Source organism: Salvia hispanica, chromosome 2 (genome assembly GCF_023119035.1).
Source record: "Salvia hispanica cultivar TCC Black 2014 chromosome 2, UniMelb_Shisp_WGS_1.0, whole genome shotgun sequence".
Classification (NCBI taxonomy): domain Eukaryota; kingdom Viridiplantae; phylum Streptophyta; class Magnoliopsida; order Lamiales; family Lamiaceae; genus Salvia; species Salvia hispanica.
The window spans coordinates 21,068,534-21,139,426 of NC_062966.1; the positions used below are offsets into that span (position 1 = coordinate 21,068,534).

Below are 70,893 nucleotides of genomic sequence, written 5' to 3' on the forward strand. Positions count from 1 at the left end.
AATTCGCCTATGATAATCTTTTTCAAATCAAATCTATGATGAATAAATACTGATAATTGTAATTTCAACTTTAAACAAAATAAAAGGTTTCAATAATAAAATCAAAACAATTACTTGGCGCCACCTACCAAACATAAATATGGCCTGTGATTAGATTTTCAAATCAAATGATTCAAATCTATGATGAATAAATATTGCATATATACATTATCATGACTATAAAATAGTGATCTTTTAAAACAAATGATAGTATTTTTTTAAATAGACAATTAATCTTTTAAGTTGACTTCACTTTTGAACTTGTAAAATCATGGCATTCAACTGTGTAATCTTTTTTAAAAGAAATTTAATCAATAATAATTCATCATTTTATCCATAAGGACGTGAATTTCTTAACGTCTTACCAATTTAGCTGAGCTGGTTCTGACTTATAAAGTATATAGTTCATTAGCCAGTATTAAAATGTATAGTAAAAAGATTCAAAAGTCAACTCTGTTTAATAGGTGCAAACTTCCAATGCATATGACTAATAATTATGCATTTACTGTACATCAGAAAAAGGGGAATGTAAAAATTAAGCTTCAAAACCCAACATAGTGATTCGGACTGTTAAAGAAAACTATTTAATTCATAATGCAACAAATTCAGAAATGCAGATTTAATTTTTTGTCTCGATAATTTACTGAGTACTATAATTAATGCGTATGGGCCACATTACAATATATTTATTACAGAATGGATTAAAGCACTTAATAAAGTTTATAACCATAAGTCAAATTACTCTGAGTACACATGGTGACTTTTTTTTCGTTAGTACAGAATGGATTAAAGCACTTAATAAAGTTTATAACCATAAGTCAAATTACTCTGAATACATACAATAACTATTATAGGATTTAGTTATGATTAATTGTTAGATATATTACGGAGATGAACCAAGATACATCGTCATAAGCCGGATTTTAAGAAAAATGTGATCGGATAAGGGAAATAGTCATGACTTTTAATCAAAAGTAATTATAGCCCATAATTGCGGATGAAGAGAGTATCAAATTATATTGACCTCCCTCTGTCCCATTTAAAATGAAACGTTTTCCTTTTTTGGTTGTCCCATTAAAAATGATACGTTTCCTAAAATGGAAACAACTTTCTCTCTACGTTTCCATCTCTCTTACTTTACTCTCTCTTCATTAACTCACAAAACAACACTACATAAAATCCTGTGCTGATTTCCAAATGTTTCATTTTAAGTGGGACGGAGGGAGTATAATTTTCCACGTATACTCATAAATTAAATAAAGAGTTTTTAGCCATAATATAACTAAATTAAACCAATATGAAGTTATATTATAGGAGTATATGTATAATCTTCTACGTATACTCATAAATTTAGATAAAGAGTATTTTATTGTTAGTTATAATATAACTAAATTAAACCAATAGCTCTCCAATTTTTACACACTATTGAAAATATAGCCACTTTTGGCCCTCCAAGATATCGTAGATTGTGTAATGATGTGTATGTACAAATTGTCATAAATAAGATAAATAATAATTTATGGTTAGGAATATGACAAAATAAGACTAGTAATGGTCTTTATTAGTGATTCCTGCTTTTACACACAATTTAAAAAATAGCCATTTTTGGCTCTCAATTGAAAAATACAGCACATAATCAAAATTATAGCCAATTTTGGCCCTCAAATACAGTGAGTCATCCAATAAAAACACCTAAGACTAGCAAATTTCATTAAAATCAAATTTCAACAATGATATAGTGATATTAATTAGTAGGCACTACTAATAATTAGGTGGCGCGCAATTAATATTCCCCAAAATATATAAGTATGATTTTCACATCTCAGTTGAATTTATCCTGCATGCATGTGTAATACAATACTATTATTATAAAGTAAAAACTTATATCACTCTATAATGACCTCACATAAGTGGCTATAAAGTGTATTATATTTAACCATTATAATTTATAAGAGTTTGAAAATTTGGCCATAGTACTAAATAAGATCCCAAATATGTTACTGATTCTCTTGTGTGATGGTATTAAATAAGTTCCTAAATCAGATCAGCTTTTTTAAATCGTGGTATGCATCAGACAAAATACATACACACACAATATTAATAATAGTAATATACTACTATATGAGAATGAGACAAATAGGAAGGTTGAAAGATGAATCATGTTCAATTCATTTCATTTCATGTCATAAATACAAAATCGAAGGTTCAAATCCGAAACACTATTTTCAGTTATTTGCATAAATACAGAATCTCATGCTCACACTTTGTAATCAGGCAAAATAAAACATCATGAATTTTGGCTAAATCATAGTCTATCATGCAATACTAATAAAAATAAGAAATTTACCTAATATTTTTTTTTAATTTGATGACGTAATTGAATTATTTACTTAGTACTATGTTCATAAAAATGATAAAATAAAAAATTGAGAAAATGTGCACATATTTTAATTAAAAAAAGAAGTCATCGAAATACACCTTTAATGATGAGGAAAAACAAGAGTCCACGTAAAATCTACTATAAAAAGCAAAGGTTGGCTTCTTAAAACTGCCTCATAACTGCAGAAGAAATCCAAAAATCCCTCTCTCAATCCCTGAAATTCATCTCCCTCCCATTTCGATTGTATACACAGAGGTTTTATACATGTAAAACACGTAAAAACTGGGGGGGAAAAAATACTAAAAAAAGTAGAAAAAATGGCAATAAATTCAACAAGCGTGGCTGCAAATCCGTCAAATACGACGCCAATGTCGGAGCAAGGAGTGCTCGAAGTGCGCCTTCCGCCGCCGATGACCACCGCGAAGAAGCTCCGGCACCGCCTCTTGGAGATTTTCTTCCCCGACGATCCACTCCATAAGTTCAAGGATCAGTCGCCGTCTAGAAAGTTCATTTTAGGCCTTCAGTTTTTCCTCCCCATTTTACAGTGGGCGCCACATTATACTCTCAAGCTCCTCAAATCCGACGTCGTTTCCGGCCTCACGATTGCTAGCCTCGCAATTCCGCAGGTAGTGATTTAATTTTAGTTTGATTTTGATTTTGATTTTGATTTTTGGGGGCTGTGTTTTGAGCTTGAGTTGCTCAATTTAGAAAAAAATTTCAATGTACTAGAATTTGACTTAGCACACTGAAAAGTGATGAGAATTTACACTTTTAGTAGAGTAGATTGTGAGTTTGTGATGTGATTCTTAATTGAAACTGAGAAATTGTTTGTTGCACATGTATGCGATGACGCAGGGGATTAGCTATGCAAAGTTGGCGAATCTTCCACCCATAATCGGACTCTGTGAGTGTAAAAAAATCATTTTTTTACTGTTTTCGTCTTTGAAAGCATCTGATCCATGATATGTTGATGCATGCAGATTCAAGTTTTGTACCTCCATTGATATACTCTGTTCTCGGGAGTTCTAGGCATCTCGCGGTGGGCCCTGTCTCGATTGCGTCCCTTGTAATGGGGACAATGCTCCACGAAGCTGCCTCCGCGGAAGAGCAACCGGCTCTCTACCTTCAACTAGCTTTCACAGCAACGTTCTTCGCGGGGCTGTTCCAGGCTTCTTTAGGCTTTCTAAGGTTGAAAATCTTCTTCACCTGCAATAATTCGAGCATTAGTTTCAATGATTTGAGAGGTTTTCTTGCAAAAATGATGATGTTGTGCATTGGTCAAGAGTTGAGAGTTTTTTGTCCCAAATTTTTTCTAAAATTTGAAAAAATTTCAGTAGTTTGTTATGATTTATTGCAAGAATGATGATACTGTAGCATTGGTTAAGGCTCAACAGTGTGTTTCTGTCTCAATTTTTTTTGAAAACTCTGTGTTTGACAGATTGATTAACTGTGTGGTATGCAGATTAGGATTTGTCATCGACTTTTTGTCAAAGGCAACTCTAGTCGGATTTATGGCTGGTGCTGCAGTCATTGTTGCGTTGCAACAGCTAAAAGGCCTCCTTGGGATAAGTCATTTCACGAGCAAGATGCAAATGAACGCAGTTTTATCTTCTGTCTTTACTCATAAAGATGAGGTAGAATCTCTAATTTCTTTAGAACAATACTATCATTTCAAAACTATGGTTTCATGTTCTAATGTTTACAATGCCGGCTTCCTTCATCTTCAAAGTTGGCTACTAATTTTCCTCTGAAATATTATACCAAAAGATATAGCCAAGGTTATTGATCCAAAACTACATAAACCCTGTTGAATTACTATATGTTTTCTGTTTATCTCTAGTTTTATACTTAATTTAGAGAATGCTAAACTATTGAGTTACTTCACCTCTGCAGTGGTCATGGCAGACAGTAGTCATGGGAGTCTGTTTTCTGATTGTATTACTTATCACCAGGCATATTGTAAGTATTTTAATATCTTCTTCGTGTGTTATTTCTCTGAGTTGTGTCACTTGTTTCGTTGATGATGTTAACTACGAATGCAGAGCATGAGAAATCCGAAACTGTTTTGGATTTCAGCAGCTGCACCATTAACATCAGTTATTCTGTCTACTGCTCTAGTAGCATGCCTCAAATCAAAGCTTCCTGACATCCAAACTGTAAGAAAATAAGTCAGTTTCTCCCATAAATGATGAGACTGTTAATATTTATACATCTTATGTGGGAAAAAAAATCCAAATCTACAGATAGGGAAATTGCCCAGGGGTGTAAATCCGCCATCAGCCAACATGTTGTTCTTCAGCGGGCGTTATATAGGCCTAGCGATCAAAACTGGTCTCATCACTGGCATACTTTCTCTAACAGTAAGTTCTCTCTACTTTTCCAGTCAATGTCGCGTCTTAAACCATGTAACATAGTGAAATTAGTGATTTTTTTCTTCTTGTGTAGGAAGGGATTGCAGTCGGAAGGACATTTGCAACGCTAAAAAACTACCAAGTCGACGGGAACAAAGAGATGATGGCCATTGGCCTAATGAACATGTCTGGTTCTTGCGCTTCATGTTATGTCACCACAGGTAGCATTATTTATTCGCATTCTTTTAACACGACCACAACACAAACTAGATAATGTTTGAGATTTTGTCTTTCAGGATCATTTTCGCGGTCAGCAGTGAACTACAATGCTGGAGCACAGACTGTGGTGTCGAACATTGTGATGGCTGCAACTGTGCTGATAACTCTGCTGTTTCTGATGCCACTGTTTCGTTACACCCCGAACCTGATCCTTGCAGCAATCATCATAACTGCTGTGATTGGCCTAATTGACTACAAAGGCGCCTATGAGCTTTGGAAAGTAGACAAACTTGATTTCTTGGCTGCAATGTGCTCATTTGTCGGAGTTCTGTTCATCTCAGTGCCTCTTGGCCTTGCTATAGCAGTATGTTCTTGTTTCTGATCTTCTCGATGAAACCACACGTTATTGTTGAAAGAAGCTACTTATCTCATTCACGTTTGACATGAATTATAGGTTGGGATATCAGTGTTCAAGATTCTGCTACATGTCACTAGGCCTAACACCGTGCCTTTAGGCAACATTCCAGGGACTCGAGTGTATCAGAGCCTCAACAGATACAAAGAGGCCGTGAGGATCCCGTCATTTTTCATCCTCGCAGTGGAAGCGCCTATTTACTTTGCGAATTCTACCTACTTGCAAGAACGGTCAGTATATAGCCCATTGTCTAGTAGCTAGGTTGCCTTATATTCGAAGGGTGGGGGCGTAATACCATAAGGTCTTCTGTTCCTAAACTACTGCAGGATTTTGAGATGGATTCGTGAAGAGGAAGAATGGCTGGCATCACACAGCAGCAACAACTTGAAATGTGTGATTCTTGATATGACCGGTAAGAGTCACAACACAATAACATGTCCATAACTTTATGTTTTGATATCTCGCTGCATTTTATGATTATTTGCTAGTAAACACACGAACTTTTGCTCAATGGCTCCTCGTATTCGTCTTTTGATCAGCCGTGACAGGAATAGACACGAGTGGTATTGATCTGATCACAGAGCTCCGGAGGGTACTCAATCAACGATCACTCAAAGTAAGCATTCTATTCATATGTCACACTTGTATTTTTACATCTCATGTTTCACTATCACCATAAAACTCCAATTTTATCCAAAACATGATTGTGCAGCTCGTGCTGGTGAACCCGGTCGGAAGTGTGATGGAGAAACTGCACCTTTCCAATATCTTGGACTCGCTCGGGTTGGAAGGGCTCTATTTAACGGTCGGGGAAGCAGTTGCTGACATTTCTTCTTCATGGAAGGCTCAACCTTGAAAAATGATCACTGTTAAAATCTGTGTTTGTTTCAGTAACATATATCGCTTGTAATTATATTGCAGAATGCAATATATTGAATGAAATGCGAGTTCAGTATGAAGCTGTGAAATATCTAGAACCTATTTACCTACCTATTTAAAAGAGCATGGTTTTATTACATCCATCAATAGGCTTTGTGTTCGATTTCAGTTATATGGTTAAGCTTAAATCAGGATGCATACACCCATTTGTTTCACATAGAAAATAAGTTAAATCAAAATCGTTAATTAAATTTTTTATCACATTAAAGGTATTAGTTCTCTAATTAAAAGGAAAATATATAAACAAATGCAAAAAATTCTCTGGCATAGTAAACCAAATTGATTAAGAATATTTGTTATTTAGCTTTAACATCTGTAAAATATTTGAGTATTTTATTGACAATATTTTATGAAATTTCATTTTTGATCGAAGATTTACAATATTTTTTTATTGAAATATTGTCCTATAAAGGTTTCTACTTGGGATATTATTATTTTACTGGAGGTATAGTGTTAAAAATAGAGTTAGACAGCATTATTTTTCCATATATTGATATTTAATTAAGAAAATAAGTAAAGCTAACTTTAATAATATAGCAGTATATAATTAAATTAAATATTAATGTGTAATTTAGTGGATTTAAAGAAATGCACGCAACTTTCAATTTTGATATGTTTGTCCCTTCTTATAAGTCAATTTGTATTTCAAGATTGAAAAAAAATATATACCACATCGGACATCGGTGATGGATGAAAGAGGACTTGACCACAATCTTTATAAATATTGTAGTTGCTCGTTTCATTCAGCACATATTCAATGGGTTTGGGTACCTGCAACTGTGGGTTCGGGATACTCGTTGAATAATATAGGTAAAGATTGACTAGTTTAATATTGTGTTTTTTGTGTTCGTGTACTTACAAAATTGGGTGTGGGTACCCGAATACCTGTTTTGACACCCCTGATTAAATTAAATATATGATGCAAAAATACAGATTTATGTATTTTTGTTTTTGCTAATTGATAATAATAAGATAATTTTGAGAGCTGAGATGATGTTCGGGAAATAATTACTTCTACTATTTAAAATAGCATAAAATAAAACATACCAAAATGGGTGTGCAATGTACTCATTTATTGATGAAGATAGGAAATAGTAGTAGTTGTATTTCTTACTCCATATTTAATAATGAAATGGAAATCACAAAGTTTTATTTAAAGCTATTTTAAAATTCACTATACTAGTATTATTATTTTAATTTATTTATTATTAGTATTTTTTATATTACTACTAGTATAAAAGTAGGGACAATAGTATTTTAACGTTATAATCGAGAGTCGAGCCAAGATGGCGTCCTTGATGAATTGTCGTTTATGAAACGGTCACGGCTGAATTCGGAGATAGGACGTTGGAACTGAAAAATGTGGGCCCGCCTCATTTTTACCAGCTACTCACTCCTATTTGCCTATTTCCATTTATCTTAGAGCCTAAAAACTAAAGCTGCCATTCATAATTTCTCACTTATTTCCCCCTAATTCCATTCCCTACCCCTCTCTCACTTCAAAGGTGGGATTTCCGGCGCCACCTAATCTCCTCCGCGGCGGAATTATTCACCGGAGACCTCACCCGATCCGCCGGAGCACCTCCTCCTCTCTCACAAGGTAAGATTGTTTCGCATTTCTGATTCTAGCGGTGTTTGATTCAATAGGAAGGGAAAATGAGTGCGGGAGTTTGGTTGCAGTTGAAGTTTTTTTTAATCAGTGTGATATTTGTGCATAATTTGTTTATTTTTTTTCGTGAGCTGAGTCGGTGCAGTGACCGGTGGAAATATGACATTTGCGAAAATTTGTTCAAAATATACAGTAAATGTGTGTAGAGCAATGTTGCTGTGGTATGTTACTATTATCCTAGGTGTTGGATTTTGGAACCGCTTTAGTATCTGGTTTGCGTAAATCTTCTCTGTTGCTGTTGGTTGTATCGGTTGCCGGTTCTAATCTCATGCTAGAGGTCTCAAAATTTCAAGAGTCCTTTTTTGTTCTCAAGTTTTCTATCATAGTACTTGATTTTGTACGAGCTACTAATAATTGATATTGCTACTTTTTTCCAGCTTCGTATCCTCCTAAACGCTTTACACTTGAGAAGACATGATCTAGTTGTTTAGAAAATTGTGTATCATAGAATGCAGGATCAGGATCAGTTTATTTGAGTGCTGACTTTGTGAATCGTGTTTTGTTCTCACTTGGTTGTGTACACTCGTCTCAGCAAATGTCTACATACCCTTGACATGATTGTTTGTGCTTAATTATGGAACAAACGCTCCTAGGTTCAGCCTCTAAAGTCCATTCCAATTCCTATTGATATTGCAATTTTGTTTTACTTACTTCACCGACTACATTTGTCTAATTCCATTTTGTTTTATTAAACGACCAGCTCATCAACAAATTTTCATTGCCCTGTACATTATAACACTGCAGCATGCAAGCTTGACAACTTACATTTTCCCCCAAATAGTACATTGATAATTAATGATGCTATTGCCCGCTTCTTTATATATGGTGATCTTTTATGGTCTGGTTTACTTCTTCATCATTCTTTCAATATTTTTCGTGTTGTCTTCTTAGTGTTTATTGAATGTTAAATGATTGTCATTCAGATGGGAAGCAGCAGCTCAGATGAAGAGTCAGATTTCAGTGACTCAGAAATAAATGAATATAAGGAGAAGCCTTATGAGCTACTTAAGGCGGGTACTTACAAAGTAAAGGGCCCAAAAGGTTCTCTTAGATGTCCTTTCTGTGCTGGTAAGAAGAAACAAGATTATCAGTATAATCATCTTCTTCAGCATGCTATTGGAGTGGCTAAAGGTGCTGCCAGCCGAAGTGCAAAGCAGAAGGCTAACCATCTAGCTCTGGCAACTTTCCTGGAAAAAGACATGGCTGATGAGGCCGAGCCAATGCCTCAACCTACCATTTCTATACCCGCTCCTAAACCTGAGAAGAGCGAGCTGTATTGTTGGCCATGGGTGGGGATAGTTTCCAATATACAAGATGAGCCAAAGAATGGTGGTTCTGTAGATCGTGGTGCTTACTGGTTAAAGAAATTCTCCAAATACAAGCCTATCCAAATTGAGATGTTCTGGGATGACCATCAGCACAATGCACAAGCCGTTCTAATATTTGATCATGATTGGTTTGGATTCAAGAATGCAATGGAATTTGAGAAGTCCTTTGAAGCTGATGGTCGAAGCAAGAAAGGATGGGATGAACGAAGAACTTCTCCAGGGCCTAATCTGTATGGCTGGTTTGCCCGTGAAGAAGATTATAATTCAGGAGGGAGTGTGGGAGACTATCTTCGGAGGAAAGCGGAGCTGAAGACGATCGCTGACCTTGTGCAAGAAGCGACCAAGGATAGGAACAAGATCGTTGGCAATTTGGTCAATGAAATTGATTTGAAGAATGAAAATTTGGATCAGTTGCAGATTAAATACAATGAGAAGACGTTGTCATTGAGTAGGATGCTTGAAGAGAAAGATGAACTTCACCGATCCTTCTATGAAGGTATGTCTTTTTGGATTGTCTCATTTTCCCACATGTTCGTGTCAGATTCTGATTGATAAATGAGTGTTTGTATGCATGTCTCCAATAAACAAATCTTATGTTCAAACCTATCATTGCTCCGAACATTTGCTTTCCTGAGTCCTGCCAAACCTTGCTCATACTCTTTGCTAGATATCCAACTCCATAACATGATCTACCTTCACAACTTTAGTTGGCTGTTGCTGAGCTTATTCACAATATATTTTTGCAGTTTATAATCAAAGTTATAATTTCTAATGGTTCATTTAGCAAAATCTTTTGTTGTGACATAAGCATGGTTTTTCTGAGTCTGGTTTGTTTTCAGAAACTAAAAAACTTCAACGCATTGCTCGTGAACACATAAAGAGGATTTTGGATGAACAAGAAATGCTGAACATAGAATTGGAGAGTAAAAAGAAGAGGCTTGATTCCTGGAGCAAAGAGCTGAAAAGCCGCGAGGCATTAACTGAGCGTGAGAGACAAAAACTTGAAGAAGAGAAGAAAAAGGCAAGTCTTTTCCATAGCATGTATCAGTAGTCTATATGAATGTATATCCAAAAATGAAGTTGCACTTCTGCCTTGATTTCTTATATCTAAGCATGAGCTTCACTAGTGTGCCAAAGCTATTCTCTTCTGATACTAATTAGAAGAATTATTTATCATTCTAAATGTTGACTCAGATTTACTGGTTTGGCATAATATTCTAATAAGTAGTAGATATAATTTCTATCAGGTTGGTATATGAATGTTATGATTTAGGCAAAAGTTCTTATGCCTTTCATGTTACAATAGAATTTTCAGCTTCTAATTATCTGGAGTGTGTGTACTCAAATTTATTATCTTCCTCCCAATCTTCTTATAGTAGTATTCGTCTTTGGTTATTATAATGGAGCAAAACTAAATTGCTGGTAATGTGTACTGCTTTCATATTTTCTGTCAGAATGATATGAGAAACTATTTGGTGTAATGTATACTTCTCATCTTTGATTACATGTTACAATGAAACTAAATTGGTGGTGTACTACTTTAATATTTTACGGCAGAATGACATGAGAAACAGTGCACTTCAATTGGCTTCTGAGGAGCAAAGGAAAGCTGACGAGAATGTGCTGAGGCTGGTTGAAGAACAAAAAGTATGACCTGCAATTTAACTGCTCCTCCTCCTTTTATAGCATGCACATTATAACTCTGCTCTCTACATATATATAGTATCCAGTTAATTTTTTCTATTGCTTTTCATATCATAACATCTATTGCAATGCGCAGAGAGAGAAGGAAGAGGCGCTGAAGAAAGTTCTCGAGTTAGAAAGAAATTTGGACGAGAAGCAAAAGCTTGAAATGGAAATAGAAGAACTCAAAGGAAAGTTGGAGGTAATGAAGCACATGGGAGGTGATGACGACGCAGCTGTTCAGAAGAAGATAAATCAGATGAACGAGCAGCTGCAGGAGAAGAAAGAGAATTTGGATGGTCTAGAAGATCTCAACCAGCAATTGCTTGCTAAAGAGCGCCAAAGCAATGATGAGCTGCAAGAGGCTCGCAAGGAACTTATGGCGGTATAAAATTTATGATGTCTGCTTTCAGTTTCCACATATAGTAACTAATAATATGCTAAAAGCAGTAAAGAAAGATTGTCGTAGATACAGTTTCGTGTATTCATTTCACTTTTTGCCTCTGTTTGAAGGAGCTCGCCTTTTATTCTTGTATTTAACGCATTTTTGCTCTAATTTGTTTTCAGGGTTTAACTGATATGTTGAGCAGCAGCCGAGTTAATATAGGGATAAAGAGAATGGGCGAGCTCGATGAGAAAAGCTTCAAAAATGCATGCAAGCAAAGATACCCACCCGAAGAAGCTGATATCAAGGCTCTTGAGCTCTGCTCCCTGTGGCAAGAAAAGCTAAAGAATCCTGAATGGCACCCATTCCGAGTCGTTGAAGATAGCAAGGGGAATGCTCAGGTAACTTCAAATGACTTTAATCAGTTTTTGCCTATCATGGTTGACATTTTATTTCATACTATATCAGTTACAGTACTTGCCATCTTTAGAACTTTCACTTCAATCTTGTGCAGCACGTGTTGAAAGAGGACGACGAATTGCTAGTCGACCTCAAAGAAGAATGGGGAGAAGAAATCTATGACGCCGTTGCTACAGCCTTGAAGGAAATCCAAGAATACAACCCGAGCGGGTGCTATGTGGTTCCGGAGCTGTGGAACTTCAAAGAAAACAGGAAGGCCACTCTGAAGGAAGTCATTGCATACATTTTCAATCAACTGAAGACGCTCAAGCGCAAGAGAACCTAACAAGATCTCAATCACTGATGATTTCAAACAGCCCATTTCAATCTGTGAAACCAACCCAAGATCTTCATTTTTCACTTATGAGGCTGTTTATTATCTGAGTTGTAGTTATTATGATCCTAAATCTAATTTGCATTGTTTCCTAATGCTGAAAGACCAAGAAACTGTTTCATCAGCTGTAGGGCATTGTCTGGAATTGCTTAACAATGCGTTCGTGAAATAATTATGTTATTGCATTTGCCCAATTTTGATTGTTAGCATCTTTACTAATGAAACTTTTTTGATTGTTAGAAAAATAAAATTGTTTCTAAAATAAATTTATAGGAATGTGATAATACAATTTTACACTAGCATTTGACATTTGGCAAATATAGATTTAAAATCCCATAAATAGTGAATGTAGGAATAACGTGGGTTCACATTTTCAAGCACTATAAACACACAGCTTCTTCAGCTTTACCAAATTCCCATTTCGCGAGCCAAAGCCCTAGAATTCGACCATGTCAGACAATCAAGGTGATCAATCACTTCTTAATTATCTTGAATTTTCTTCGCCATTGTTGAATTTAGCTCTTCACTAATCTCTTTTATGAATTTGAACAGGAGATAAAGCGAAGCTGCTGAATCAACCTAAGACCGAGAATAATGAATACGACGAGGTATTAGATTCCGCCTCTGATTTTGCACTGTTTTGAGCTGAGAATTAAAGGAGCTTCTTTGATTTTGAATTGATTAATTCATTTTTTATGCTTCTTTGAACATTAGTACTAAATTTGCACCTTCGTAAATTTAACTAAAAATTCATATGGTAGTTTTTCGATTGAGCAGCCAGTTGAATAATTATGAATTTATATTTAGCTATGAATTATTCAATGTAATTCACAGAGATCACTGTATTTGATTTCCAAGGCTATCAAATTGTTGAATTTCATTGCAATTCCTTGATTCTAATTTCTAGCTTGCCGATTAAAGTTAGTAAATTGTTTGAAACACAGTGATGATTACTAAATTTGGGCCTTTTTTTGCTGAGATTACTGTTGGTTTTCTTCAGATGGAAATGGATAGTATTCAGAAGAAGAAGGAAGTGGTAGAGAAGGTAAAAACCAATTTTCTGTTCTTTCATTTTCTTCCAAATTCTACTATTATCCTCAGTTTTTTTTTTTTTCTTTTTTTCCCCAAATTTCATTATGCAGGGGCTTATACCATATGATCCAAGCACTCTGCCATCATTTGAAATGCCTTCTCAACCGGCACAGTCCTCGTCTCCCTTCCAAGACTCGTCGTCTCCTCACGGTCTCGACAACACCCACCATTTCGGTGAAGTAGACATTCCCATGCGGGATGTACGAACTTCATACACTGCGGAGGAGACCCTGCGAATTTTCCAAGCCTATGTGGACATCACCGAAGATCCAATCATCGCCAACCGACTAAAAGCAAGGACTTTCTGGGAGAAAGTCGCGGAGAGGTATAACGAGGTGCGCCCGGGAGGTGCCCCGCAGCGCACATCTCGTATGCTTCGAGCCCACTTCGATAGGGCGAACCCAGAAATCAAAAAGTTTTGCGTCATCTACAATAATCTCGAGTCGCGAGGGAGGAGCGAGGCGAATGAGGTGGATATTTTAACCGAGGCGATGACCACTTATCAGGAGGAGAACAAGAAACCGTTCAAACACGTAAAGACTTGGGAGAAGGTTCGCCATTGCAAAAAATGGGCGGGCAACGGAGAAGCTTCACCGAAGAGAGCCAAGTACAGCTCCGGTGGCCAATTCTTCAACAACGGCGAAGCCAACCCTGTTCCAAGCGAGGGTGGCGGGGGTGAGAGCTTTGATGTGGAGCCGAGTAGCCCTGTGATTGGGCGAAAGACGGGTAAACGAAAGACGAAGACGAAGGGGGAGGCGATAGCCACGAGCAGTGCGGCAGCGGAGGATATGAAGGGGTTTCAGGTGGCACTTGAAAATTTTAGCGAGGCAATTTTGTTGAGTTTGTATTACAAAGCTTACAACAAAAATACGTCTCAAATGAATGAGGAGAAATTGCGAATGCACCTTCGCTTTCTGAAAAGTCTCGAGACTAAATTGGGATTCTCTTAATGTAAATGTAGTTGTTTTTAAGTATGTAATCTTTTTTATTTTTAATTATGTAATTATTTAATTTTAGTGAAATTTGTATAATCTGATTATTCACATGTGAGGATATATAAATATTAGATATTATTGCAAATTATAACTAAATACCATAGGTTGGGATAATTGATGATTCTCCTAAATATATAGGTTGGAATAATTTTCTCAACTCAGACCTACAGCAAAACAGCATCTTATTTTCAATTAAAACAAGGATGATTTTTCGAGGTATATATGATGATGTCTATTATATGTTCAAAAACACTGGTGTATTGTTTTTACCTACACGGCTACACCCAGTGGCGGAACCAGAAATTTATACAAGCCGGGGCTGAAATTAAAAAAATATATAATACAAAATACTTCCTCCGTTCCGTCATAGTTGAATCATTTTCTATTTTGAAAATTTTTATCATAGTTGAGTCATTTGCATATATATAAAAATAATAAACACTTTTTCTCACTCTTATTTCACTCTCTTATTTTTTTATATATTTACTTAACAGTGAACACACTAAATATCCATTTTTAAAACACTATGCTGAAAAGTTTCGCCTCAACTATGAGGGAATGGATGTAGTATTAAATTTTACATGTAATATACGCACAATTTTTACGGACACTAGATGATAATAGTTTTGGACGAGTCGACATGTGCCACAGGTCACATTTTCAATTTTTATTTGAAATTTATCTTTCAATGTATATAATTAAGATATCATTCATCCGTTTGTCCCTCATTCTATTTTGCAAATCTATAAGTTTCTCAAAAAGTTTAATTGAGAAAAATACTTTTTACGACAACAAAGAATACTTTTTATGACAAAAGTTGTTACAATTGAGAAAATCAAAGTATCAGTTCAATTGAATTCGGAATTGAAATGTACTACTACTATTTAAATTAGTTGTAGTTGAAATTGAATTATTCCTTAATTTTTTGAGAGTATCCCTTAATTTTTAAGAAAATATTGATACATAAAAGTTAGCAATAACAATAATTTGTTATTAGGAATGTAAGAAAATAATTTTACAAATTAATGTCAATAGTATATTTTTTAACTAGCTTTTTTACAACATTAATTTGTCATACTATCAAATCGGTCAAAATACCAATTAATTTCATTATTTTATTTTGTTTATTATGTTATTAAACAACCCTAGTCAACAAAAGGCCCAGTAACAAAGTAAAAGCCCAAATAGTCGTCTTCTCCATTTTCTCAATTTCCAGTTACAGAGAACGGCGTCGGTCTGGATTGCAGGCTCCTCAAGCAATCTGGGGCGGAGACCTGGCGGAGGACGACCGTAGCAGGGGGGTTCTGGGTCCGGTGCCGGCCAAGCCCCCGCTGGTGCGGGGGCTTGGCTCTGTGTGGTTCCGCCGCTGGCTACACCTAAATATTGAGTGGTAGACAACATTGAGGGATTTCGAATATTTGAATTGATTGAAAATTTGTAAAGAACTTCATTTTTTTTGCCAACCATAGATTTATTATGATTTGAATTGTTCGTTTTTTTTTTATAGAGAGAAGGTTATACTTCTCATTGATTACTTATTTATAGTACTATTACTCATTATTCATGTTAGTTATTCATAAAAAAAATAAATGTATACATAATTGACCGAATATGTATTCAAGGAAGATCAGAAGAGTATCTTAATGGTTTTTACACTACTACTGTTGTTTTTTCAACATTGTCGGTTCTTTCGACGTCCACACTACTTTTAACGATAGCTATTGTATGTAAATCTACTTTTTATTACTAATTCATTGACGATTTCTCTCTCACTATCCATCTTCCCGCACGCGTCCTGTATTGCCGATGTAATAGCTGTTTTCATTGACGTCGATACCAAAAAATCCACAACTTTTTATATTGGTTTATGCTATATATCAACATCAAAATCTGAACTCCACCACTCAATGGATATATCTTTATTAGTGTAAGCATAATTGAAATAAAGAATAAACCAACGTCTCAAAAAATTCGTATTTATGTCCCAACAATTTTTGTTTTGCACTAAATTGGTATCTAGTGTAGGGGTGGGGAATTATACCGAAATATCGGAATACCGGACTTACTGTACCAAAAAAATACCGAAAATACCAATTTTTCGGTATACCGTAGTTTTCGGTACGGTATGATACCGTACCGAAAGCTTCGATACGGTAACGATATTAGATTTCCTATACCGCGGTATACAATGGCATACCGAATCTTCAGTATACCGGTATATGCCGGTATATACCGGCATACCGAAGATTCGGTATATACCGACACTTCGGTATACCATTGATTATTAAATATATATATACCTATATATAATATTTATGTTATATTTATAGGATTATTATTATTTATAGCAGGTTAGGATCCTCCATTTTCAGTTCCATCTACAAGGAATGTATTTTGTCAAATTCACTAACAAGGTTTTAAGAAATGAAGATAATGTTCTCATGATTTTATAATTTATTTTTGGTTTGGTTGTCAAAGTTTTATAAATTTTAATATTAGAATGATTGTATGGAGTGTAATTGTTTTATACTTTTTGAAGTAGTTGAACAATAGAATTGTTTTTTACTAATATTTTAGTCATAGTATTTTCCGGAATAATAAGTATAACGGTATGCCGTACCGAAGTTCGGTATACTACAAAAGTACGGTATACCGAAATGCGGTACGGTATACCGAATATACGGTATGGTAACGGTATCAAAAATTGTCATACCGAATTTCTGGTATACCGAACTCCGGTATATTGAAAATTTCGGTACGGTATCAGTATGATGTTTTGTCATACCGTAACTTTCGGTACGGTATACGGTATGACACTCAAAGTACGGTATACCATACCGAACAACCCCTATTCTAGTGACACGGCATGCCAAAATTCACAATTAACATTCTTGCATGTCCACAATAGACTATGCAATCACCGCACTTCCAATTTGTGCGTCTTCATAACCTTCTCTCTAACGACAATCACAGATTAGGTGTAATTTTTTATAAAGAACTCCACAGAATTTCGGCGTGTCACACCGTGCCAATTTTACGACATCCACAATATAGCTCCAACAATAGTACAACGATAAAATCGACAACTAAACACAAATTACAAAATTGAATTTCTGCTGCCGAGGTCATTGTCTATGAAGGTCGTAGGGTAGATTTTGAAAATTGATACTAGTCTATGATTTTCATATGTTGAGCACATGCAAACGATGAGGTGTAAAATGATAATGTCCCAAAAATAATACTACTACTATTGAATTATCATTATTAAATAAAAATATTCTATTTTTCAAAATCAATATATAAACCATGCATTATTATAGTCTAGGAAGAAAAATATTCACCTGGTTTATTTATGCACATTATTATATTCTCATACAACTAAAAGTTTAATTTCATGGTATTAAAAACAAATTAAAGCAAAAAAAACTTATGCTCGCTGTCCCCCCTATACATATTATGATCACCTGTGTAATAATCTTCATTACAATTCCACTAAGTATTCTTCACTTATGGCTCCCAAAATCGTTTTAAATAAATAAAAAAAAAAAAAAAAAGAATCCCAGAACTGTAGATCAGATGAACTAAACAATAATTGGCAAAGTAATCAAATTCTAAAATAAAAAGGAATCCAAGTTAAAAGGGTTCAAACTTCACTACATCTTTAGCATCAAATCGACATCGGTTTGATTTTACAAAATTGGGTCCATATTCATTTGAACTGAAACCACTATTTTCTAATTAGCTAGCTATTTAGCCGCACCCCTACATTACTCCATGTGATTCCAAATGTTATGTGACTAGATTTTTGCAAAACTCCAAAATGAAGTTCAAAGAAGTCAGATCCCAATGTTTTAAACTATTGATCTATAATATATTGTCCATTAATTATTTAATGTGTGCACCTTCTCTCCCTCTCTCACTCCATGTCCTGCTTTGTGGTACTAGTGTAAGGAGGTGCAGACAATGGTTGACTCCATAATAGAGTCCAGGTACAGACTGATTCATAATACAAAATTGTGACAGCATAACCCCAATGACTTATGTCCCAATCTTTCAAATGTTGTTATCATATTCTTCATGTAAAAGGGAATCTGTCTCACCATCCTCTCTCCTTCCCTCACTCCAATATCACCCACCAAATACTCATTTCTCCAACTTTTTCTTGGATCCATTGATTGGGATTCCCCAAGTCAACTTTCTTGCACCTACTATAAAATTGGGCCAAGCCCACATTATTAAAACATAACCACATGCAATAATAACACACACACACACTTCTCCACCTTCCTTTCCTTGGTTCTCCACATTGAGTTTAATTACTTCCTCTAACATATGGAAGGTGAAGACGGGGCGTCGGCGCCCTCCACTCCCGTGACGCCTGGCACGCCAGGCGCCCCTCTCTTCGGAGGCTTCAGGAATGGGAATAGGAGACAACCTTCCCTCCTTAGGAGTAGTTGCAAATGCTTCAATGTTGAATCATGGTCATTGGAAGATGGGCCGTTGCCCCCTCTCTCATGCTCATTCCCTTCCCCTCCCATCTCCCTTGCTAGAAAGGTGTGTTCACCAAAGATGTCGCCATTTTTGTCATTTCCCCCCTAATTTCAAAATAATGAAACTATATGTAATAAAATAGGTGGGAGCAGAGTTTATAGGCACACTCATCCTAATATTTGCCGGGGCCGCGACGCCGATAGTCAACCAGAGGAGCGGAGGGGCGGAGACGCTCCTCGGGCTGGCTGCGTCGTCAGGGCTGGCAGTCATGATAGTCATACTCTCCACGGGACACATCTCCGGGGCCCATCTCAATCCGGCTGTCACGTTCGCCTTCGCGGCTCTCCGCCACTTCCCATGGAAACACGTGAGCGGATAATCTTCATATTATTATTAGTATTAATTAGTGAAAAATTAATAAACTGAGTCATTAATTTGTAGGTGCCGGTGTACATAGGTGCACAAATGAGTGCATCAATATGTGCTTCATTTATGCTAAAGGCTATTTTTGAGCCAATGATGGGAGGAGGGGTGACTCTGCCTGGTCCCACAGTGGGATATGCTCAAGCATTTGCATTGGAGTTCATCATCACCTTCAACCTCATGTTTGTTGTCACTGCAGTTGCTACTGATACAAGAGCTGTGAGAACACCATTTTTCTTGCATTTTTTGCTATGCATTTATTACTTGCCACTACTACATTTCTAGTTAGATCACCATTAATTGAAGAGACGAACGATATTAATTTCCTAGACAAAGAGCCCAGTGCTACTGGTGATGGTCACTTTCTATTCTGGCAACAATAAATGAAATTAGTATATGAAATCAAGTGGGATCTCAGATCCCATAAAACTAGGATAGTTAAATTAGTGAGTTTGGAGTATTTTATTTTGACTTAAACTCAAAGAGTTGGATTTATTTTTATTGTGATATTTAAATAAAACAGGTGGGGGAGCTTGCGGGGATTGCGGTTGGAGCTACTGTCATGCTCAATATACTCATAGCCGGGTAATACTATCAACTTTTTCTCACCAATTATTTCATTTTTTATTTTTTATTTTTAACAAATTAAGTACTTACATTTCAATACTTTTTTTACATGTGGTTTAAAACTAATAGGCTTTTCCCATGTGGTTAAGAGGCCATTTGAAATTTGAACCGAGAAGTTACATTTCACATAAATTACATTGTAAAAAAAGAAAGGAAAATAAGGAAAAAATGGGCTTAAATGCCCACTGCATTATGTCACATCCAAAGATTTGGTGGGAAATCTTAGAAGAACACTTAAGTTTGTTTGTCTAATTACAGTTGAGAATAGAAGAAACATTTTATTTATAAACAACCTTCATATTGTAAATACTCTTCCATTTCAAATAATGTGACAATCCTACTAAATATAATGGGCCAATAAGCATAGGTGTGGTTGGTCAAAGGCTCATAGACCATGATCAGTTTGGACACAATTTTGATCCAAAAGCAATAATGAATTTGACAACATAAATGTTATCGTGATGCAGGGAAAGTACGGGAGCATCGATGAATCCGGTTAGAACTCTAGGGCCGGCGATTGCTGCAAACAACTACAGAGCCATTTGGGTGTACCTAACTGCACCAATCTTGGGAGCTCTGGCTGGGGCCGGTGTTTATACGGCTGTGAAGCTGCCTGACGAAGGAGGCGACAAGCCGTTGGGAGAACATAGTTTCAGGAGATGAATTCAGACTTCACACATATGTATAAGTTTACATGTAACCAGATGCTCAATGTGGGCTCTCTCTACTTAGTCATTAATGTACATATGGATCAAATAAGATTTAAATTTTCATCCAAACACCAAACGACAAGAAAAGAAATCAATAATATTCAACTCTAATTTAATCTTGTAGGAAGTGCCTGGCCAAATAATCACACACAATCAGCTGGGCATTTTTATCGAACACATTGCATGCAAAACTATGACCCATTTTGATTCAGACCTCCTCAGCCCACATCAAATTCTAAAGAGTCGTAGTATTGTTGCCTGTCAACACGTTGATAAATATATAAATGAAAAATATTAAAATATTTAATTATATAATTTTCAATTTTCTAAAATAAAATTTAAATGTAAACTATTACTAATAAATTACCACTATTAAATAGAACAAGACAATAATAATTAACTTTTTACGTGTGTTTATGATGGGAAGAATGCAAGAAAATAGATTGATAGTTTTAATTCCTCTTTATAATTAATGAAAAATGATAGTGCAAGTATGTAAATATATCTGAACATTAATTAAAAAAATTAAGTCATTATTTTAAAAACATTTATTAAAATAAAATAATATTATGTGGCAAATCATAATATAATTTCACAGTTTTTGGTATTCATATTCACATCCTATCATATCTAATGATCTAGTATAATTAAGTGTTCTTACTCTTATTTATTCCATTAATCTACCATTAAATGTTTGATACTAAGTCATATTCCACTGACTCATTCTATTCACATATTATTCCAGTAACATCGTTTTTCATTTCTTACAAAATGTGTCGAGTCCAAATAAGATAATTAATGGCGTACGAAAGAATTAGTATATATACAACCAATCAAATTTGATCTTTTGTGCAAGAATATTTTTAATATAGGCTATTATATTATATTAATTTAATACATGATCAGATAGCTAGCTTGTAAAGTTACTATCCCATATGGCCCTTGCTAGTGAGTTTTACGGCTATTCACACTGTAGATAACAAGACAACATAATTACCATAAGTATTTCCCCAAAATGGGTAAAACTCACAAGACAAGACATGATAAAAATGACATGTCGTCACACTACAAAAGAAAATTAGTAGTGCAAATATTACAAAAAAGGAGTCTATATAGCCATAAAAGAATACTCCCTCCGTCTCCCATTATGAGTAACATTTTGACCGGACACGAGTTTTAAGAAATGTAAAGAAAAATTGATTGAAAAAGTTAGTGGGATGTGGGACCCACTTTTTATATTGGTTTTATAATAAAATGTAAGTGAAATGAGTTAGTGGAATGTGAGACCTACTTACCATTTATAGTAAAAATAAAGTGCTACCCTTAATTGGGGACGGACCAAAATGAAAATTAGTAACTCTTATTTGGGGACGGGGAGAGTATTTCCTTTGTTCATGAGATTTAACTCAAGAACTTTGGTTGGCATATATATACACACCACAGCACCCTTTTTTACCCCATGTACATCTCATATTTCAACATCGATCATTGATATACACAAAATATATTACTGTTATTATATACCTGTCACACATATATAATATATTGAAATAATTAATATTGAAAATTCCAGATTTTTTCAAAATGAAACAATGTTTTGATCCCCTGGCTACTACGTACTCCAACTAATTACTAGTAGGCGCGAATGAAAAAAAAAGTTTTAGTAAAATAAAACATACTAGTACTAACATTTTGTGAATAACTGACTGTTAATTGATTGACTCTTTATTCGTGTATAAAAACTACAATATGAAACAAAATACTTACATATTTTGAATAATTGAATAGTGTTTCATTCGTTCCACTCAAAGTGCTCTATATTTTTCTTTTCGAAATATCTAACTCAAAGTGAAATATTTTTAAAAATGAAAACACTGGATATTCTACTCTCATTACTCAACAAACTAATCAACACTGAAAAAATTAAATGTCGAAAAAGAAATGTTCCCTCTTACCAAAAAATAATGACTCATTTTATTATTTTAGAACGTCCATGACTTATTAGAGACTCATTTAGTTTCGATTTTTTATAACAAGTCTCACACTAAATCACTCCTATTTTATTTTAAAACTAATAATGTAATCCATGCATGTGTTCTAGTACTAATTTTTAGTCAAATAATTTCAAAAACACTCATCCCCATCATACCCTAGCTAGTGCCTAATTCTTTTCAATGATTAGGTCTTTGTAACTGTAAATCTTCGTTCCTTACATAGTACCACAGCATTTATATTACTACTACAAACATTGTTGAGTCCAATGGCTATCTCAAAATCCCCACATTTCAACAACTTTCAAAAAATCAACTTGAGTTAAAAACCCTCAACCACAATTTCATCAAAAATATGGAGAAACAAGAGAAGTTGAATCTGGTGTTGGATCTAAGCCTCTCAAGCAAAGATTTAGAGCCACAAAGCAATCGAGTCTTCTCATGCAACTACTGCACCAGGAAGTTCTACAGCTCGCAGGCCCTCGGCGGCCACCAGAACGCCCACAAACGCGAGCGCCGCCTCGGCCTCCACGACCGCTACTCCCCTCTCCCTCTCCATAGCGTTGTGGCCCCACCGATTAGGTTCAAATTCGGGCGGAGGCCTCTCGCTGTCGCGGCCGAGGGCGGCGGTTCAGCTTGGCCCAGCCGCCGATGGGCGGCCGCGCCGCAGCTGAAGACTGGCAATCAAGAAGAGTTGAAATTCTTGGATTTGTCTCTTAAACTTTAATTAATAGGTTTCTGTTTAATAGGGCTGGTTATTCTGTACATTGGTTATTGATTAACCAGTAATCGAACCGAAACCAGCCGGTTATCGATTATTCGATAAGTTAGTTTCCTAGTAAGGATGTTCAATTCTTTCCATTGCTGAATTTATTAGGATCATGTTTGAATTTGTTTTTTGTCTTCTCACTCACAATCTTCTTAACTACCAACATTTTGCCACTATGTTTAGAATTTAATTTGGTAAATGAGCATCAATTAATTGACATTGCAAAATGTTCCATAAATTGTTCCGAATATGTATATGATGGCATAAGAAATTGTGGATTAGGTTAGTGTAGGAATGAGAAGAAAATGATTATAGTATTTAGAGAAATAGGTTTAGGTATAAATGAAAATAAGTACAAGTTGTCAGCTAGATACTAGCTAGGATGTGAAGATCTGTTCAAATTATTTAAATTATTTAATTTAATTTAATTTATTTTCTAACATTTGTCACGTTTATCGTAACTCTGCAGTAAGTTTTCAACCGGTACATAGTACATATACAGACAATAGTAGGTGCATGTGTAATAAAATCATGTGTTATAGATCCTTGATTGATATGCATAACGTGGATGGTTAATTTGATCCCAAATAGTATAATTAATACTCCATGCTACCCGTCTAAGATGACACATCTTTTTATCGACTTGTTTTGAAAAAAATGATGATATATAGTTAAAGTGGAGAAAAAATAAAATAAGTTAGAGAATATTATAGAAGACAGTTCACGTGAAAAAAAGGAACGTGTCAACTTAGCTAGGACGGAGGGAGTAGTACTATATCATTTTGTTATTTTGAGATGTCCACAAAAAATAGTCTCATTTTTGTAAATGGAAAGCATCTCTCTTATATTTTACCTACTATTTTTCTTCTCTTGCATATTTTACCTACTTTCTCTCCATATCTCTTTTACTTTACCTACTTTGTTTCTCTTATTTTACCAAAAATTTTCATTAAAACACATGCCGTCCACAAATGAGACTATTTTTTGTGGACGGAGGGAGTATATACTAATAGATACTACTATGATTCTAAAATATTAACCCATGGGACAATTATCAAGGAATTCAAACACTATATCTGAAATTGAGCAAAAAATACCAAAATGAAAGCATATTTTGGCTAATCTGAATCACTTTTTTGTGAGTGAGAATTTTAGTGTATAAAATAAATTAAAAATACTACTAATTTTAAAGCAAAAATGAAAAATATAAATTATATGAAATCTACCTACCTTTCTGATAAAGGATAAGAAAAAAAATATTTTTTAGAATGAATCTAGGTACTCCATTATTTAAATATGAATCATAAATGCAAACAACAATCAATAGTAGTAGGAGTACTATTTTTTACAACAGCCAAAATTTTAAGAAAAATGGTCCAATTCTCATACAGATCAAACTTTATGTCTGCTGTTATTCACCATGTGTTGAACATTGATTTGATTTAGGGTTAGTATTAAAGGTGGAGAGATATGATTAGAGTACAAAACATCACTAATATACTCCTAGAAATCGTGTGCGTAGTTTGGGACAAGCTGAAATAGAAAGTGCGAGTAGCATGAGACATATGGAATATGAAATTTAAATGAGCTAAGTGCCATGTAAGAAGAGTGGGGGCCTACTACTCAATGGCCGATGTAGGTGGAATCGAATGGTCAACCTACCTACAGTTGCATTTCTTGGATCTGCCGGTCACACTAATAGGAGTAATATATTGTCACAATCGCTTTAAAGATATATACTTACTCCTTGTAGATCATTTTCTGATATAATTGACCCGAAAAATGTGGTACATGTTATTAATAACATGATTTAAGGGTGCCAAATTATTTAGTCATGGAGTAAATGGATATTGAATAGATAAACCTACCTGAATGAAGACATTAAAAAAATGTTGTACAACCACCATAATAATGATGCATCAATGTTACTACAATTAAGAACATAATCATAAATATAAAACATGATACATTGAAGCAAAAGTATCAATCTGTATTAGTCTTTCGACTAATATAACAGCAATCACACTTTAGAACAATTAATCCAGATAAACACTGCAGCAGTTGAATTTAAACAACAAAAAACCTAGTTTTCAGAACCTCCTCGTTTCTCCATTTTTAGGGGTAAATGAAAAACCATAATTGATCATCTTTAAAAAAAACTGTTTCTTGCTTAGCTAATTAGCTTCATCTAACATTAAAAGATGCCAATAATGAGTGATCAAATAATCTAAACTGGGGCCAAAAGATGTTAGGAAGTTATCTAACATTGATCAACGGAAAGCGAAGAGCTAGTATCCTAAACAATACTGTGCTAAACTCTCTCCATCAACTGTCAGTTTTACAACTTATTAGTACAATCACAAGGCATCAGGGCATCGATATAAGACCGAGATTTTGTCGATACTGAAAAGAAACGACTCCTTTTTTTTTTTTATCTATTTCTTCTGAATATAAGTTTTCATGCTTTCCATCCAGCGTAAGTACTCATTTTTATCTTTGTACCTCATATAGGCATGCAAGAACTCAGCCAGCTTGTCGTCTATACCCCTTTCCTCCAAGAAATCGTAGAGTGAATCCTGAAGCTCGTCGTCCAATTCCCTGCAAATCGAAACTAAAAGATCAAGAAACATTCTCACCAGTTTTTTAAGGAACGTGATCAGTGGGTGAGGAGGAATGCACAACGTACTTGAATTTGGGGCCCATGTAAGGCTGATTTTTTATTCTATCGTGTCCACGGGTGAATACATTGCGTATCTCTATACCATCTGGCCATCCAGAGCAAACAAACTCCAATATGTCGCCATCTTTCCCCTTCACGATATCAACTATCAAAGTAACATGAAGCTTCATGTCCTCCTTATCATCGTGCATTTTCATGGGAACAGATCCATCAAACATAGTCACCTCTATTTTGATCTCCTCATCCTCTCCGAATTTTCTGCTTAATCGAATCCACTGCTCCCCTGATCGTTCGTCAACCTTGAATGAATTGAATTCCGGTATAGGCTGTATGCATGAAGATTGTCAGGTTAATCATTGCTTTAGTATCTTTCTTTTTTATTTGGTTATTCCTCTCATCCACATTCAAGAAAACAAATTACTGTTCAACAAGACGAGACAAGAAGCTTCTTCATAAATCAAAATAAAATATATAATCGTCTTAATTACTATGATGGAAATGAGACTTTTTTTTATTATTATTGACATTCAAGGTAATAATGCCACAAAGAAGCATTTCACCTGCAAATGTTAGATAATTCGCACTATAATAATTGACATAAACAATGGAAATAAAATGCTGATCAGTTTACTCAAAATGCAATATTTTCCTAAGTGGTATAAGAACTAAAAGTAGTCAATACAATAGGGACACAAATAGGAAGCCTAATGGCATAAAGTATGGGTGTCTGGCTAGCAAAATAATTTTCCTACCTTATTACATTTATGCAAAAATGGCAACAATTTACAGCTTTATGGTTGTCAGCTTAGGCTGAGTGACAAGATTTTCATCATGTTTGAGATCATTCATGGCTTTTGTGGTTTGTTCAACTCTTTCAAAATTATTAAAACTAGCTCTATCAGTATCAACCGACACTGACTTATGGGTAAACAAATATCGTAGGCAAGTATTGGTGCCGCCATAAAGGCTAACATAAGTGGTGACAAACAAATAATAGTCAGCCATGGACAACTCAGCTGATTTCAAGGACCGAAAAAAGAAAGAAAGAAAGAAAGCAAGAAAGAAATGAAACATTCTAGGATCCATGGCTCTGATGACATCGGAAGGCTTGCAAGGGTGATGCATTTTATGCTATATAAGCCATATGAACATTCTAAAGTATCAATATCCTTTACTACTACTATGACAGAGTAGAGCTTCTCCTGGTCGGTTCATTGGATGACACAGCTAACAAAGAAATGCAACTACGGAAGTCCTAGTAAAGCATCAAATGATAGTGGAGTAGTGAGGACACCCAAATGAGAGGATTAACAGGGCATGATCTTTCAAACTTCAAAGGTCAATTTTCTATATTTTCTAGTCTTGTGGACAACACTAGTTTTCTGGTAGATCATGACGATAAAGATACAAAAGGAACCAAACCCGGGACAGTCAAATCAATCCAGAAGGCGCCTCCCGCCACGTCACAAGGGTGACAAGTAGTTATTTATATCTCTGTGATATTAGCTTAGGTTGTTGGAAATGATTTGTATCTTAGTGGAGAGTGTACTTTGCAGCTCTTATCCAGCTCCTTCAAAATAACAATACAATCTTTCTTCTACTCTCTCTAGTCTCCTAACCCTACCAGTGTTGGCATGAGCACACAATACCACTGCTTAACAAAGTTAAACACCAGTTGTAACAGAACATAAAAGTACAGACTTGTAAGAAGATGACAATCAATCAAGAAAATGCTCCTCAACTTGAAAATGAAGATACATTTTCACTTTTAGTTTAATTAACAGACGAACCGTAAAGCAGGAAGGCATTTCTACACACTCCAACTCTCAAGGTGCAATTCACCAAATACAGTGGAGTTAACACATAGAATCATGTAATGCGTCTTTTGTTTATGGCTAAACACAACCATCCATGTATGGGCAAACGCTATTACAAACAGATGGAATTGTATTCCGCTTCACGAATTCAGAGCCAAAAGGGGCATAAACCGAAATGAGGCAGCCATTAACAGATCAAAAACAACTGCAACTCATCCCTGAATCCAAGGCAGGTTTATACCAGAAAAATTAACAAGATTGCAAATTTACAGCTTAAAAAATGTAACACTCCAATCCTCTCGAATAGCAGTAATCATTTCATATGTGTAAAAAGTACTCGCCAATGAACATGAAACAGAGTAGAATTTCGCCATACTACCTCAGAGGGCGGGGAGTGATCAAGCTCGTATTGGATTTCGTTCCGAATGAGGCGAACTATGTTGCCCTCGAACGCCGATTTTCGCATATCGGTGGCGTAATTTCTGGTTGAAGATGTGAGAAATTGGTTGAGGGGATTTGGGAATTGGTGAAAGACAAGAGTTCTCACGGCCCCTCGCAATCCACGAACAATGCGATGAGCCATTTTCGCATAGATTGATGCAGAAGATGCGATCTGCAAATTCCTCTAGGGTTTATGGAGGGTTTTGGGTTTCATCTCTTATTTTTCTCCCATTCTAAGTATTTTCTAATTCAATTTTTTTTTTATCAAAATTTATATATAAAAAAAACCTTTACTTTCCATCCCCAAAATACGACTCAAGTCTCTCCACACTTATTTTTGTCACATCTAGACTATATATATATAAAAGGGGAGTTTTGGGAGTTTTTATATAACTATTTCATGAGAAGGATGTTAACGAAATAAACAAAAGTTATTAAATTGGTTAATTGATTACAATCATGATCATATAAATAATTGGACGGTTACATATGGTGATGGGAATTTATGATGAGGATTAATGAAATCATGTTATGATGTTTGTTGCGGCTCTAATGTAGAAGATGAAAAGTTTTTTAAGTTTTAAACATAGGGAAGTTTCGAGGTTTTTAATTTAGTAAGTGAAAGGTTTTGTAACGTCCCCTTCTCTCCATGCATCACACGTCAAAGTTTTAATTCTATCATGACAAATGAAAGGTTTTGTAACACCCCATTTATCTCCTTGCATATATATAATAGTACCACTCACTCTCTTCCTCTCACATCCATAATTCCCTCTCTTTTCTCTCTCTAAAATTCATTATTATAATGGTGGTGCTATCTCACGATCGGCAATCTCACCCACATGAAGACATGCAAGGCGGGCAGCAGCCATCCCCGTCGTGGACCTATCTTAATCTGGCGCCAAAACCCTCATGGTAGACGCTGCAAAGAGCTTGGTTTCATCAAAGTGGTCTATCATAGAATCTCCATGGCTTTCCTCAAATTTGGAAGTTGGAGCCATGAAAAATTTTCAACTTCTCCACCAACCCCGACCTCGCCTCCCGCAAAACTAACTCCACACCGTGCCGGGAATCTCCCAAACACTAATAACAAATGGTATTTAACATGGATTGACTTATATCTTATATTGTAACTTATGCATATTGATAACTCGCCTTTTAAAAATCTTGACGACAAATACCTCCATCAACAAATGTCAGGTTTTTTGAAATAAAAATAACAAATAGTTTTGAACTGGGACGGAGGGAGAATTTTATTGATATTTGGCTCATTTGTTAGTCATGATGAGTATATTTTAAAGTTAAGGGTTTAAGATTTAGGTTTCAAGGTTTGGGTTTTTAGTGTTTAGTGTCACTATATTGCAATGAAATGAATGTTTCGAAGATGAATGAGGGAAGTTAAAAACTATAATGAAACAAAACAAAATCTCTATAAATACCTCTCATGTGTTGAAATTTTAGGAGAAACGATTCATGTACAATTTGCATGTCCAGGTTCAGTCTTTTTTGACATTTATATTATTACTATTAGTTTGGTTGATTGTAGATTAGAGTTATTCTTTTAGTTATAAGGAACGGAGGGAATATGTTTTAGTTGTATAAAATTCATAGTCATTTTGTTTATAATTTTTAATATAATAATATTATTTCTAATTTTATTTAATTAATTTATAATCTAACATTAATTTCTTAAAATATTATAAGTTAGTGCATTGCACACGGTGATACTAGTTTCTATAACATTTAAGTCCTTCTCGGTTCTCCACTTGAATTGAGGAATAATATTGCATTGACTATCAGACAAAATATAATTTTAATCATGGTCTTCGATTTGGAAACCATACTTTTTCTATAGTCGTTTGATGAGATAGATACAAACTATTTAAAGTTTACATGAGAATATTGCATTCAATATTATAATTGAATTGAAACTTATGCATGCATTAATTATGATTTCTTACTAGAACAAGCCATCTAAGAAATAAACGTTTTTTTCGTAATTCACCTCTAAAATCTTAATTTTTTTCAAATTTGGATTTTCGCATATCAGCTTTAAAATCGTCTATGCATGCATTATGAAATTATTGATTTATTCTGATTTTACCGCCAATCAAGATTTCAGCACTAAAATAGAGGGATGACTCATTTACGTAGCACCATGAAATGTCATTTTAAACGATGTCATGTTTTAGCAACGAAACAACACTATATTTTACTACTAATATTTTACTAAATTAAATAATTTTATTTGTTGAATTATGATTTATATGCATAGAATTCCTCTTTATTTAAAGATGAAGTTATTATCTTGTAATTATATTATTCGTTAGTAATGATTCGTATAAAATTCATCGCATTAGCCACATGTTTATGTTATATTACATTTAATGCTTACCCGAGTCGTATTCTATTTTGGGTTGTCTCAAGTTACTTGAGTCATTTCCTTTTTTGGCTAAAAATAAAATATTAAATCACACATACTTTATTCTTTCTTTTATTTTACTTTCTTCATCTTTCTTACTTTATTCTCTCATTTACTTTATTTAAGTCACTAAACACAACTTTCTTGAATCTCGTGCAAAAAAGAAACGCCTCAAATAACGTGGAATGGAGATATTTCTTTGATGAGTGATGCTAAATGGCCACATTATGGCCAGCTATAATTTATCTTTTAGCTGAAAATTAAATGAGTTCACTTAATAATTAAGTCGCCTTAAAAATATCAAAATCTTAACTCTTAAGACAACTCTACCCTCTACCTTAGTTTATAAAGTAAGTACTTTATATTCATCCATCCGACATTATTTTTATTATTTTTAGAAGATATTTACGTTTTATTAGAGTACTTTCTATCCTTTTGCTTTTTATTCAGATTTTTATACAAAATAATATTACTCGTCATCTACTATAATCTTAAGAAATATTTTTACCATTACTATTATTATTTTTATTTTTATAAATTAAGTATGACGGAAAAGTTATCATAAATTCATAATTTAGTTATAACTTAATATTAAGTTTCAATACTACGTTGTCATAATATTTCATAATCTAAACATCGTATATCATAGTACAGTATAATATATTTATTATTAGATTATAACACACCTTAGTGTTTTTTTAAGTTAATTTGTGATCAATTGGAAGTTTATATTATACACCTTAGTGTTTTTTAAAGTTAATCTGTGATCAATTGGAAGTTGGAACTATGTAATGGTTATGTATATTGATAAAATGTTATGAAATTTTCTTATTTATACTCCCCCCGTTCCCTGGAACTTTTTGAAACGGTACGAGTTTTAATGTAAAATTGGTAAAATAAGAGAAAGATGGAATTAAACAAAAGTGTATTAGTGAAAAATGGTACTCACTTTATTAGAGAGAAACAAATTTCGACAAATAGAAAGTTTCTATTGTAAGAGGACGATCAAAGGAAAAGAGTTTTTATTTTTAGGCAACGAGGGAATATATAGGGGAGTATTATATATGAACACAAATATATGTAACGAAATGCTATGCTATTAATTGATACAAATCTAATAAACTTCAATATCAGTTAGTACAATCCTAAAGAAGTGATATCTAAAATCAGTTTCTAATATATTCAATCAATTGGTCAAGTTGATTAAATACTGATTACTGAATATAATTCATTTTCAATTTATCAATCAAATTTGAATGTAAACTTAATTGAGAATTGTAACTATTCTTCTGAATCTCAATCAAATTTTCTAATTAGTTATAATAAAAATTTTGTATTGAATTCCAGTATTTTAATCAACTGTAAAATCAATGGATAACTCTAATTATTGAATTAAATCTATAATCAATTAAAATTTCTAATTAATTAATATAAGATAAATCGGCATGTTATGACTTCTTAAATTATTAGTATAAAAGCTGGTGTGCTAATAAATTCAATCACTATAAGATTATAATTGAAAATTGAAAAATTATTAAATATACAATATATGTTGTACATAAAAACAAGTTGAATATTACTATTAAGTAAACATATTATAGTGTACATAAAAATAAAAATAACTGACTCGAAAATCACTATATCAAAATCGACGAGATTGAGACGGTGTGGGAGAATTTTTCAGGCATAAACCTCGGTATATTCTTTTTTCTTTAAATTTTACTTAATTTTGTTTTCAATTTTTATAAATATATGAATTAAATTCAAACTTAAAAATAATACTCTCATCTTTAAAACAAATAATAAAGGGTAATAGTGTAAACAAACTTGATCGTTAAATAACACAATTAAGTAGTTGTTGCTTTTATACTATATATTGACCTAAATATCCTTTTATGGCTGGCCATACGTAGTTTATCTTAATAACTCACCATATTTAATGCAGATATAGGTTTCAGGCTTTAGCCTTTGTCTTTGGCTCTTTGCACTATAAAAGCTATTAATGGAGCATTATTTAAACAATGAAAAAAAGCTTTTAATGAATCTATCCAATCTAACTACACCAAAACGAAACATAAAAAAAGTCGGCATTGTTTAGAAATTTAAACAATGGAGCTTTATATTAGACAACATAGTATATAATACTTAGAATGAGATTAAATATCTCTAACTTTAAAGATTTGTAAACAATATGCCTGAAAAATAACATTCGATTACTTGAGAGAAACGTGCGTATGTGGCAGTGTATAGAAAAGCAAGTTTGGCAATACTATTAGGAATACAAAAAAGAAAAGAATAGAAAATTACACTCAATATAGTATGTGGCGGTGGTGTAAGAGACTATACTTGTTCAATGACCTTTGAATAAAGGAAATCTGTAAATACTAATAATAACTGAAGTATATCCTTTTTAGTAAAATTATGTTTTATGATTTCTAATCATTCAACTATTTCCTTTTGAGCATCTATAAATTATGTACATGATTAACAAGAAAAGTCAAATTGATTAAGTAAGGTAATAGCATATTTGATTTACAAAAATATGCAACAATAGCTTATAAAAGATAGAAATATAATGAAGTAGAAGAAAAGAACGAAAAAAGTAAATATATAAAAAGTCACCATAGTTTAATTTTTCTAAATCATTCACAATATGTAATCTAAATAAAATTTGAGATTTAGATCTACAACTACTTTGGTTAGCATAAAAGCCTTTTATTTTCGAAAATACAATAGTGTAATATAATCATGAGTTTTAATCAATAGTTCATATGGTAGATATGAAACTGAAAACATATTTTTTATAGATCTAAAAAATTTGTAGACGCATGAGCAGTTTTACATATTTGAGTTTTTCCCATTTTTGCATTAATATTAGAAAATTTTGTATCATTCGTCATATGGAGATGGAGATTCAAGAAATCCTTTTGTGAAAAATTCTATTATGTGTAGAGGTTAAAGGCCTCACCGAAATCTTACCGAAATAAGCAATACTTTTGCATTTACGAGCAATTTTTGTGTTAAATGGAAATGCTCATATTTTTATAGGGCGGGCGGAAAAAGTGTACATATTTTTTGGGATGGAGGGAGTATGTGTTTTATACTATTAAAGATTGTAATGAATCTTTTTAAATTTGATATAATTCTTTCGTCCACTAAAAATAGAAATTCTTTCATTTTTTGTTCGTCACCTAAATATAAAAACTTTCCTTTTAAGGAAAATTCTTTCTCTCCAATGAGTCGGGTCTCATTTTCCACTAACATACTTTTCTTTCCATCTATTTCTTATTTTATCAATTTTGCTTCTTTCCATCTATTTCTTATTTTATCAATTTTGCATTAAAACATGTGACGTTTCAATAGTTTCTATTTTAAAAAAAGATGGAGGGAGTACGATAAATGTAATTGACATATAAAAATTATGACAAAATAAGTTTGATAGTATTAATTTATTATGTGACATGTGGAAGGTATGACAACATAAGCTTAATATAATATCAATAATTTGATTCAAAAAAGAAAAAAAGCCTAATACAAGTTTTAGTCTATAGTTATAAAAATAAATATATTAAGGTGGACAGATGATATTACGGTGTGTGCGACTAATAATTAAAAATAAATATAATATATTTAGAAGGAAATACCTTATATAATTATGATATATTAAATATTTATCTAAGTATATTATGATTTGACGAAATACCTTATTTAAAATCATTGATTTTAGTTATAAGATTTTGATTAATCTGACAAAAATATTAAAACACGAAATATTATTATTTTTCTCAAATTTCTCATTCACTTACAAAATGTTGCCATTTAGTGATGTTCAAAATGATACATTTCACTACATTAAGCTTTTAATTTTTTTCTTTTTGTTAAAACACTATCATTTTAAATATCATAAAAGGACTACATTTATATGCAAACGTGATATAAAAAAAAAAGAGAAATTAGAACTTTAATTTCGGTATGACTGAACAATATTTTACTATAAACTTAATGGGGAGTGATCAATTGCTAACTCATCTCTTAGTTGCTAACTACAACTAATTTAAGGTCATAAGATTTTAGAAATCTTGTGGTCTACAATTTGCCATGTGTAATTTCGTTTTTCATTTTTTAATATTAAAAAGATAATAGCAACTATCAAATTTAGGGTTTAGAAATACAATGTCAATACAGTGTATGAAATACATCAACACGAAGACATAATAATGTCAACACAATTTCATATTGACATTTTACAAGCATAATATTGACATATTATGTAAGGTGTATTGACATAAATCTGTTCGTTAAAAATACGAAAATTCAAAAAAAAAATCAATTTTTTTCAAATTTTGACGTCGGAACATATGCATGTAGTATATCGTTGGAATCCTTATAAAATTATCTTTAATTTGATATATGTTATATGAATTTAAATTTTTGAGATTTCTTTTAAAAGTTAGTTATAACTAACTTGACATTAATATCCCTATTGATTTTTATTGGAATTAATCCTATAGTCTTATTGACGTTTTTTGTTGATCGTATTGACATTTCGTGGTTGATGATCTAGGCCTTTAATTTGAATATCTAATGGCTATTATGGAGTTGTAGTTAGCAATTAAGCATTGAGTTAGCAATATAACACTTCCCTAAACTTCATAATATGGAGTATTTATTATGTACAAATATACTATATAAAATTTTGCATTTGAAATTTATTATGTAGTGTAGTACTCCATTTGTCACATTCAAGATGTCCCATTTTCCTTTTTAGTTTATCCCGCTCATGATGTCCACAAAAGTTGACACTAACAGATTGGTAAACCCTTTTTTAATTACACGACAAGACACACCGCACGTCATATATTTATGATTGCAATGTATTTTGACCGATAAAACTGTTTTTGCATATCTTTAATATCATTGTATCTGTTGTTGTGTTTCTACGTTTTTGTATATTGTACACTCTTTGATTTTACTCACACATATTTTCTTTGTTCTGTATATCTTATTCTAATTAATTTATACTCTTTGATCATTAGCCATATATGTTTTCTTTGTCATTAATTTTATTGTTTTTACTCCTCTAAGATCATAAATTAAAATTATATAAAATCATTTGTTGAATTTAAAATGTTTCATTCATTATGGAGTAGTAAATTATTCATTTAGTATGCGCCAAGATAACTACATTTATGTTTTTATAAATATTCATGTTGCTTTGAATTCTTATTTTCTACTATAATTTTTTTATATTTTGTACTATTCATTATTTGAATCTTCTATGTACCGTGCACAACACGGGTATTAATACTAGTCATACATTAAAACTCGTGTCATTTGCAACTTTGTCTATTATTTTGGACGGAGTGAGTATAATTTATAGTAGAGAACAACCATCTCCGGTGGAAGTTGACAATCATAATTAAGTACTCACTCTATCCCAATAAAATTGAACCATTTTCGTTTTTGTACATTCATAAAATTTAACCATTTTCGTTTTTGTACATTCATGAAAGCATGATTAATGACATCAAAAGGACGGGATGACATCCATCTCAACCATCCCCCGGAATTCAAGTTGGTCCAAACTCGCAAGAATCTCAAGCATCTCACTCACAAGCATTTGATTCTTCAACTTTACCATGACCACTTCCACGAGACCTCCTGTTATAGCTCTAGCCTGGTTCGCACTCAGTCTACCCAACATGTTAATCGCAAGACGCAGCCTCTCTCATTCCAAATTCATCCTTATCGTCCTCCAATATATTGATGAGGGGAGCCAAGTTGTCAGCTTCAAAGAGTGCAACCACCAGTTGTGCCACAACATGATTGAATCTTCTTATATGTGAGCAAGTTTGGCTATACAACTAGGAATATAAAAATAAAAAAAGAAAAAATAAAACTCAATCTATTATGAGGCAGTGATACAAGAGAGTGCTTGTTCAACGCTCTCGGAACAAAGGAATGAACGGAACAATCTTGCAGTGACTCATGTTGAGTGTCTAGTTCTCGAATGGAACTTCGATCATAGTACCAATCTACAATGGCTTCCCTGATTGTCTGCAAATTGCATATACAAAGAAAGTAGTTTTAAATTAATAGCTAGAAATTAAATGTATTAATTATATAAAAAAAATGTGCATATTCAAACATTTCATAACGTAGAACAGAAAATACTCTAACATAATAACTCAATATTTAACATTCCAAATAAAACATAAACAGAAACATTCCTCAAGTTAAAGTAGCTTATTCTAAATAGAAGAAAACTCACATTATTTGCAACAGATATGCTTGTCTGAAAATATGGGAAGTGGCCATGAAGATAGCAAGAGTGAATGAACATTCCTCTGGTTGGAGAGTTCTTCAATCCAAACAGTATCTTTATGAATGTCTTTCGAAATTCTGAAATAACACAATGAAAATGAAAACATTTTTTTCATTAGTTATTTAACTTAGAATTGAGTTCTAGTATTTCGGTAGAGTTGCAGGTCATTGAAAACAATTATAGTACCTATCATGAGTTATAGTATTTCGGTAGAGTTGCAGGTCATTAAGTTCAACTTATAAGCGCAACTGTTGTAGCTCTACTGCGTATTGAACCGGCATAAAATCAAATTAATTTGACGCTTAAGTTGAAAAGTTTGCAAACCAATATTTAGTATAGGGCTGACAATTTTTGATCCGACACGATAATCCGATACGAATCCGCACGAAATTAACCCGACACGAACACGCACGTTTAGGATTTAGGTCCTTATAGAGTCGAGCCAATAAGAACCCGAAAATTTTGGGTTGGGTTGGGTTGGGTTATCCGTTAAGAAAAAAACTAATTATTTTTATTAATTAAAATAATATAATAAATTTTCATTTTAATTATTTTTATTAATTAAAAAATTCTTATAATTTTAATTTTATTACTAAAAATATGATTTATACTATTATTAATTATTTTTTATGATAAAAAGTATTATTGCATACTTAAATTTTATTAATTAGTTAGACTTAATTTTAATATACTTTAATTTTATTATTTGGATTTAAATATTATTTAAATTAATTATTTTAATTTTGTAATATCTTATTTTATCGTGTAATATCAAATTTTAATTATATAATATCATATGTCGGTCATTATCATATAGCGTTTATTTTGTGCAGTAACTTACTATCATTAATAGATGACCGATATTTTTTTAGATGACACGAAATCCGCACGAATCCGACACAACCGATATTTTTTTGGATGACATGAAATCCACACGAATCCGACACGACCGATATTTTTTTGGATGACATTAAATCCGCACGAATCCGACACGACCGATATTTTTTTGGATGACATGAAATCCGCACGAATCTGACACGAATCTGTTTGGGTGGGTCGATATTGGGTTGACCCGATAGCGACTCAATCCGCACGATTTACCAGCCCTAATTTAGTATGCCTGAAAACTATCAAAAGCTGATTCTAGTATGAAGAACGGTGTCTGAATATCTTTAACAAAATATTCAGAAAACAAACACTGATATACAAATAGATAGTTAGATGTAAAGATTTAAGAATGAGATTTTATCGTAATAAGATTTTATCATAATATATGCATGTATATACAATCCCTCGCCAATTTCGGATCCATCTTAGAAGTGCATGTGGTAGGCAAAGCATTGGCCAACTCCTTCATCCACATAAAAAAAATTATTGCATTTATGATATGCCAACATTAAACATTGCAAAAATCCATGTTAACATTCAAAGTAGTAAAGTTTTATCCACCGACAAAACTAGAAGACATTACATCTGAATTTAACAGAAAATATAATTATGAGGATACATATGGAGTTTTCTTGACAAGTACTTATATAAAATAGAAAAGTATGGAAGAATACATGTGTTTTTACCACACCACCGTAAAAATATTGTCTTGTTATGTGCATATGTAGATTCTTACTGTCAATTAAACATTAAGATTTAAGATAAATCACATTTTTGTTTAAAGTATAATTATTTTTGGAAATAGTTTTGAATCTTAACCCCGTCAAGGAAAAAACCGGAGTTGGAAATGCATTTAATTCGGCTAGTATTGGGAAAGAGATTTCGGAACTTATCGCAATGGAGCATGGTAGATAGTCCACCTGCAGAACTCCCAGCGAGAGTTGATTGATGAAGTTAGCACGATGTCAGATACGTATATTGTGACAATGCGCATCTATTTAACTGAAGTAAATTAAGAAAAACATACTTCCTTGGCATTTCTCATTCCTTTACCAAGCATTTCCTGCATCATAACATTAAAAATCCTTGCACCTCGAAACGAGAGGTTCTACTTCTGAATTATTAATATTATTGGATAGGATGAGTTGATAAGATTGTTATCTATAACCATAAAGATGAAGAAAAATAAGATAAAAAATTACCAAAGACTTACTGAGTGCAATATATCTGACATGAATGATGATCCGTCACAATAACGAATGTAAACCTTGTGCCAAGTGCAGAAATCTACCAAATTTAAAAATCAAATTATCATCCATAATTGAGACACATATATACACACAGGGTTGTGATCAACTGAGAACTTTTAGCCTGATTGAGAATAGAGATCCATTTTCAGCCACTCATTTTATTAAATAATGGTCCAGAATTTGGCACATGAAAAATATTTTTAGATTAATTAATTATGAAAGGACAGAATGGTAATTTCATGTTATATTTTATTCAATAAATACTTTTTAAAATTTTAATTTTTTAAATTTTTTTTGTCAACTACACACGTATAATGTCAACTATGTGTATGTACAATTCATGTCAACTACACACATATAATGTCAACTATGTGTACAATCCTTGTCAACTACATATACAATTCATGTCAACTACACATATAATGTCAACTACATATACAATTCATGTCAACTATACACATATAATGTTAACTATGTGTACAATCCATGTCAATTACATGTCAATAATATAGGTCGTTGACGTGAAAATATTTGTTGTTGACATTAATTATTTGTAAAATGTTGTTGTTAACATAATAGTTGACATAAATAATGTTTGATGTTGACATCGTAGTTGACATAATGTCTCTGTAGTTGACATTGCGCGAAAACGACAATTATGTCCCATAATTGACATAATGTCTCTATAGTTGACATCGCGCGAAATTTGTGGATGAGTGGCTGAAAATGGATCTCAATTCTCAATTAAGCTAAAAAATCTCAACTTAACGGGATCTTATACACACATATATATACTTGGATAAGATGTGCAATTAAAATCCATCATGTCTGAAAATTTGGTATGTGGCTCCATGAATTTACTACTTCCAAAAGGTGTTTGTGTTCTAAGGTGACATTTAGATAGTGCGTAACACCATCCACCAGTCTGAAATATAAACATAATTAATCTCGCACAAGTAACAAATTAGTCAGTACGATTTGATTCCGTACAGTAGTTACCTTGAGGCTGAGAGGTAGAGGCAATTGACGATTTCAACAAATGGCAATTTGTTAGGTCATCACTCATCATTATGTAAAATGTAACCAATTGCTTTTATTTTTTTCACTCATCATTATGTAAAATGTAACCAATTGCTTTTATTTTTTTCACTCATTTACCATTGGTAAAACAACTCCACTTCTGCATGGCAGTAATAAATTGTCTCTTCATAGATCGCATTTATATTAATTTACGGCTTAATTGTTTAAATTGTCTCATAATTATAAAATACTTTTATACTTTTTATTCATTTCAAACCACTACGAAAAAAATCTAGATAGTGACGGTAGCTGCTAGCTCAACAACTAGTGACAGAAAAAGCGTCAATCACTAATAGTGACATATTATTCCATCACTAAAGCAAAGCAGTTATCTATGTTTTCTGTCATTTGGTGGGATTAATAGCTTTAGTGACAGAAAAATCCTTCACCAGTATTTTTTAGTAACATGTTTTTTCGTGACATAGTAAGTTTGGCAGGTCCGTCATTAAAAAACTTGTAACTAAAAAATATTAGTGACAAATTTTTCCGTCACTAAATCTATTAATCCCACCTAACAACAGAAAACCTAGATGAATGCTTCACTTTAGTGACGGATAATCTGTCACTATTAGTGACTGACGCTTTTTCGTCACTAGTTGTTGAGCTAGCTGACATCGTCACTTATTTCCGTCACTATCTAGCATTTTTTTAGTGAACATATCAATAAAAATTATCAAAAACAAGCATACTGGCATTGAGTTTATTCTCAAATTTTATAAATTTAGGAGTATCAGTTTCTTCTATATTTAAGTTTGTTGTCAATAGCCATTTTTATTTAAATTGTTAAATTCAATTATGAATTTATGATCATCATCGTTTGTGCTATATTTTTTTACTCAGATTGTTAAATTTGAATGATTAAAGCCTGTGAGCTTAGTATTGAGGCTCCTCTTACACTGTAATTAGAGATCGATCCCTTCCGAACTCCCACCCATTCCTTTCTTTCCACAACAAACATATCACTCCCCTTTCCCAATTCGTCCATTACTAATGTTTTAATTTGAAATTATTACTATAAATTTTAATATTATGCTCTGTCATTTTTATGTAACATCCTCAAATAAAACACCCTTGCTATTTTTGAATTGTTTTAATTTTTAATATAATTTTATTGGGAGTGATATAATGAAAATCATATATCTAATACAAACTCAAAACTTTAATCCTGGCAACTAATTATTATAGATCAACGCTTATTATGTTTCAAGATTAAAATTTCAATAACTTTTGTAAAACTGTCAAGGTATATTAGACGCTTTCATAATACTATGAATCATTTAATTATAGAATAATTGCGTAATCCCGATTTCGGCGTTCTCTCTTCTTCCACTATTCATTTAATTAAATCATTTCAATTACTCTCCCACCCCCCCTTCCAACTTTTTGCCTTTAAAAATCAACACAATTTCAACGCAAAAATTCACCAACAGCTGAACGAAAGAATCGATGAAATTTCAGTGCAAAAAATCAACACATATTTCAGAATTCAACAAAAAAGCAACATGATTGATTCAAAACAAATTCTACAAAAAATCTTCATAAAATTAACAAAGATTTTAGAATCAACATAGAAACTTGTGGACCAAACCGAGAGTGCCTCTCCAATGCAAAGTGAAAAGAGCAAAGCACAAGCTGAAAGAAGTGAAGCAGCATCCGAAACTTGTCAGCTCACCATCCAAAGACAAGCTGGAAAGATGTCTTGCTGTCAAACGGTTAAAGAAAACTTTCAGTTACTTTGTAACTGCTGAAGCAAGCTTTCAATTACGTTGTTTTATATTCTAGCTATTTAGGTTTGTCTTCTACATCTTTCCATTGTCAAGTATATATTCTGATGAGTTTTGTATTCTCCATCATCAGGAGAAAAAGGCATAAAAAAGCATAATCTTTGATAATGGATCATTCAGCTCTTGTTTCCATGTTTGTCACTATTTCTCTTTTGTGCATTTTTTTATCATGGTATCAGAGTAGGATCTTGATCCTGACTCTATATCATATTTTCCTTTAAGCTACGTATTTCTTTTTCTCCTTCTTTAAAATGGCAGAAGAATCTGATGTAACCAGTGGAATTAGACAAAATGCTACCTCTCAAAACTACCCGATTCCTATCCTACCTCAAAATCACCCTATTTCAATTAAACTCAATGATGGAAATTTTCTCATCTGGAAGCAGCAAATCCTCGCAACAATGAGAGGATATGGGCTCGAGCATTTTTTTCACCGGAAGTCATCCGAGTCCTCCACAAACAATTCAAACACAGGGTTCCGATGAGACGTAGGTAAACCCGGATTTCTTGTCTTGGCAACGCCAAGATCAACTGTTGTCCGCTTGGATACAGTCATCTCTATCAGAAAATATCATGATTCTCGTTGTTGGTTTGACCACTGCGCAAGAGATATGGCGTGTGCTTGAAACGAACTTCGCTAGTTAGTCCAAAGCGAGGATTATGCAATATAAACTGCAACTCCAGATGTTGAAGAAAGATAACATGCTGATGCGAGATTATCTTAGCAAGGTGAAGGCTTGTTGTGACCAACTCGGCGCTGCTGGATGTCGTGTCTCTGACGAAGACCAGATCCTGCACATATTGGGAGGATTGGGATCTGAGTATGACTCTGTCATGGTCAATATTACTTCAAGGGCTGATCCGTGGTCTGTACAAGATGTGACTGCTTTGCTTCACAGCTTCGAGTCACGTTTGGAATCAACTAAACAAACTACCATGAACATGGATGGATCACAGCCTAGTGCAAATATGGTTCAAGCCTCTGGGCAGAGAAAGAATGGAGGTTTTAACTCCAACAATAAAGGAAGCCACCATTTTCATTACGAAGGCAGAAGCAGTGGTGGCTCTTTCAGAGGAGGTAGAATGGGAAGAGGAGGAAGATCCCATGGAAACAAAGTAATTTGCCAATTGTGTCAAAAACCTGGACACTCGGCGGACCGATGTTGGCATCGATTTGAGCATAATTTTGCTCCGCCGCAGGCACCTCAGATGCACTCTCAACAACCCAACAACTATTCTCAATCCTCTTTCCTTCCAAATCCAACAGCAAATGTTGTACAAATACGAGGGGGTGCACCTGTTCAGTCTGCCTCTTCCATTCACTCACCTTCTGAGTTTGGCTTTGATGCAGCTTCTACTACTTCATGGTTCCCTGATTCCGGAGCCACAAACCATGTTTCAAATGATCTATCTACTCTCAATACAAGGTGCTGATTATCATGGAGGTAAGAGACTTGAACTTGGAAATGGACTAGGTGTTAACATTGCTCATGTTGGTCAATCTCACTTCATGTCTTCTCCTTTCTCTAACTCTAGGAATGTTGTCCTTAATAATCTCCTTCACGTTCCTGAAATAAGCAAAAATCTCTTGAGTGTCTCACAATTTGCTATATATAACAATGTCTTTTTTGAATTTCACCCCTCACTTTGTTTTGTGAAGGATCAACACACCAAGGATATCATCCTCAAGGGCACACTTGAAGGAGGATTGTATCGCTTTCTTCTTCACAAGTATCCAATCAAGGCCAAAAAGCCATTTTATTCTGATGTTCCTAACAACACCAGTAGTCTGCCCACTGTGTGTTCTGCTTCGTTAGGACATTCTCCTGCTTTACCTAAACCTGACACAAATGTTCTTAGTATAGACTTGTGGCACAAGCGGTTAGGCCATAGTGCTTATGATGTTGTTGAATCTGCTCTTAAAAGTTGTAATATCGCTTTCAATCAAATAAAATCAAGCTTACTTTGTCATCCTTGTTGTCTTGCAAAGTCTCATCGTCTTCCTTATGCTCAAAGTCACACACAGTATAACACTCTTCTTCATCTCGTTCACAGTGATCTTTGGGGGCCCTCTCCAATTGTGTCTAGAAATGGTTACCGTTACTATGTATCCTTTATTGATCAACATAGTCGTTACACCTGGCTCTATTTTCTTAAGGCAAAAAATGAATTACACTCAGTCTTTCAACATTTCAAGAGCTCTGCTGAGAATCAACTATCTTGTAAGATTAAAATACTCCAATCAGATTGGGGTGGAGAATATCAAGGCCTCACTTCTTTTCTCCGTGAGCACGACATTCACCATCGTGTTTCTTGCCCCTACACTCCTCAGCAAAATGGGGTTGCGGAAAGGAAACACAGACATGTGGTTGAGATGGGCCTCGCTTTGTTGGCTCAATCCAATTTACCTTTGAAATTTTGGGATGACGCTTTCTCTGCTGCGTGCTATCTTATCAACCGCACTCCTTCAAAGGTGATCATGCTTCACTCACCATTTGAGATGCTCTTCCATACCAAACCTGATTATGCCTTCCTGAAGGTCTTTGGTTGTTTGTGCTATCCTCACTTGCGTCCGTATAACAAGCACAAGTTGCTTTATCGATCGGAGGCTGATACTTTTATTGGCTATAGTCTTCAACACAAGGGCTACAAGGTGCTTCTTCCCAATGGTAAAGTAATCATCTCCCGTGATGTTATTTTTTATGAGAATTCTTTTCCTTTTCAATGTAGCTCACAGGGAATGTCATCTTCTGTTGATGTGTCTTGCCATCCTCCCAATATCTCCCTCTCCCTCATCTTACACATTCCCCCAATACAGGTTCCTCTTCAGTATCTCCTCACACACATCTGCCTTCTGCATCAACTTCGAACCCTCATCACACACATCCGTCTTCATTAACTCCTCATTCTCCTCTTGTTCCCATTTCCAACGCAGTTTCCCCTCCAGAATCTCCTTCCTCTAATTCACATTCCTCTAGTGAACTTCCTTCCACTCTCATATCTTCTCCATCTCCTGAGAAATCCACCACTCACCACCATATGATAACTCGGGCAAAGCGGGTATTTTCAAACCCAAGCTTTTTCACTCCAGTGTTTCTCCAAATTTTCTCATTCCCAAATCTGCCTTCGAAGCTCTACAATACCTATTTGGAAGCAAGCCATGCTTGAGGAGTTCTTAGCTCTCCTCCGCAACAATACTTGGACACTCACAGTTTTGCCGCCGAGCAAGAATTTAGTTGGGAACACTTGGGTTTTTAAGCTGAAAAAGCATGCGGATGGCTCAGTTGCTAGACACAAGGCCCGTCTAGTAGCCCAAGGATTTTCTCAACAACCTGGCATGGACATTAATGAGATTTCCAGTCCTGTTGTTAAGCCCAACACTATTCGTTTGATACTGAGTATTGTTGTATCTTCTCAGTGGAAAGTCACTCATCTAGACGTGAACAATGCATTTTCACGGTGAATTGGTGGAAGATATCTACATGAAGCAGCCCATTGGTTTTGAGCAAGGTTCCCCTAATTTGGTTTGCAAATTCAACAAGGCTTTATACGGCCTCAAACAAGCCTCTCGATCTTGGTTTTACACAGTGCACTCCATCCTTCTTTCCTTGGGATTTTCTCAATCCCGTGCAGACACCTCTCTTTTCTTCCGGATCAGCAAAACTGAGATTACTTATCTTCTTATTTACGTGGATGACATGTTGATTACTGGTAGTAACCCCACGGCTATTACTGATATCATCAACAGCCTTAGTAAGCATTTCTCTTTGAAGGACTTAGGGGAAGTGACACAGTTTCTAGGTATTGAAGTTACTAAAACTCAGCAAGGTCTTCATCTATCTCAAGGAGCCTACATCAAGGAGCTTCTTTCTCGGCTAAATATGAATGAAGCAAAGGGTTGCAGCACCCCTATGGTCTCTAGTCTACAGCTCAGCAGAGTCATTGGCAATCCAACTGTTGATGGGAAGCTTTATATAAGTGCAGTGGGAGCACTTCAGTACGCAACAATTACAAGACCAGAGATTAGCTATTGTGTGAATAAGGTGAGTCAATATATGTCTTCTCCTCTTGATACTCACTGGAAGGCAGTGAAGAGAATTCTCAGATACTTAGCCGGTTCTTTGGATTATGGATTGCACATCAGAAAGTCTGGAGCATTAGTCAGTGGCTTTTCTGATTCAGACTGGGCCTCGGATCTTGATGATCGGAAGTCCGTCTCTGGATATTGCACCTTCTTAGGCAGCAACCTTATCTCGTGGTGCTCTAAAAAGTAAAGCGTCGTTTCCCGTTCTAGTACCGAGGCTGAGTATCGAAGTCTCGCACATGCTGCATCAGAAGTAGCCTGGATGACCTCTCTTCTCACTGAACTTCACTTGAAACCATCTGCTCCTCCTACAATCTAGGTCGACAATCTCAGTGCCATCGCGATTGTTTCGAATCCAGTTCTTCATGCTCGGACTAAACACATCGAATTGGATATCCATTTCATACGTGACAAAGTTCAAGCTAAAGAGATTGATTTACGGCATGTCCCTACCACCGATCAAATTGCCGACATTTTTACCAAACCTTTGAGCAACCAATTCTTCACGAAGCTTCGAAACAAACTTGGAGTTAGTTCCTTATCCTCGCTTGAATTGAGGGGAAGTGTGAATGTGGCTGTTGTGGACCAAACCGAGAGTGCCTCTCCAATTCAAAGTGAAAAGAGCAAAGCACAAGCTGAAGGAAGTGAAGCAGCATCCGAAACTTGTCCAGCTCACCATCCAAAGACAAGCTGGAAAGATGTCTTGCTGTCAAATGGTTAAAGAAGACTTTCAGTTACTTTGTAACTGCTGAAGCAAGCTTTCAATTACGTTGTTTTATATTCTAGCTATTTAGGTTTGTCTTCTAGATCTTTCCATTGTCAAGTATATATTCTGATGAGTTTTGTATTCTCCATCATCAGGAGAAAAAGGCATAAAAAAGCATAATCTTTGATAATGGATCATTCAGCTCTTGTTTCCATGTTTGTCACTATTTCTCTTTTGTGCATTTTTTATCACTACAAAATGAAATTCATGTGGTCGAATATAGTGAACAATATTATGTTGTGTTTTGAATCCAAGGTCTTCTAATCTCATCTCACTTTCTTACTCAAACATTCCGCCAAAATATGTAAAGTGAGGATGATAAATTAGGACACGAGTTCGGGCTTAGTAGATTGAATAGGATAGAAAACAAAAATAGTATGGGCGTCATACATTAATAGCCCAATCCCTTACACAAGAATTTCATTTACCTTACACAAGGCCAAAGCAGCAAGATTAATCCAAACACAACATAGCTTTGTAGTAATGGATCTTTAATTTTTGTTTAAATTGGTCCAAACAATCATGCAAGACTATTTCACATATATAGTTCAAGCGTATTAAATTTTGTCGAACGTTCAAATTATGTCAAGAAAGATTCTAGAAATATTGTGTGCCACTTGAACAAATATAGGAAAAAATTTGTCGTATTTTACACAAATATGTAATCTTTTTCCTTTTCTATAAATTAAATGAAGTTACTAAAATATCCCTATCGTTTATGAATTATGTAGTTTATTAGAAAATGTAATTTATTTTCTTGTTAAAAAACAGTGGTAGTTGTGATTTGTGAAATTTATTGTATTAGGCCGAGGCCCACTGCATAATTTTGGGCCAGACCGCCTGAATTGGGCCCAATTTAAGGTCACTAATCAAATAAAAAAAATTGGAAAACTAAATAATGTAATATAAGTACTCCACATTTTTTTTAAGAAATGAGTAATAGTTACCTTTTCTTCAAAACCAAAACAATAGTTATAAATAATACTACTATGAAATAGATAATTATAATATATTCATGTAGTAGCAATTCATTAAATACCTTGACAAAAATTTATGAATTTACAAGTAAATACCCCATGCTTTATATGCATAGACTTACTCTTTATTTAGAGATTAAGTTCTATAATTAGTAATGATAGAATTTAATTAAATGCAAACTTTAAATATTGTACAAACTTCAAACTATGATCTGAATTATTGGAAAATGTCAACAGATGACAAAATAATATCAACAAAAAATATCAACACGAGGTCAACGGTTAATGTTGTGTTGACATTTTTTATTGCTGTTATTTCGTCATATGTTATTTTCTAACAAGCCAGATAATAGTTTAAAGTTTATATAGTGTAGGCATTTTATCACTATCCTAGTAATGATTCGTATAAAATTAATCACATAAGTCGCATGTTAATGTTATTCCATTTAATGCTCCCAAGTCCATTTAATACATTTGTTTCTTTGATAGTTCGTCTTAATGAACATTATATTCAATGCAGTTATTGGTTTCAGCTCATAACACCGAAAGCAATACTTTAATATATGTAACATTTGTCTTTGTACTATAAAAACTGTCAATAGTTTGCATCTATCTAATCAAACTATTCCAAAATGAAACATAAAAAAATTTCAGCATTGTTTACAAATTAAAGACCATATGATCAAGATTATACATTTTTTATGATAGTCAATGGAACGTTATATATCGGACAACATATTTAATATCTTATATTATTATTCGAATCTTATATTGGACAAAACATGCCCATAATTGAATGGGATTGAATATCTCTAGTTTTAAAGATGTGTAAACAACGTGCAACAAAAAACACGCTATTAGTGACGGAAACGGATAATTCCGTCACCAATTAGCAAAATTTCTTGGGGTTAGTGACGGATTAAGTATCGTAGATCCGTCAACAATTAGCTTGTCAGTAAAAAATTTAGTGACGATGTATCCGTCACTAAAGTTACTAACTCACCCATTGACGGAAAACACATGTGGTAAGCCCGTATTAGTAACAAAAAAATATGCACTAATTAGTGACCGAGGCATTTCTGTCATTTATCTGTCACTAGCCGTTGAGTTTTTGACCACCATCACTAATTCCGTCACTAAAAACATGCATATGTATACAAAAGCAAGCTTAGCAATACAAATATGAATTCTACATTTCAAGTATAAATAATATTTTTGGCTTATTCTAGTGTAGCCTCGGGTAAGTGAAATCACGTGTAGTCACATCTTTCAAAAATCAATACTAGTAGTTATTTTTGTCAAATTAGATTTTTCCATTAATTGTTTTAGTTTATTTAGTTTTATACTCTGCTTTTACTACATAGTTTAGGTACTATACTATTTATTCAAATTTACTTCTTCTGAGTTCGAACTAAACTGCTATTTTTAACATTGTTTTCTCACAGTTAACAATATTTTTATGATAACCTAAAATACTGGTGTATTGCTTTGTGTTCAACAGCCACTTGAATATGGAATATTCATAATTAGTGATTAGGACAAGATAGTAGTATAACATACATGGTGATACTAAAATGTAATTAGGATTCTCATTATTGAAGAAAAGAAATTAATAGTAACTAATTATCATAGTAATAATCAAGACAGCGTCCGTAAAGTCGATTCAACCTCGCGTAAACTCTGGGTAGATCCAATTTGCAGAGAAGAATTGCTTGTTGTACTTAAGCAGCAGTGTGGAATTAAGTCCATGAATAACATGATCGCAGCAATAAAAGCCAAGTGTGGGTCCAACTACTTTTTGAACCTCCTCACACAAAGCTTTGAAAGTTTCATCTTGACACTCTCGTTCCACAGGCCTATTACATTTTTCTGCCAAACTCAAATTCAAGAATAAGACTTCATTCACTAAGAGAAAAAACATAATCTTAATCATCATCTTTGATTCAGATTATCTACTCATTTTAATTTTGTGTTGAGTACTTAGTTTGAAGCTTGGTAACCTTTATAAAGTATGTTGATGAAGGTTATTTAGCTTCTCATCAAAATTGTTACATATCCACATATTATAGGTTAACTTGGTATGTAGCGTGGATGTAAAAATGAAAGTTTGTGTTATTTTAAAATATTCGAATAATTTACAAAATTTATAACATGAAAAATAATTTTAAAATATAAAAATTAAATAAAATAAATGAAATAAAATTATAATAATATTAGAATGGTGCGTAATTACGAATTAAGCTAGTATTAGAAAATGTAAATTATTTGCATGTTAAAAATTTGTTACAGTTCAGTGAATTTTTTATTATAATAACTTCTCGGTTGAGTCCCACTTCATAAATTCTCCTGGGCCAGAGCGGCCTGATAGGGCCCAATTTAAGGTCACTAATAAAATAAAATTTTGGAACACTTATGTCTGCTTAAACAGTTCTCCGGTTCTCGGTTAACCAAAATCGGAACCAGAATCGACCGGTTAATTGAGGAACTGGAACCGGAAAACTCGGTTCTGGTTCCGGTACCGGTTCCAACTTTTTAAATAACACCGGTTTCGGTTCGGAACCGGAACCGACCGGTTCCTAACCGGGAACCGGATTATAATTCAATTTTATTTTTTTATAATTTAATATACTAAAAAAATCTAATTTATTGAATTAATTTTGAATTAAAGTAAAATAGTTTGAAACATTGAGTGATTTTTAAATTTAAATGTTTAATCTGTGATACTTTGAATCTATAATTATTTCCCTAATCCATTTTTTATGAACTAACTACAATGAGTAGAACATCATAAGTTTGTTTTTAGTTTTCAAAAGAACTTATACAAATACAATATCATTTCATATGATATATTTATTACAAATTTATGTAACAATTCATTTAACATACGATTTTAACATATTTGTGAATAATTTATTAAGTGTTCCGGTATAAACCAAATAGTCACAACAATATCAATTAGTATTGGAAATTCCAATGAATACTATGTTTAGCCAAAAAAGGGAAAATGAAATTCAATTTTAAAACTCATTTTTTTCAAAAAAAATGCTAAAGTTTAGAACTCCTATTTTTGTATTAGTAAAAAATTGCTAACATAAACTAGTCCGACCCGACCTACTACACTTGGCATGTTTAATCTGTGATACTTTGAATCTATAATTATTTCCCTAATCCATTTTTTATGAACTAACTACAATGAGTAGAACATCATAAGTTTGTTTTTAGTTTTCAAAAGAACTTATACAAATACAATATCATTTCATATGATATATTTATTACAAATTTATGTAACAATTCATTTAACATACGATTTTAACATATTTGTGAATAATTTATTAAGTGTTCCGGTATAAACCAAATAGTCACAACAATATCAATTAGTATTGGAAATTCCAATGAATACTATGTTTAGCCAAAAAAGGGAAAATGAAATTCAATTTTAAAACTCATTTTTTTAAAAAAAATTGCTAAAGTTTAGAACTCCTATTTTTGTATTAGTAAAAAATTGCTAACATAAACTAGTCCGACCCGACCTACTACACTTGGCATCACTCTTATCCATATATGAATATTATTGTATTGTTGGTTTGTATTTTGTGTATTTATTTTAATTTTTAGGTATTATTTGTTATAATTCTAGATGTTGGATTTTTTTTTTTTAGTATTGAACTATTTAAAATTATAAATAAATTCGGATTAAAATTACACATCGGTTCCGGTTCGGAACCGGAATCGACCGGTTCTTAACCGGCCGGTTCCAAACCGGAACCGATCGGTTCCGGTTCTGGTTCTTGAATTTATGAAAATTTAAAACCGATTAACCGGTCAACCGGTCCAGTTAGAACCGGAACCGGCCGAATAAGCAGGCCTATGTCTAGAACATCCTTTTTTTCCAAAGTTTGAGTAATATAATTTTTTTCTTTTGAAGAAAAGAGTAATAGTTACTCTTTCCTTCAAAACCAAAACAAATACTTATGATTAATATTAAATAGATAATTAAGAAAACTATGTCGCATGCTTATATAGTAGCAATTCATTAAATTTATTTTTAGATTAGTAATTTTTAAAACATAAAAATTAAGATAAATAGAGAGATTAGGTCCACCAAATAACAATGCACCCTAGCAATATTCATCCCTCTTTTTCAACCTAATCACAGATCATTATTCCATGAGACACTATTTTAATCAACTTAATAATTAAAGTGGTCCATCAGAATCACAGGCTCCAACACACTATACCATAAAGTCATGCTATGCACAAAAGAAGCAATATAATTGTACCATATATTAAAAAAATGCATTCTATTATACCAATAAACACACCCACTTCACCTCATCATGAGCTTTTACTATCATCCCTTTCTCCCATAATACAAATTCTCTCCCCATTCTTTGCCAAAAAAAATAAAAATAAAATATTCTATCACTCCTGTCAATAATCTTGATAATGAACGACATGCGTTTTAATGCAAAAATTAACAATACAGAAGAAAAATATAATAAAAAGTAATCGGTGATTTTGTTAATGAAGGATCGGATATAAAAAAATCTTAATGACTAAGACGGTATAAAGCCGAAAAACAAGACTATTAATTGTGGACGGAACCTCACTTTCCCAAAACCCCTTAGCTTTTCACATATTTTCCCCCACGCATTTGATTTATATGCTCCCTTGATCCATCAAATTTTGATTCTCTCTCTCTCTCTCCATTATCAACTCTTTCAAATTTGAATTAATTCCATCATCTCTCTCTGGCAATGTTATGCCGGAAAAGTTCAGTGAAAAGTAGGAGTGGATCGGTGGCTGTGAATCTAAATGTGTATGATCTAACCCCAATGAATGGCTATGCCTATTGGCTTGGACTTGGGGTCTACCATTCTGGTGTTCAAGGTCAGTTCATTTATTACTATTAATTTACATCAAATTAGTTAATAATTAAGCTATATATAGTAGTAGTAACATTTTGATAGTAGTAGTAGTAGTATATCTATTAAATTAATTAAATTGCGGCAGTTCATGGAGTGGAGTATGCATTTGGAGCTCATGAATATCCAACAACTGGGATATTTGAAGGAGAGCCAAAGCAATGTGAAGGCTTCACATTTAGGAAATCTATTTTGATAGGTTACACTAACATGACTCATGGGGAGGTGAGATCACTCATGGAGGATTTCTCTTCCAAATACAAAGGCAATGCTTACAATCTCATCTCCATGAATTGCAACCATTTTTGCAACGACGCTTGTCTTCGCCTCACCGGCTCCCCCATCCCTAGCTGGGTCAATCGTCTCGCCCGGATAGGTAACATTTCTGATTTTGAGCATTTTAAGTAATCGGAAAAAAATAGGTTAATAAAAAAAATTACTATACTAATAATTGTTTTGATATTTATTTTATTTAGGTTCGCTTTGTCATTGCATTATACCAAGTAACTTGAACATGACTAAAGTGGGACATCATAAAGTTGAAGATAAAGCATGTGACATGGAGAAGAAGAAGCTAAGGAGCCGGTCGAATAGGTTCTCTAATTCCTCCTCGAATTCTTCGTCATCGTCGTCTTCGCCTCCCCTAGCGGCGACCATTGGAGGCCGGGGCAGAAGCTCTCTGCCTGGGCCGTCGATGCCGTTGATTATTGATTCAATTGCAAATTAGATGTCTTAAAAGATCTGATTTTTGACATAGTTGAGATTTGAAATTTCTTCAATTTATTCCTTTTGATTTTCTTGTGTAATCCTATAAACGTTAATATAGCTTGGTGTGAGAACATGTACATGAACATTCGCACGTGGTAACAAGTTATATGTGACTTCTTTTTTCACTTCCCTTTTTTATGATGTCCAATATTATAGATTAACTTTTATTTAAATTTGATTGGAAAAATTAGAAAATAAAAGTATTAACATAATTATGAGGGATAGTCATATGATAGCTGTGATAAAAATCAATGGTAGATGAAAGTAGGAACCGACGGTCATGTCATGTCAAAATGTCAATCATTTCAATTCCTTAACAAAATTAAATACTGTTATAAAAAAATGCCAAGACAGCTTTATTTAACAGAAAACGTACATAATAAAGGAAATTCCCCACCCAATTCCCTCCGTCCTAAAAAATCAAAACTAATACTCCCTCTGTCCCATTAAAAATATAACATTTTCCTTTTTTGGTTGTCCCATTAAAAATGAAACATTTCCTTAAATAGAAACAACTCTATCTCTACTTTTTCATCTCTCTTACTTTACTCTCTCTTCATTAACTCACAAAACAACACTACATAAAATCCTGTGCCGATACTCAAATGTTGTATTTTAAGTGGGACGGAGGGAGTATTTCCTTTTTGGTATGCTTTCCAAAAATAAAACCTTTCAGTTTTAAGAAATTTATGTCTCTCTATTGAAGCGACTCATTTTTACTAACACATTTTTTTTAATCTCTCGCACTTTTTTGTGTTAAAACATGTACATCTTTAAAAGTTTCTATTTTCAAGGAACGGAGAGAGTACATAGTACTCCCTCCGTCCCAAGGAAGATGACTCCTTTCTTGGGCGGCACGAGATTTTATGCAAATTTATTTTATATGTTGAGAGAAGAGAGTAAAGTAAGAGAGAGTGAATAAAATAGAGATAAATGTGTTTCCATTTTAAGTAATAGGTCATCTTAGTTGGGACAAATTAAAAAGGAAAGTGGGTCTTCAATGGGACGGATGGAGTATAAGAAATGAAATTTTGTTCCAATTTCCTATATTAATCCCGTGAAATGCGGCTAAATTATTAATTTTCCCCAAATAACAATCCTTCTATTGTTTAAATGAACAAATCCTGATTTTGTTCGTCGGAATCAAACATTAGAAAGTGGAGTCAAGACTTTTTTACTTAAAGAAAATCTATACAAATTGAAGTAACAACTAACGAACCCATCAAAGTGATAGTGACATTAATTAGCTAAAGCATTAATAGTACTATATTCCTTAATTTCTTATTGAATTTAATTTTTGGTTTACACTTATTTTAAACACCTGAAACAATGCTAAATTCATGAATCTAGTTAATCTGAATAAGAACATACGAAGTGAATTACAAAATCCATAGGTTTAATAATGTATTTGTAGATTAAAAATGTGGGCAGAAAAATCATGATTAGAGAATATGTTCTTTAAAGCATGTTGTCTTGAGCAACTTTATAGCTTTTACCAACCAGAATGGCTTTATTTATAGGATTATTATTTATTTAGCAAAGTATTATTCTTTACAACATTAAAGTCCAAGAAATACCTGCAATCGGGCCCACTCGACAATTATAGCCCATCCACCACCTTCACCAGATCTCTGTAAAATTTAACTTTGCTTGTGGTGAAATCAACATATATTGGGAAATTTGTGGGGATAATTATTGCTACTACAGTAACCAACAATCACCCAAATATTCAATGCTAGTAACTCATTAATTTTTTATATGTAGAAAGAGTAGGATTATTCAGTTGAGTAATATTAGCCCCGCGTTCCACTGACATTTTTCCACTCACACATTATTATAAAACTAGTATATAAAAATAAGATTCACATTCTACTATTTCTTTTCATCTACTTTCCTTCTTATTTTTTAAAATTTGTGTCAAACTCAAATGGGACTCCTGAAGTGGGACGAAGGGAGTAGTAAGTTAGGAATTCTTTGAAAATGGGGAGTAGAATTTATTGTTAAATATGCTAAATTTCAATGAAAAAAATGATATTCCATTTCTCATTATGAATGAAACATTCTTTCTTTTTTATTCTTCCTTTCAAGAACGTCCTAGTTCATTAAAGTGAAAATACTACTCGTATCACTTAATTCACAAAATAATATTTCATAAAATTTCGGATATTACTAATCAAGTACACAACTTTTTTGAAGAAAACAAAAATAAGAAGAATGTGGCAAGTGGGAGTGCCTAAACTCTGCTTAGATCTTATCCAATCAACAAACTTGTCTTAGATCAAGCGACATTCAGAGATGTGTATTTCAAGTGTCGGATTTGAATAAATTTAGTTGTCCAATTACCATCAATAAAGATATATTCTTGGATTATATATGCCTTCGTGCACATCTATCTATTCATGTAGTGACAATAAGGTTTTTCACAATATGATAAATACCAATTACAAACGTTGATTTTGTTTGTATATTGAGATAGTTGTCTATATGATTTATAATTTGTATGATAATTATTTCAGTTTGTCATTCTCCTTTCACTTTCGGCAACTTAAACACTTTCCGAAATTTTGGTTAATTTATATCGCCTGTCATTTTATTTGAATTCGACTAATAATTTGTAATAAGTGTTTAATGATTAAACTCCACGCATAAAATAATGCTGTAGCCTTTTGTGCGGCGGTCTGCACCACCCATATTATTTATCTATTTTAGTTAAATAACTACTAATTTGATGTACTAATAACGTTCCCCTCTATTCACAAAAATAAAAGATTAAAAAAAAGTTTTATTCTGAAACAGTCCATATAAAACGAAATGGTACTCATTGATAAAGGGAAAATTTATAAAGTTACCTTTTACCTTTCTTGCAGTTGTAACATTGTCCATCATTCCTCTTCTTGCTAAGATACAAATTATTATAACCTCTATTCAAAAGCAGCAACTTTTTTCTTTGCAGGGATATTAGCATCTAATATAATAAAATTTTCAAAAAGTTAGATTTTTCCCACGAACTTTAAAATTGACAAATAATATCATGAACTTTACCTCGAATTTGTTTTTTCCCACGAATGAAAAAATGCATGTTAATTTAATAGAGTGAAAAACAATTTTGGAGGGTGTGCTTCAAGAAAAACTATCATCAAAGATTGAAAAACTTAAAGCTCTCAAATTGTTGTCGAGAAATTACGAAAAAAAATATGTATCATAATATTATTTGTGGGAATTTTTTCATTCGTGGGAAAAAACATACCTGGGGTAAAGTTCGTGATATTATTTGTCAATTTTAAAGTTCATGGGAAAGACACGTAACACCACATAACACAACACATAACCAGTTTATTACACCACTATATAATTTCAAAATTGAAGTTTTCAGTAATTTCAAACATGAATTCTGTCAGAATAGTTTCAAAAAAATAAAACTGAAGAGGCTAATCTACAAACAGGATACTTCAATTGTCATGTCAAAGCTATTAACCAAGGATTCTGGGAAACAAAGAACACAACACAGATGGCCCGAATAAAAGTAAGAACATACGCTGAAGCTTGAAGAACTTAAAATCGTCGAGTTGCAGAAGTTATGCTTCCAGTGGGGGGAAATTATTGTGCCAGTTCAGAAAGATGACAAGTGAAAAGTGAAACAGCATCCTGTAAATGATATGAGCGGAGGTCTTCCGGCATAGGTGCCCGAAAAACAGTTTCGAAGCAGATCAGCTGATCCTCGCCTGTGGAACCCTCGTTGCTATCAGAAAGAAGCAGACTGGAGATCTCTTCCGCCATCTTTGAGAATACGACTCTGGAAGATAAAACCATTGGAAAATACAGGCCTTAGGAAACATGTATGCTAGAATTTGAAAATACAGCAAGACATTACTAATATGGTTCTCATAATCTAAACAGTAAAATAATCACATATGCTACAACAAAGAAACAATGGTCGGTACTCGGTATAGCAAGCTAAAATAAGAAACACTGTTGAGCATAACAACCTATATTGATATGTAGAACAAACTCAAAAGGGAGAACCAAAAGTTCATGCTAATGGTGAAATTCAGATGTAGAAATAAAAAACAACAGAATAGTTAAGAAGACAACAGTACCTTGCTTCGACTGATAATTTGTTGCCCCGAACTGCCAGAGACTTGTTCAAACGGCTAATAAAGTCAGCACATGCATCATTCTTGTTCTCAAGAGTGTCCTGCCAAATGATCCATCAATATGATTGTAATAGAAACAATGTCTGCTGAATATCGGAATAGATATATGTGACCCTTCATTCTTTGGTCACCTATACAGTTTCTCAAACAAAGAAATGTCATTTTGTTGGGATTTTACAAATTGGAAAAACAAAAGGAACAAGACGAAGAAAATAGAAAAAGAGAACAAAGAAAGCCTGTTTCCATTTTTCAATAGTTTAAGAAGCATAAGAATCCATTTTATGCATCAAGGAGAGCCCTCCTAGTCTGGCCACACCACAACAGTGTCTCGTATATAATTTCAAGAAACTTCACATAACACATATTAGTCACCTTCTACACGCTGTTCGCTGATATCACAAACAAAGAGTAGTAAAAACTAGCACTTTGAGCATGTTTGGGAAGTGCAGCTAACAGTTGCAGGAAAGTCAACCAGCTCTTTGAATAATGCAAGTGCTCTATGAACAATGCAGAACTAAGGAGCATCCATTCCAAGCTCAATCAGTATTACGACAAATTAATCAAGCAGATTAAGTAATACAATTATTGCGCAGTTCCATAACTGGACCAGTGATCAAGCCAGTCTTTCTAATAGTCATTCAACTAGTGCAGCAAAAAACTGTTTAAAGTGATATGTAGCTACTAACTGGCCACTTGCTATAAACCAAATAAAGTCTAACTCTAACACAAAGTTAAATATAATCAAATGTCATTTTAAACTTCCATTAAACAAAATGAAAGAAATGAAATGAGAAGTAGAGTAAATACTGGTCAAACCAGATCTAACATATTTGATCAGTCTTGTTAAACTGGGATGCCCAGTTTAACCAGTTCACGTTTTAATACTAGGTTAATTCAATTTTTGAAAACAATGCATGCAGCTCTGCAGTCATAGACATGGACATTACCAGTTCAGTCATGGTGCTATTGTCTTCCTGCAAGGAATTCTTCAATATATAGAATGAAATATAAATTCCTGCCCCAAGGTCCCAATCTTCAATCTCCGACTTGTAGTCCTCCATGGATGTTGCTAGCTCCCATATTTCTGTATGCTTTGCTGCATCAAAATAATAAAAATTACTACCTCCGTCCCCCAAATTTAATTTGACACACTTTGACCCGGCACGGTTTTTAAGAAATGTAATGGAAAGTGAGTTGAAAAAATTGGTGGGATGTGGGTCCTATTTTTAAAGTATTAGTTTTATACTCCCTCCGTCCCCGATTAGGAGTCACACTTTGACCAGACACGAGTTTTAAGAAATGTAAAAAAAAATTAGTTGAAAAAGTTAGTGGAATGTGGGACCTACTTTTTTATATTGGTTTTATAATAAAATGTGAGTGGAGTGGGTTAGTGGAATGTGGGACCTACTTACCATTTATGGTAAAAATGAAGTGCGACTCTTAATTGGGGACGGACGGAAATGGAAAAGTGTGACTCTTAATCGGGGACGGAGGGAGTAATAAAATGTGAGTAGGAATGTGTTAGTGGAATATGGGGTCCACTATAAAAAATGCTAAAAAGTGAAGTGTGTCAAATTTTCAGGGACGGACCGAAATAGTAAACTGTGTCAAAATTTGGGGGACAGAGGTAGTACTACTTATGGCAAAAGGAAGACCGGAAGAATCACTTTGTTAAGTTTCAAACAAAAAATCAAAAAGGAAAGAATTCCATAGACAAAATCAATGCTCAGGAGTCAGGATAGTTGTTTCATTGTTTGTGTAAACAATGGGATGCTTGATCCAAAGGTGAAGGTGATTTTTGGTCAAATACATATATGAAGCTAGAAATTCTGGAAGACACTTGCAGAGCTGCAATCTCAAATTCTCCCAACCAAACAAGCCCGGAAAGAGAGTCTCACGCAGAAAACATACATATTAATTAAACCAAACTTAAATTGATTCAATCAGATTAATACACCAAAAAAATCTTACCTGACAAAAACAAAGACGGAGCAACTGAAGTTAAGAAAATAGAGTGTGCTTTCTGCCAGCTTGCACATGCAAGAAAGTGACCTAGAGCCTTTGGAAGGTCCCCAGTGTAACTGTGAAATATTGCCTGTATGAAGAGAAGTGAGGAGAATATGAGCAGTGAAAAAGAAAGAAACTCAGAGTTGCTAACGACAAGAGAAGCTAGCTACTGCAGTTTTTCTCACAATTAACTTCCCACAGCCTACAGACACCATGATCCAATGGAGACATACAGTTTATTCTCATAAGGTACTAGAAAAGTGATATAAAAATTCCAGAACAGGATCATAGAGAGATAAGGCAAAGGACAAACATGAATGATCAATATGTGCAAAAATAACAGGTTTAAAGGAGGGAAAACTCACCAAAGCTTCATGCAACCATGCTAAAGGAATGCCTAGACTTTCAATGAATTCCCATTGTGAGTCACTAGTACTCCAAACTTCACAATATTGAAAGAGGATTTCTCTTATAACTGTAGCTTGAAGATAAGGATAATCTTCACGGTGAGGCATATGAAGTACCACATAGATGGCCCAATGGCATTGCCCAAGGCAGAGCAACTGAGAAACATATGCCATGTCAAGGACATGTAGATCATTTGAACTGAAAGTGCCAATGGCTTCTAAAACAGCACGCTGATGCCAAATCATGTGATAGTCAAGAGGGTCGTATGTTGAAGCAGAGGCACTGAACATGGTCTTTAAAGCACCAAAATCATTTTCTTCCCGGGCGTGAAGAAGCATAAGATAATAAGCTAGGTCAAAACGGTTATTCAAAACCCATTTGCTCACATCTTCTATAGGTCCTTCATCTATGTAAACTGGAACAGGGTATGGAGCATCTCCCTCATTCAGAAGCTTCTGGTAAGTGTTAAAAACAACAGGTAACGAAATGTCGGGTGGAAGTTTATACCACATCAACAGTCCTAGGAACCTTTTCCAGTCAATTTTTACACCATGTAAGGCCCGATGAATGTTGCCAGAGAGTAATTCAAGAAGCCTCACCCTATCATCCTCAATGAAACTAAAATCCAGTCCATTCTTCCTCCAAAGATCAAGCTGATGAGCAATATCAGCACGATTGGTTGTGGACCCACCAGCCTGGCTTAAGAGACAAGATAGTCGTACATCCCCTCTAGAAGCAGCAAGCTCTACGGCAGCGTCCATCTGTCTGCCAGAAAGAAGCAAAAATATGTGTTCTAGACCACTCAACTCATTCAGCGAACTGATATCTTCTTGTACACGGTGGTGAACACTCTCTTGCAGCCAATAGCTGAAAGCAGCTCGTCTAATAAGTGGAAGTGCTTCCTGGTCAACATCTGGATAACTTTCCCTTGCATCTGAAATCATATCCTCCTCCTCCTCTTCAATGAGCTTCAATTGCCCACCCATTTTCCTTGTTGAAAAGAGCACTTTAATTAATTCCCAAACCAGCACTTGGTGCATCAGTAGGACGCGAGTGTCAGATGATAAGCTTGGCACCTCTAGTTGCTTCTCAATGATGTCTATATAGCTCCGACAAATATCTGGAAGAGTCAAGCGGTCGCAAATAAGCTTTTGAAGTTTGAGATTATAGGTTCCTAGTTCAACTTTTTTTGTTTCACGACTCAATTCCTTGTGAATATTGAGGGGGGAGCTGAAACAAAAGTCAGTAAGTTCCTCCTTAACTTTGTTGCTGTCATCTCTTGTCACTTTGTCAAGTGCAACCTTTTCAATATTTATTACAGAGGATAATACAGCACGGGAATTATCACTACCAACAGGCATACCAGAATGCACAAGTATGCCATTTGGGCCCCAACCTACTCGAAAGGATCTTCCCATAAATAGTGCTGCATCAACTATATTACAAGAATGATTGCCAGTTACTGGTGTTTTCTTTGTAAGCTCCAGCTCGAAGCCTTCAGATTTTCTCGTGGTTAGGTGCAAACCTTTATTTTGTTGGGACAATAAAATGGCTCCAGAGGAGGTAGAGCTAAAACCGCCAGGGTTAAACTCTTTTAAAGCTAATGGAGTTTTGCGAATGGAAGGGGTATTTGAATTGTGAACTGTCTTCCTAGATGAATGATGCAAAGGAGATCTTGAGGAATCTTTAGCAAAAGGTGGATTATCATATGGATGTTTGTTAGTAAGAGCCTCTACCTCATCTTCCTTGGCAGGAAACCACAACATCCTCATGTCTTGCATCCTGACAGGATCAAGACCAAGATGAGCAGGAAGAGAATGTGAAAGAAGACTCATGTCTGGTGAAGCATTATCCTCATCATCGGATACCTCATTACCATTCATACCTTCGGGATCTTGAGCTCCAGGGGACACATCATCCATTGGAACATCATCTTCATCTTCATCTTCCTCAACCAGGCCAAATCTGCTAAAATGTTGTACCAAAAATTTCCATTCACGGTTATCTGGATTAAATGAAATGAAACGTGCCCCTTGACTTTCTGTCTTGCACTTCAATTTTTCCACAATTTTTGCTAACTGCGTCTCATTTAGATTACTCAATGGCTTTGTTTGAAGTAGTAGAGTTACTTCAGCTGGCTTGTTAAGACCATGCCCAACCAACGGTTTAGAACTGTCATCTTCATATATAACAATCTCACATTTTCTAAACTTGACAATGGAATCCAAATCCAAGCGTCTAACATCTGTTTCCCCGATAAACTTAACACATCCATAACCAATCCTTCCAATGACAAAATCTTCAACTCTACTGCAATAACCAGGGTTTGAGAACTCACGAATAGCCAACTCACTTAAGCACGGCTTTGTGTAGTAATCAGAACAACGGAGGGTTGGTAAAGAATTTTCAGCATCATGTAAGACCTGACAGGAAAGAGAAGTATCTGCACCATTCAAAGAAACTCTTCTTCTTTTGTACTGAGACTCATGAATCGAAGTAGGCTTTAGCACAGCTAAATTAACTTCCATATTTAAGCTCAAAAGAATTTCAGCAGCGGAGCTGCAATCCTTGAAGCTGTGCTCCAAGCCACTGGTTACAGCACATACTAGTCAAGTTAGCAAGATGGACATACGATCAACATAGTAAAGACACGCCTATACTCCGCACAAGCTAAAGTTCAATTGACAGAAACAACTTGAAAATCTATTGATACGAACTTTCGATTCAAGAATAATTCACACAACAACATATTCAAATCAAGAGGTCAATCTACAAACTCCAATTAAGAAATCGGAGCCCTTTTCCGGAAAACCCTAAAATTAGATCACCAACAATAGCATTCATGCTTTTATAAATTCACAACACGCATTGCCAGCAATAACAAAATGAAAAGAAGCAAAATCAGCATAAAATACCGGAGCTGTGTCTAAGAGTTGAAATTGAAGAGAAGGTACCGATTTGAACTGGAGCTGTGATTAAGCAAAGTGCAGAAAGTTAGCAGTGAGCAACTCTCTCACTGGGCGGGAGCGGAAATGGGAAAAGAGGGTTTTAGTTTTTGGGTTTTGACAGTAAAGGCTCGGTTTAGGTTGTGACTTTCTCCTGCAGATTCCATGGAAACGTTTTTACCCACAAATTTTTTTTTCTTTTTCTTTCTCTCTTTCCAAATATAATTTGATTGGACTTTATTTCTTTCTCTTTATGCAATAATAATTTATTTAATTCTAACGGCCTTAAAATATTGGGCCCCTACCAGATGATTTATGGGCCTTGGCCCTTTTAAGGAAAAAGCCCTAAATTATAGATATTGAAAATTATCATGCGTAATTAGCATGAACTAATTTTACATCTTAAAATATAGACACAAAACATAGAATTTACAATAAAAACATTAGAACTTTAGTTTTTAATCCTGAATAGCAATAAATATTACTCCCTTGGTCTGACAACCCATTTCTTTCAAATGAGTCTCATTTCAATTTTACTATAAACTACTCACTCCGTCCACGAAATATTGTCCATCTTTGTAAGGTTCGTCCGCGAAATATTGTCCACTTTACTTTTTTTCATTCTTAGTAAATGGAGGAGTTCACTTTCCACTAACAAATAGTAGCATTCATATTCTAGTAGGTATAAAACTAACTATAAATGTGAAACTCACATTCCACTTAATTTTTCTAGTTTTTCTCCACATTTCTTAAAATTCGTGCCGAGTTAAATATGAACAACATTTCACAGACAGAGGGGTATGTCTCATAATTTACTATCACATGCAACTCACATTCATTTTAAAATTAATACTACATAAAAATAAATATTCATATTTCATTAACCTTTTCAAGTAATATTCTTCCACATTTCTTAATCTATTACTCCCTCCGTCCCACTTTAAGAGTCTCGGTTTACTATTTTTGGGTGTCCCACTTTAGAAGTCCCGGTTGGAATATTCCATAATTGGTAATAGGACCCACATTCCACTCACCTTTTTCCACTCACATTTTATTATAAAACTAATATATAATTTATAAAAGTAGGACCCACATTCCACTATCTTTTTTCACCAACTTTCCTTTATATTTTTTAAAACCCGTGCCGAACTCAACCATGACTCCTAAAGTGGGACGGAGGGAGTAAAAAAGATGACGCCCACTTGTGAATGGAGGGAGGGTCTTATATATGTTTAGGAATAGTTAAATATGAAAGAGGAAAGAAACGCTGAGGAAAAAAATTAAAAATAGGAAATGAAGGAAGACTAAATAATGAAATACAATATTCCTATAATTGTATTATTGAAACAATTTAAATTATTTTAGATGTATATCAATTCGGTCCGATCAAATATTTTATTATATGGTGAAGTTCAGTAAATGATGAAGGCCATATTTGGAAAATATTGGATTTCCATATGTTCGAACAGAAATAAAGATGTTGAAGATCTAATGATATCAATAGGCCCTCTTCAAATTGAGTAAATATGGAACAAGGGAACACATTTATTTATTCATCTTATCTTCGTAATTTGCCTCGCACGCGCAATCATCGTTTTATCTTTTTTATGTCGCATACATATAATTTCTCGAGCCGTGCTCCGGTGCGAGCTCACGCACAATGTGCACGGTCGAATCGGATTCAGTCTGCCCGTTTTCTATGTATCTTTATTCGGGTTTTCGTTAAATATTATAACTTTTATTAAGAATAATAATCATTTTGCAACAATTATTTGTAATCACAATAAGTGTTAGGACAAATCGATCATGATTTTTATTCATACAATGAATCAATTTTATTCACAAGAGTCAGTTCAGCTGTGTTTGACATGGGTCAGTAATTGTTAAAAAATAACTTTGTATCACACACCAGTCAAATTATTTGTTGTAGCATTACTAATTATATGCTTATTTGCGTTATGTAATCGAGAGTAACGTGCTAGTACAACATTTATTAATAATTAAGTAGTAGTAACAAATAATTTCGTTGTGGTGGGGTATTCTGGTGCTTTAATAATTATAACACGAAAAAATAAATGAACAAATTATTTTGCACGAATATAGTCACGTATTTACTTATGAACAATCATATATATAGAACGAAAAAGAATTAATTACATGATCTACATTAAAGAAACACGATTGCTAGCCCTTTTTTGAAAATAAACCGCACAAATTTTGAATAAATTAAAGTATAATTATTCGCAAGTATGGTCAGTTAATTAGTGAAAACAACCGGTTTATCGAGTTTAAAATTAATTATAAGAAATACTACATAATTTTAGCAAAAAAAGGACAGGAAATGAATTTTATTAAAGGAAGACCAATTTTACAAAACATGATCCCAAGATTAATTTTAGGGTCGTATTTGTTTGATCGAACAACATTTATAACATTCAATCTTATCAAATTCATTACACCGAACATCACCTTAATTCGTGAAGAAATTTGTTAGCCATGTCATAATTTTAGTCACTTTAATATACAAATAATACCTTGTCTCAATTTAGTCCGGTGCTCAATCGCGAACTTGCAATGCACCCCGTGTAACTTGTGGTGGACTCATTTAGGCATGTGTCAGTCTCGATGATCCCAACTCAATCGGCACCTCTAAAAGCCTATCCAAAAATCAAACTATGTATACTCACATGCATTTAGAATGATAGTACTATGTACACCATTGATAGACATATATAGTAGTAAGAAATATTAACCCTAGTGATTGCATATATAATAGAACTAGCCAACTTGGATCATGATCAAATTTTAGATTATTTCCTTCTCTTGCAATCCTGATAAATAGCTTTGACGCAGCACAATTATTTCTATTTCCATTTTAATTTGATTTATATCAGATACATACTAATAATAGAATGCATTTTAATGATTTTAGGAAGAAAACATTTGTTATTGGTTCCTCAAAGTGAGGCATGGATTTCCACAATCACACAGTAGTTGTTCAAGTTTCCAAGAATTCATGATGTATCAGAGCTCCAACGTCCTGCTTTACTAAGCTATAATAATGTTTTTTTGGAGCATAAACTATGAAAAATTTCATTAAATTCGGTTATCCGAGCTGCTACCATCCACAGCGTGGATCTCCGCCTCAAAAGATTGTTGTGGCTTACTCTTGTTCTTAGGCCATCTACAATGGGGCGGACGATGCATCGTCCGTCGCATCATCAGCCACTGTGGCATCCGGACGATGGGTTAACCATCGTCCGCGCCCGATCGATCGTCCGCGGACGAAGCGCGGATGATGATCATCGTCCGTCGCATCGTCTGCCACTGTGGCATCGCGGACGATGCGACGTACGATGGCGACGTGTTTTCGGTTTTTAATTTAATTTTCATAACCTATATATACCTCTCACTTTTCACTTCATTTTTCACTCTTTCACTCTCAAATTCACACTATATTTTCTATATTTCAAACAAAATGAATCCCGAAGATTACCCAAGTCCGAATAGTCCGATGTTCGGTGGTGCACGATGGCCAGGTACAGAACCCGATGAATACCGGCCATTCGACACCAACTCCCAGTACGATCCCGACTTCAGCACGGACTCGTACGGGCTGTCAGACATGGAGCCTTCTCCCAACCGCACACCCGTCGCCGCCGCACCTCACAGCCGATCCGCCGCGTCGGGCTCCGCCACCAAGAAGAAGCGGACCAAGGCACTAGCCCAGAAGTTGCCGCAAACGGCGGTGTGTGAAGAGTTCGCCCCGGGAAGGACGAACTACGCCCGGAAGAATCCATCGTCTTGACGAGATGTTGGATTGATGTTTCAGAGGATCCGGTGTTCGCCAACAACCAGAAGGTTACTGCGTATTGGGAGCGCATCGCCGAAAAATACAACGCGGCCAAGCCGCCGACCGCCTACAAGCGCCAAAGGGAGCCGCTCCGCAAGCACTGGGATCAAATAAAGAAGCAGATCAATCTGTTCGCGGGGGAGTACGACAAGTGCGGGAGGGAGCAGGGCAGCGGCGAGAGTCTCGCGGATGTGCGCGACAAAGCAATCCAGTCGTACATGTCATTGTACGGCGATTTCAAGCACTACCAGTCATGGGCGCTCTTGAAGGAGAAGCAGAAGTTCGTTGGTGGTGTGCTTCCCCAATCGACGGCGGCAAAGAAGAGGGCGTCGAAGCTCACCTTCACTGATTATACAAGCAGCGAAAGCAGCGCATCTCCAATGGACCTCAACAATCCGGTGTTCGAGGATGAGAGTTCCGGCACACCGATGTCCTCCTGGCGTCCCCCTGGCATCAAGGCTGCCAAGGCCAAAGGCAAGGCGACCTCCTCCGCCACGGCACCGCCTGACCAGGCCCCAAGCCCGACCCCAAGCGCGACCACGGCCCCGTCTTCGGCTGCGTCACATGCCTACACGGATTTAGTGGCCTCCTCCGACTACAGGACGTTGTTGGACGCGCACAACGCCCTGATGCAGGCGACCAACCCGGCTCAAATCGAAGGCATCCAGCGGATGATCAATGACCTCAGCCGCAGGTTGGAACTACTCTAGACTAGCTAGAGTTTTTTTATATGTAGTACACTTTTTTTTTAATTTCTTATTTTGTAACTTTTTTTATTAATTAAGTAAATGTAGAAGTTGCCTTAATTGTGTTGTTTTTATTTATTTATTTTGCTTGATATATTTGCATAAATTATATAAATATAAAATATAAGTAAAATGCTTAGGGCGGGGCTTAGGGCGGGCTATAGTCCGCCCCATTGCTAATAGAAGGAGCGAAGGATAAAATGCTGACGTGACGGTGCACAGGATGGGACTTAGTCCGCCCCATTATAGATGCCCTTAGTCCGTCCTCCATTGACAATGGCGACTATTGCCTTTTAGCACTAAGTGACAACCTTTTCTACAGTGCTAAATTTAGATCATCGATCTAAACCTAATTGAGGGTTCAAGGGTCACATACCTAACAGTTAATATATAGTTATATACCAAATACATATGTCGGTATGTAGATGATTAGTTATTTCTATTTTTAGAGTTTATTGCATTTACTTCACATATAAGTAGTACATGACATGACACCACAATATGTGGTATATATATTATTGTACGTTTCAATTATTTTCAGTTCAAGAACTGGTCATGCCGGAAACATATAATATTTGAGGAATTAATCAATAAATAGATATTTATAATACCAAATCGAAATTACCTTTATGACATAAAATTGGATGGACTATGATGTTTAAGAGTTGACCAAATAATGTTAACTAAAACAAATATTTCACCTTCGCACACATTCAAATACCTAGAGGCTAGAATCACCCAACTATAAAGGCAAGTGGAAATTAATAAAAGATGCATAATGACCAATCGCAGAAACAGACGAGATTGGGTGATCGACCGACCCCATTGCTAGAAAACTTCACTAAATTCAGCAATTGAAAATGCAACACACATCATGGTGCGACAACTTTCCGGATTAAGGTTCAATTTCATTCTTCGTCTGTCGTCTATTATCATAGACTTTTATTGCACTATTTTAGCCTTCCGACATGACACCATAGACATTCTTCTTCAATTGTATCCAACCATATGAGTTATGTTTTATGGATCCGTGATCATATATGACCAGATACAAATGCTCTACAAAATTCAATATTTTGAACTAGATATATATAGAAAACATGTTAGGGTGACATAATCTTAGGAGTGAATGAAGGGTGGGCAAAGAATCAATATGTATATGTTTTGTAGCACTCTTGGATTTTGTGCAATCTAACATCGAAATAACGGTCAAAAATAGCAGCCATAACCCAACAAACCCATGAGGACACCATTCTGTGAATTCTAGAGAGAGAGGGGCACATGGGCAAGCCCTTTCCTATGTTTAGCATTTTTGATGTGATCTATCACATATGGATTGTCCTCACTTTTTTCTATATACCACTAAATATCTCACTTATTTAACTATTTTGTTCCATATACAAACGGAAAGGCCATTCCCCCTTGTTAATGTTAGTTAGGAAAAAATACATTTCATCCAATCTTCATTGAAAATCATTGTCATATGCATGCCACCTACTAATGAATTATCTTCCAAATTATGGATTATATTCAATGTTACTCACTTCAATTTGCCTCCTCAACACTGGCCATGTCGTCATTTTCAAAAAAAATGAGACTTCTATAAAAGATTGACTCTTCAATTATATTTTCACTTTCTATTTAAACATAAATATTAAGATAAATTTATAAAATCTCGTGTCATTCAACATGTGATGCGCAAAAATTAGGTTTTACGACGCCACAGTAGCAAACATTATTTAACTAGAAGATGTGGGATTTCCACAACATGAAGGATCCTAAAACAAATTAAAGATTCAGAATAAGTGTGTAGCTATATTCCATTGGAAAAATGAAAGATGAAGTTTGAAGAGTGTGGAAAGTCTTGTAGGCCCCACTCCCCTATTTATTTCTCTGTGAAGGCCGCAAAGTTTCCCTACAAAAACACACCATACACACTCTTCCCCTGCCTCCCCTTCACCTCTGCTCCTCTCTCTCTATCTCTCCCAACACTCCACCAGCCACCTCTTGCTCCACGAAGCCCGCCGCCGCCATGGCTCGGCCGCAGCAGCGCTTCCGAGGCGTACGCCAGCGCCACTGGGGATCTTGGGTCTCCGAAATCCGCCACCCATTGCTGTAAGCTCTCATTTGTAGTACCACCTAAACGCCACGAGTTTTAATATCAAATTAAAATGATAGCCAGAGAAACTCGAATATAGTGAAAAATGAGTGTGGATAGAGTTAGAAACGCATGCTATATTGATTATATAAATATACTGAAGGAAAAATTATCATTTAAATCAATTTTTGGTTGACTTTTGGTGAATTTATGACGTCACTAACCATGAAAAAATAAAATATTTATCTCAGAAAGACTCGAATATGGCTAGGCACGTTCGAGACGGCGGAGGACGCGGCAAGGGCGTACGACGCCGCAGCCAGGATGATGTGCGGGCCGCGGGCCCGCACAAACTTCGAGTACGGCCCTAGCGAGCCGTACTCGAAGCTGCTGTCAGCGACGCTGATGGCGAAGCTGCAGAAGTGCCACCTGACGTCACTCAAGATGTCTAGCAACAAAGCGGTTAGCAGCAAAACAGAGCAGCAGCCCCACAATCGGACGGCGCAGAATGGGTTAGATGAGCATGGACGGCAGCAGATGATGATCAAGAGCGTTGAAGATGATCAGATTGAGCAGATGATTCAAGAGCTGCTTGATTATAGCTCCATTGAGTTATCCTCTGTTATGGACAGCTAATTGTAATTTTAGTTTTTCTTTTTTACTTTTTTTCTATGTTATTTACTTCCACATATTTCTTGGCTGTCACTTCTTGTTGTTCAACCCGACATGGCTCTATGTAATTAGATGGGCCCCAAAATGTTAGCAATAAATTTATTTTATCTAAGCACTCTCTTGAGCACTCACCGACATGCTCGAGGACTTAAGCATGGCGTTGCGGGTTTTTGAGCTCACCGTGCTCTCATCCTGCATTGTGTAAGAGCACGACATTCCTTTACCCAATCGGACTCCTCAGTTTGATATACTACATTTTTTATTTCAATCTTAATTTCCAATTTAGTCATTCACAAAAATTATTTTTCTATTTCAGTAAGTTTCTATTTATATTAAAGTGAGCCACAATATGCTCTAGTAAACTTCAAACCATTTTTTTCATTCAATTTTTCTCTAACTTTACAAATTCTTTAATCATATAGGAGTACGCATTGAACTTTAATATACTCAAGAATTGTTAGCGCTATTCAAAATAGGTGAATGCTGTGTTTAATACTCAACATT

General features: G+C 34.5%; 9 protein-coding genes across 10 annotated transcripts; 7 read left to right on the forward strand and 2 right to left on the reverse strand.

The window, feature by feature from the left end:
• The first annotated feature begins 2,610 nt into the window (after positions 1–2,610).
• LOC125208182 (probable sulfate transporter 3.4) lies at positions 2,611–6,407 on the forward strand. Its single transcript, XM_048107763.1, has 13 exons — positions 2,611–3,045; positions 3,275–3,323; positions 3,400–3,607; positions 3,882–4,053; positions 4,313–4,378; positions 4,462–4,575; positions 4,663–4,779; positions 4,865–4,991; positions 5,067–5,353; positions 5,444–5,634; positions 5,731–5,816; positions 5,944–6,020; positions 6,117–6,407. Exons 1-13 carry the CDS (start codon positions 2,737–2,739, stop codon positions 6,258–6,260), a joined length of 1,947 nt encoding a protein of 648 aa, XP_047963720.1. The 5' UTR covers positions 2,611–2,736; the 3' UTR covers positions 6,261–6,407.
• Positions 6,408–7,785: 1,378 nt separating this feature from the next.
• On the forward strand, positions 7,786–12,395 carry LOC125208054 (factor of DNA methylation 1-like). The gene is made up of 7 exons (XM_048107602.1): positions 7,786–7,943; positions 8,936–9,836; positions 10,180–10,361; positions 10,898–10,987; positions 11,121–11,408; positions 11,591–11,809; positions 11,923–12,395. Exons 2-7 carry the CDS (start codon positions 8,936–8,938, stop codon positions 12,151–12,153), a joined length of 1,911 nt encoding a protein of 636 aa, XP_047963559.1. The 5' UTR covers positions 7,786–7,943; the 3' UTR covers positions 12,154–12,395.
• A 180-nt stretch (positions 12,396–12,575) lies between these two features.
• Positions 12,576–14,336, forward strand: LOC125204482 (glutathione S-transferase T3-like). The gene is made up of 4 exons (XM_048103145.1): positions 12,576–12,666; positions 12,754–12,809; positions 13,202–13,246; positions 13,344–14,336. Exons 1-4 carry the CDS (start codon positions 12,651–12,653, stop codon positions 14,241–14,243), a joined length of 1,017 nt encoding a protein of 338 aa, XP_047959102.1. The 5' UTR covers positions 12,576–12,650; the 3' UTR covers positions 14,244–14,336.
• Positions 14,337–18,474: 4,138 nt separating this feature from the next.
• On the forward strand, positions 18,475–20,596 carry LOC125207774 (aquaporin NIP6-1). The gene is made up of 5 exons (XM_048107250.1): positions 18,475–18,842; positions 18,922–19,146; positions 19,221–19,421; positions 19,726–19,787; positions 20,297–20,596. The coding sequence occupies exons 1-5, from the start codon at positions 18,621–18,623 to the stop codon at positions 20,490–20,492; spliced, it is 906 nt and encodes a 301-aa protein (XP_047963207.1). The 5' UTR covers positions 18,475–18,620; the 3' UTR covers positions 20,493–20,596.
• Positions 20,597–22,815: 2,219 nt separating this feature from the next.
• LOC125204053 (zinc finger protein 2-like) lies at positions 22,816–23,276 on the forward strand. Its single transcript, XM_048102592.1, has one exon. The coding sequence runs from the start codon at positions 22,886–22,888 to the stop codon at positions 23,255–23,257; it is 372 nt and encodes a 123-aa protein (XP_047958549.1). The 5' UTR covers positions 22,816–22,885; the 3' UTR covers positions 23,258–23,276.
• Positions 23,277–25,425: 2,149 nt separating this feature from the next.
• On the reverse strand, positions 25,426–28,459 carry LOC125204639 (uncharacterized protein At2g39795, mitochondrial). The gene is made up of 3 exons (XM_048103345.1): positions 28,176–28,459; positions 25,986–26,305; positions 25,426–25,897 (listed from the first exon to the last, which is right to left on the reverse strand). The coding sequence occupies exons 1-3, from the start codon at positions 28,377–28,379 to the stop codon at positions 25,735–25,737; spliced, it is 687 nt and encodes a 228-aa protein (XP_047959302.1). The 5' UTR covers positions 28,380–28,459; the 3' UTR covers positions 25,426–25,734.
• Positions 28,460–52,438: 23,979 nt separating this feature from the next.
• On the forward strand, positions 52,439–53,631 carry LOC125205383 (deSI-like protein At4g17486). Its single transcript, XM_048104275.1, has 3 exons — positions 52,439–52,703; positions 52,827–53,114; positions 53,215–53,631. The coding sequence occupies exons 1-3, from the start codon at positions 52,571–52,573 to the stop codon at positions 53,463–53,465; spliced, it is 672 nt and encodes a 223-aa protein (XP_047960232.1). The 5' UTR covers positions 52,439–52,570; the 3' UTR covers positions 53,466–53,631.
• A 3,188-nt stretch (positions 53,632–56,819) lies between these two features.
• On the reverse strand, positions 56,820–63,220 carry LOC125205375 (nuclear pore complex protein NUP96). Of its 2 annotated transcripts, none has more exons than XM_048104265.1 (6): positions 62,991–63,220; positions 60,033–62,664; positions 59,632–59,755; positions 58,608–58,756; positions 57,604–57,701; positions 56,820–57,299 (listed from the first exon to the last, which is right to left on the reverse strand). In XM_048104265.1, exons 2-6 carry the CDS (start codon positions 62,601–62,603, stop codon positions 57,104–57,106), a joined length of 3,138 nt encoding a protein of 1,045 aa, XP_047960222.1. In that variant the 5' UTR covers positions 62,604–62,664; positions 62,991–63,220; the 3' UTR covers positions 56,820–57,103. The 2 variants fall into 2 exon arrangements, with proteins under 2 accessions (XP_047960222.1, XP_047960221.1); XM_048104264.1 differs by having other exon boundaries at positions 63,030–63,219.
• Positions 63,221–69,495: 6,275 nt separating this feature from the next.
• LOC125205386 (ethylene-responsive transcription factor ERF003-like) lies at positions 69,496–70,501 on the forward strand. The gene is made up of 2 exons (XM_048104277.1): positions 69,496–69,734; positions 69,969–70,501. Exons 1-2 carry the CDS (start codon positions 69,652–69,654, stop codon positions 70,351–70,353), a joined length of 468 nt encoding a protein of 155 aa, XP_047960234.1. The 5' UTR covers positions 69,496–69,651; the 3' UTR covers positions 70,354–70,501.
• The last annotated feature ends 392 nt before the right edge of the window (positions 70,502–70,893 follow it).

Excerpts from the sequence above, each read along its gene's own strand:
- LOC125205383 (XM_048104275.1), top strand. The coding sequence starts at position 52,571 with ATGTTATGCCGGAAAAGTTCAGTGAAAAGTAGGAGTGGATCGGTGGCT. Across the intron at positions 52,704-52,826 it reads CTACCATTCTGGTGTTCAAG|TTCATGGAGTGGAGTATGCA; the intron begins GTCAGTTCATTT and ends AAATTGCGGCAG. Across the intron at positions 53,115-53,214 it reads CAATCGTCTCGCCCGGATAG|GTTCGCTTTGTCATTGCATT; the intron begins GTAACATTTCTG and ends TATTTTATTTAG.
- LOC125204639 (XM_048103345.1), bottom strand. The coding sequence starts at position 28,379 with ATGGCTCATCGCATTGTTCGTGGATTGCGAGGGGCCGTGAGAACTCTT. Across the intron at positions 26,306-28,175 it reads ATCACTCCCCGCCCTCTGAG|CCTATACCGGAATTCAATTC; the intron begins GTAGTATGGCGA and ends TCATGCATACAG. Across the intron at positions 25,898-25,985 it reads TACATGGGCCCCAAATTCAA|GGAATTGGACGACGAGCTTC; the intron begins GTACGTTGTGCA and ends TTCGATTTGCAG.
- LOC125204482 (XM_048103145.1), top strand. Across the intron at positions 12,810-13,201 it reads AGAATAATGAATACGACGAG|ATGGAAATGGATAGTATTCA; the intron begins GTATTAGATTCC and ends GGTTTTCTTCAG. Across the intron at positions 13,247-13,343 it reads AGAAGGAAGTGGTAGAGAAG|GGGCTTATACCATATGATCC; the intron begins GTAAAAACCAAT and ends TTCATTATGCAG.
- LOC125204053 (XM_048102592.1), top strand. The coding sequence starts at position 22,886 with ATGGAGAAACAAGAGAAGTTGAATCTGGTGTTGGATCTAAGCCTCTCA.
- LOC125208054 (XM_048107602.1), top strand. The coding sequence starts at position 8,936 with ATGGGAAGCAGCAGCTCAGATGAAGAGTCAGATTTCAGTGACTCAGAA. Across the intron at positions 9,837-10,179 it reads TCACCGATCCTTCTATGAAG|AAACTAAAAAACTTCAACGC; the intron begins GTATGTCTTTTT and ends GTTTGTTTTCAG. Across the intron at positions 11,409-11,590 it reads CTCGCAAGGAACTTATGGCG|GGTTTAACTGATATGTTGAG; the intron begins GTATAAAATTTA and ends ATTTGTTTTCAG.
- LOC125205386 (XM_048104277.1), top strand. The coding sequence starts at position 69,652 with ATGGCTCGGCCGCAGCAGCGCTTCCGAGGCGTACGCCAGCGCCACTGG. Across the intron at positions 69,735-69,968 it reads GAAATCCGCCACCCATTGCT|AAAGACTCGAATATGGCTAG; the intron begins GTAAGCTCTCAT and ends TATTTATCTCAG.
- LOC125205375 (XM_048104265.1), bottom strand. The coding sequence starts at position 62,603 with ATGGAAGTTAATTTAGCTGTGCTAAAGCCTACTTCGATTCATGAGTCT. Across the intron at positions 59,756-60,032 it reads CATGGTTGCATGAAGCTTTG|GCAATATTTCACAGTTACAC; the intron begins GTGAGTTTTCCC and ends CTCTTCATACAG. Across the intron at positions 58,757-59,631 it reads TCCGTCTTTGTTTTTGTCAG|CAAAGCATACAGAAATATGG; the intron begins GTAAGATTTTTT and ends ATTTTGATGCAG.
- LOC125208182 (XM_048107763.1), top strand. The coding sequence starts at position 2,737 with ATGGCAATAAATTCAACAAGCGTGGCTGCAAATCCGTCAAATACGACG. Across the intron at positions 4,379-4,461 it reads TACTTATCACCAGGCATATT|AGCATGAGAAATCCGAAACT; the intron begins GTAAGTATTTTA and ends CTACGAATGCAG. Across the intron at positions 4,576-4,662 it reads AGCTTCCTGACATCCAAACT|ATAGGGAAATTGCCCAGGGG; the intron begins GTAAGAAAATAA and ends CCAAATCTACAG.
- LOC125207774 (XM_048107250.1), top strand. The coding sequence starts at position 18,621 with ATGGAAGGTGAAGACGGGGCGTCGGCGCCCTCCACTCCCGTGACGCCT. Across the intron at positions 18,843-18,921 it reads CCATCTCCCTTGCTAGAAAG|GTGGGAGCAGAGTTTATAGG; the intron begins GTGTGTTCACCA and ends GTAATAAAATAG. Across the intron at positions 19,147-19,220 it reads GCCACTTCCCATGGAAACAC|GTGCCGGTGTACATAGGTGC; the intron begins GTGAGCGGATAA and ends ATTAATTTGTAG.